This window comes from Gasterosteus aculeatus, chromosome 8, assembly GCF_964276395.1.
Source record: "Gasterosteus aculeatus chromosome 8, fGasAcu3.hap1.1, whole genome shotgun sequence".
Classification (NCBI taxonomy): domain Eukaryota; kingdom Metazoa; phylum Chordata; class Actinopteri; order Perciformes; family Gasterosteidae; genus Gasterosteus; species Gasterosteus aculeatus.
Window position 1 is genome coordinate 18934690 of NC_135695.1, and position 72089 is coordinate 19006778.

The window sequence follows — 72089 nt, forward strand, 5'->3', positions numbered from 1 at the left end:
TTTTGTTGTCCTCTAAGTCTTGGATCCTGGCGATAAGGATCTGATGTTCTTTGGGGATGGTATTCTTTTTTTCAGAATTGTTTTTTTTTCAGGGTAGATGGATGAGGTAGGATGGAGTGGGAGGTGAAGGAAGGTGTTCTTACAGGTGTCCAGTCTCAGGCACGTTGATGTTGACGTCCTGGATGGTCTGCTTTTTCTTCTCTCTCCTATTTCTTTATCTCCTTGTCCTGCATCTTATGCCTCATTTTGTCCATCTCCGTCTGCCGGTCTTTTTTTTTTTTTTTTTTTTAAGTACATGCAGATGTTTTCAAGGACTGTTTTGTTGTCCTCTAATTCTTGGATCCTGGTGATAAGGATCTGATGTTCTTTGGGGATGGTATCCTCCGTTTGTTGGATCTTAGCGATCAGGCACAACTCAGTGAAACCACTGCTTGTGATCATCTCGTGGTGGGTATCCTCTCGGCAGGTTGTAAAAAAAAAATGAAATGAAATGTGTGCAATATAAATTAACAGTACAGTTAATTAAAGCCGACCAATTAAAAAATAAAAAATAACAAAACAATATTTAAATAAATGTACATGAAATAAAAATAAGGCAGAAATGAGGTAAGGGAAATGTGCAAACCTGATTAGGTTGTAAAAAAAATAAGCAGCCAGAGAATCCCTCTGGGATCTTTTTTTTTTTTTTTTAGATCTTTCTTATTTAGATCTCTTTTTTTCAGATCTCTCTTCTTTTTTTTTTGGATCTTTTTTTAGTTTTTTTTTCGATTTTTTTTTTCAGGGTAGATGGATGAGATAGGATGGAGTTGGAGGTGAAGGAAGGTGTTCTTACAGGTGTCCAGTCTCAGGCACGTTGATGTTGACGTCCTGGATGGTCTGCTTTTTCTTCTCTCTCCTATTTCTTTATCTCCTTGTCCTGCATCTTATGCCTCATTTTGTCCATCTCCGTCTGCCGGTCTTTTTTTTTTTTTTTTTAAGTACATGCAGATGTTTTCAAGGACTGTTTTGTTGTCCTCTAATTCTTGGATCCTGGTGATAAGGATCTGATGTTCTTTGGGGATGGTATCCTCCGTTTGTTGGATCTTAGCGATCAGGCACAACTCATTGAAACCATTGCTTGTGACCATCTCGTGGTAGGTATCCTCTTAGTTTTTTTTAAAGCAGCCAGAGAATCCCCGTTTTTTTTTTTTTAAAGGGGGGGGATTTGCTCTTTTTTTTTATGTGGGAAAATGCCACCCCCCCCCCCCCCGCACCCGCTCCCGTCCCCCCGCATCCCCCGGCCCTCATAAAACTGATGGTGGCGGCGAAGGGAATGGGGGGGGGGGGGGGGGCTTTTTTTTTTTTTTTTAATGGGGGAAAAAGGTCCCCGCACCCCCTATATAACTTTTTGGCATTTGTGGACCAGCCTCCTCATTCAATGGGTATTTTCTATTCCCTGTGCTCCATCCAGTAAGTGTTCAGTACTTCAGTACTGTCCAGTCCATGAAGTTGGAAAAAAACACTTCCTAGAGCACAGGGAATGTTACTCACCAATGAATGAGGAGCCGGTCCATGCCATGGGGGGGGTATTTAGCGCTGTGATGGGAGCGGCGCCGCTGGCAGGGGTGAAGCGGGGGGGGGGGGCAATTTGCGGTTTTTATTTTTTTTAATGGGGGGGGGGCAATATGGTTCTTTTTTTATGGGGGAAAATGCCCCCCCCCCCCCCGCATCCCCACATCCCCGCACCCCCCCCCCGCCCTCCCCTCACCCCCCATATATCTTTTGGCCATTTGTGGACCAGACCCCTCATTCAATGGGTATTTTTTATTCCCTGTGCGTAAGTGTTCTTTTCCAACTTCATTGACTGGAAAGTAGCACAGCGGCTGAGGAATGAGGAATCTTTTACATCTCATCCATTTCTTTCTTTGGCGAAATGCAAGACCGCAAATGAAGATGAGGAGATTTCTGTATCTGCCCACATACCCTGAACCCGGTCATTTGGCCGATGTTCGGATAACCTCACACAGCCAGTTTGACAAATCAATAGTAGCAACTTGTGAAGGTAGTCCAACAGTTTCATTCGGTCGTCATTGGAAACTGGGTTCTCGGTTTAATTTCTCAAGTTATACATTATGCAAGGTAGACACACATGACCCCCTCTATACTTTGTATTAAAGGCATGGCTACTGGTAAAAATAGCATCTGTTAAATTATATTTATGATATTGTAATAAGATATTATGTCATATATTGAAATATGATGCTATATTTACGATATTAGTTCTATACTATGTTACATGGTATTAGAAATATGCAATACGATGCTATTTTATAATATTACTTCTACGATATTAAGTTAAATTATATCAGAAATATGGAATACGAGACTATTTCATTTTAGTTCTACAATATTAAGTTAAATTATATTAGAAATATGGAATACGATGCTATTTTATGATATTAGTTCTACGGTATTAAGTTAAATTATATTAGAAATATGGAATACGATGCTATTTTATGATATTAGTTCTACAGTATTAAGTTAAATTATATTAGAAATATGGAATACGAGGCTATTTTATTTTAGTTCTACGATATTAAGTTAAATTATATTATAAATAAGGAATACAATGCTATTTTATGATATTCGTTCTACGATATTATGTTCTAAGTAAGTATAAAGCCATGTCTCCTATATTGGTTCTATTATATTATGTCATATCAGTGTTTCCCCTATGTTCCCAACTATGGGGGGGCGGACGTACGGGAGGGGGGCGTGGGTGTTGGGGCACGCCGGGGGATACAATGGTAGGGAAAACACTGTATATGATATTATGTTATATAATATTATAAATACTAAGTATGATGCCATGTTTATATTTTACTCCTACATAATGCTATATGATATTAGTCTTATATTATCTTGTTATTATCTGTGATATTACAAATACGAAGTATGATAATATGTTGTATATATTGGCATGACATCACTGTAATATTGGCATGGCATCATTGAAACTATAGAGGGGGACATGTGTGTCTACCTTTCCTAATGCATAACTTGAAAAATCTAACCGAGATCCCAATTTCCAACGACGGACGAATGAAACTATCGGTCTACTGTCACAAGTTGTCACTGTTGATTCGTCAACCCAGCCGTGGTAGTTCATCCAAACACCGGCCAAATGACCAGGTTCAGGGATGTGCGCAGATACAGAAATCCCCTCATCTTCATCTGCAGCCTTGCATTAGCCAAAGAAGGAAATGGATGAGATGAAAAAGATTCCTCATTCCTCAGAGGCCCTGCCGTGCTACTGTCCAGTCCATGAAGTTGGAAAAAAACACTTCCTAGAGCACAGGGAATGTTACTCACCAATGAATGAGGAGCCGGTCCATGCCATGGGGGGGGTATTTAGCGCTGTGATGGGAGCGGCGCCGCTGGCAGGGGGGAAGCGGGGGGGGGGGCAATTTGCGGTTTTAATTTTTTTTAATGGGGGGGGGCAATATGGTTCTTTTTTTTTATGGGGGAAAATGCCCCCCCCCCCCCCGCATCCCCACATCCCCGCACCCCCCCCCCCATATATCTTTTGGCCATTTGTGGACCAGACCCCTCATTCAATGGGTATTTTTTATTCCCTGTGCGTAAGTGTTCTTTTCCAACTTCATTGACTGGAAAGTAGCACAGCGGCTGAGGAATGAGGAATCTTTTACATCTCATCCATTTCTTTCTTTGGCGAAATGCAAGACCGCAAATGAAGATGAGGAGATTTCTGTATCTGCCCACATACCCTGAACCCGGTCATTTGGCCGATGTTCGGATAACCTCACACAGCCAGTTTGACAAATCAATAGTAGCAACTTGTGAAGGTAGTCCAACAGTTTCATTCGGTCGTCATTGGAAACTGGGTTCTCGGTTTAATTTCTCAAGTTATACATTATGCAAGGTAGACACACATGACCCCCTCTATACTTTGTATTAAAGGCATGGCTACTGGTAAAAATAGCATCTGTTAAATTATATTTATGATATTGTAATAAGATATTATGTCATATATTGAAATATGATGCTATATTTACGATATTAGTTCTATACTATGTTACATGGTATTAGAAATATGCAATACGATGCTATTTTATAATATTACTTCTACGATATTAAGTTAAATTATATCAGAAATATGGAATACGAGACTATTTCATTTTAGTTCTACAATATTAAGTTAAATTATATTAGAAATATGGAATACGATGCTATTTTATGATATTAGTTCTACGGTATTAAGTTAAATTATATTAGAAATATGGAATACGATGCTATTTTATGATATTAGTTCTACGGTATTAAGTTAAATTATATTAGAAATATGGAATACGAGGCTATTTTATTTTAGTTCTACGATATTAAGTTAAATTATATTATGAATAAGGAATACAATGCTATTTTATGATATTCGTTCTACGATATTATGTTCTAAGTAAGTATAAAGCCATGTCTCCTATATTGGTTCTACTATATTATGTCATATCAGTGTTTCCCCTATGTTCCCAACTATGGGGGGGCGGACGTATGGGAGGGGGGCGTGGGTGTTGGGGCGCGCCGGGGGATACAATGGCAGGGAAAACACTGTATATGATATTATGTTATATAATATTATAAATACTAAGTATGATGCCATGTTTATATTTTACTCCTACATAATGCTATATGATATTAGTCCTATATTATCTTGTTATTATCTGTGATATTACAAATACGAAGTATGATAATATGTTGTATATATTGGCATGACATCACTGTAATATTGGCATGGCATCATTGAAACTATAGAGGGGGACATGTGTGTCTACCTTTCCTAATGCATAACTTGAAAAATCTAACCGAGATCCCAATTTCCAACGACGGACGAATGAAACTATCGGTCTACTGTCACAAGTTGTCACTGTTGATTCGTCAACCCAGCCGTGGTAGTTCATCCAAACACCGGCCAAATGACCAGGTTCAGGGATGTGCGCAGATACAGAAATCCCCTCATCTTCATCTGCAGCCTTGCATTAGCCAAAGAAGGAAATGGATGAGATGAAAAAGATTCCTCATTCCTCAGAGGCCCTGCCGTGCTACTGTCCAGTCCATGAAGTTGAAAAAAAACACTTCCTAGAGCACAGGGAATGTTACTCACCAATGAATGAGGAGCCGGTCCATGCCATGGGGGGTATTTAGCGCTGTGATGGGAGCGGCGCCGCTGGCAGGGGGGAAGCGGGGGGGGGGCAATTTGCGGTTTTAATTTTTTTTAATGGGGGGGGGCAATATGGTTCTTTTTTTTTATGGGGGAAAATGCCCCCCCCCCCCCGCATCCCCACATCCCCGCACCCCCCCCCCCCCCCCCATATATCTTTTGGCCATTTGTGGACCAGACCCCTCATTCAATGGGTATTTTTTATTCCCTGTGCGTAAGTGTTCTTTTCCAACTTCATTGACTGGAAAGTAGCACAGCGGCTGAGGAATGAGGAATCTTTTACATCTCATCCATTTCTTTCTTTGGCGAAATGCAAGACCGCAAATGAAGATGAGGAGATTTCTGTATCTGCCCACATACCCTGAACCCGGTCATTTGGCCGATGTTCGGATAACCTCACACAGCCAGTTTGACAAATCAATAGTAGCAACTTGTGAAGGTAGTCCAACAGTTTCATTCGGTCGTCATTGGAAACTGGGTTCTCGGTTTAATTTCTCCAAGTTATACATTATGCAAGGTAGACACACATGACCCCCTCTATACTTTGTATTAAAGGCATGGCTACTGGTAAAAATAGCATCTGTTAAATTATATTTATGATATTGTAATAAGATATTATGTCATATATTGAAATATGATGCTATATTTACGATATTAGTTCTATACTATGTTACATGGTATTAGAAATATGCAATACGATGCTATTTTATAATATTACTTCTACGATATTAAGTTAAATTATATCAGACATATGGAATACGAGACTATTTCATTTTAGTTCTACAATATTAAGTTAAATTATATTAGAAATATGGAATACGATGCTATTTTATGATATTAGTTCTACGGTATTAAGTTAATTTATATTAGAAATATGGAATACGAGGCTATTTTATTTTAGTTCTACGATATTAAGTTAAATTATATTATAAATAAGGAATACGATGCTATTTTATGATATTCGTTCTACGATATTATGTTCTAAGTAAGTATTAAGCCATGTCTCCTATATTGGTTCTACTATATTATGTCATATCAGTGTTTCCCCTATGTTCCCAACTATGGGGGGGCGGACGTACGGGAGGGGGGCGTGGGTGTTGGGGCGCGCCGGGGGATACAATGGTAGGGAAAACACTGTATATGATATTATGTTATATAATATTCTAAATACTAAGTATGATGCCATGTTTATATTTTACTCCTACATAATGCTATATGATATTAGTCCTATATTATCTTGTTATTATCTGTGATATTACAAATACGAAGTATGATAATATGTTGTATATATTGGCATGACATCACTGTAATATTGGCATGGCATCATTGAAACTATAGAGGGGGACATGTGTGTCTACCTTTCCTAATGCATAACTTGAAAAATCTAACCGAGATCCCAATTTCCAACGACGGACGAATGAAACTATCGGTCTACTGTCACAAGTTGTCACTGTTGATTCGTCAACCCAGCCGTGGTAGTTCATCCAAACACCGGCCAAATGACCAGGTTCAGGGATGTGCGCAGATACAGAAATCCCCTCATCTTCATCTGCAGCCTTGCATTAGCCAAAGAAGGAAATGGATGAGATGAAAAAGATTCCTCATTCCTCAGAGGCCCTGCCGTGCTACTGTCCAGTCCATGAAGTTGGAAAAAAACACTTCCTAGAGCACAGGGAATGTTACTCACCAATGAATGAGGAGCCGGTCCATGCCAAGGGGGGTATTTAGCGCTGTGATGGGAGCGGCGCCGCTGGCAGGGGGGAAGCGGGGGGGGGGGGGCAATTTGCGGTTTTAATTTTTTTTAATGGGGGGGGGCAATATGGTTCTTTTTTTTTATGGGGGAAAATGCCCCCCCCCCCCCCCCGCATCCCCACATCCCCGCACCCCCCCCCCCATATATCTTTTGGCCATTTGTGGACCAGACCCCTCATTCAATGGGTATTTTTTATTCCCTGTGCGTAAGTGTTCTTTTCCAACTTCATTGACTGGAAAGTAGCACAGCGGCTGAGGAATGAGGAATCTTTTACATCTCATCCATTTCTTTCTTTGGCGAAATGCAAGACCGCAAATGAAGATGAGGAGATTTCTGTATCTGCCCACATACCCTGAACCCGGTCATTTGGCCGATGTTCGGATAACCTCACACAGCCAGTTTGACAAATCAATAGTACCAACTTGTGAAGGTAGTCCAACAGTTTCATTCGGTCGTCATTGGAAACTGGGTTCTCGGTTTAATTTCTCAAGTTATACATTATGCAAGGTAGACACACATGACCCCCTCTATACTTTGTATTAAAGGCATGGCTACTGGTAAAAATAGCATCTGTTAAATTATATTTATGATATTATAATAAGATATTATGTCATATATTGAAATATGATGCTATATTTACGATATTAGTTCTATACTATGTTACATGGTATTAGAAATATGCAATACGATGCTATTTTATAATATTACTTCTACGATATTAAGTTAAATTATATCAGAAATATGGAATACGAGACTATTTCATTTTAGTTCTACAATATTAAGTTCAATTATATTAGAAATATGGAATACAATGCTATTTTATGATATTAGTTCTACGGTATTAAGTTAAATTATATTAGAAATATGGAATACGATGCTATTTTATGATATTAGTTCTACGGTATTAAGTTAAATTATATTAGAAATATGGAATACGAGGCTATTTTATTTTAGTTCTACGATATTAAGTTAAATTATATTATAAATAAGGAATACAATGCTATTTTATGATATTCGTTCTACGATATTATGTTCTAAGTAAGTATAAAGCCACGTCTCCTATATTGGTTCTACTATATTATGTCATATCAGTGTTTCCCCTATGTTCCCAACTATGGGGGGGCGGACGTACGGGAGGGGGGCGTGGGTGTTGGGGCGCGCCGGGGGATACAATGGCAGGGAAAACACTGTATATGATATTATGTTATATAATATTATAAATACTAAGTATGATGCCATGTTTATATTTTACTCCTACATAATGCTATATGATATTAGTCCTATATTATCTTGTTATTATCTGTGATATTACAAATACGAAGTATGATAATATGTTGTATATATTGGCATGACATCACTGTAATATTGGCATGGCATCATTGAAACTATAGAGCGGGACATGTGTGTCTACCTTTCCTAATGCATAACTTGAAAAATCTAACCGAGATCCCAATTTCCAACGACGGACGAATGAAACTATCGGTCTACTGTCACAAGTTGTCACTGTTGATTCGTCAACCCAGCCGTGGTAGTTCATCCAAACACCGGCCAAATGACCAGGTTCAGGGATGTGCGCAGATACAGAAATCCCCTCATCTTCATCTGCAGCCTTGCATTAGCCAAAGAAGGAAATGGATGAGATGAAAAAGATTCCTCATTCCTCAGAGGCCCTGCCGTGCTACTGTCCAGTCCATGAAGTTGGAAAAAAACACTTCCTAGAGCACAGGGAATGTTACTCACCAATGAATGAGGAGCCGGTCCATGCCATGGGGGGGGTATTTAGTGCTGTGATGGGAGCGGCGCTGCTGGCAAGGGGGAAGCAGGGGGGGGGGCAATTTGCGGTTTTTATTTTTTTTAATGGGGGGGGCAATATGGTTCTTTTTTTTTATGGGGGAAAATGCCCCCCCCCCCCCCCCCCGCATCCCCACATCCCTGCACCCCCCCCCCACCCCCCCCCTCCCCTCACCCCCCATATAACTTTTGGCCATTTGTGGACCAGACCCCTCATTCAATGGGTATTTTTTATTCCCTGTGCGTAAGTGTTCTTTTCCAACTTCATTGACTGGAAAGTAGCACAGCGGCTGAGGAATGAGGAATCTTTTACATCTCATCCATTTCTTTCTTTGGCGAAATGCAAGACCGCAAATGAAGATGAGGAGATTTCTGTATCTGCCCACATACCCTGAACCCGGTCATTTGGCCGATGTTCGGATAACCTCACACAGCCAGTTTGACAAATCAATAGTAGCAACTTGTGAAGGTAGTCCAACAGTTTCATTCGGTCGTCATTGGAAACTGGGTTCTCGGTTTAATTTCTCCAAGTTATACATTATGCAAGGTAGACACACATGACCCCCTCTATACTTTGTATTAAAGGCATGGCTACTGGTAAAAATAGCATCTGTTAAATTATATTTATGATATTGTAATAAGATATTATGTCATATATTGAAATATGATGCTATATTTACGATATTAGTTCTATACTATGTTACATGGTATTAGAAATATGCAATACGATGCTATTTTATAATATTACTTCTACGATATTAAGTTAAATTATATCAGACATATGGAATACGAGACTATTTCATTTTAGTTCTACAATATTAAGTTAAATTATATTAGAAATATGGAATACGATGCTATTTTATGATATTAGTTCTACGGTATTAAGTTAATTTATATTAGAAATATGGAATACGAGGCTATTTTATTTTAGTTCTACGATATTAAGTTAAATTATATTATAAATAAGGAATACGATGCTATTTTATGATATTCGTTCTACGATATTATGTTCTAAGTAAGTATTAAGCCATGTCTCCTATATTGGTTCTACTATATTATGTCATATCAGTGTTTCCCCTATGTTCCCAACTATGGGGGGGCGGACGTACGGGAGGGGGGCGTGGGTGTTGGGGCGCGCCGGGGGATACAATGGTAGGGAAAACACTGTATATGATATTATGTTATATAATATTCTAAATACTAAGTATGATGCCATGTTTATATTTTACTCCTACATAATGCTATATGATATTAGTCCTATATTATCTTGTTATTATCTGTGATATTACAAATACGAAGTATGATAATATGTTGTATATATTGGCATGACATCACTGTAATATTGGCATGGCATCATTGAAACTATAGAGCGGGACATGTGTGTCTACCTTTCCTAATGCATAACTTGAAAAATCTAACCGAGATCCCAATTTCCAACGACGGACGAATGAAACTATCGGTCTACTGTCACAAGTTGTCACTGTTGATTCGTCAACCCAGCCGTGGTAGTTCATCCAAACACCGGCCAAATGACCAGGTTCAGGGATGTGCGCAGATACAGAAATCCCCTCATCTTCATCTGCAGCCTTGCATTAGCCAAAGAAGGAAATGGATGAGATGAAAAAGATTCCTCATTCCTCAGAGGCCCTGCCGTGCTACTGTCCAGTCCATGAAGTTGGAAAAAAACACTTCCTAGAGCACAGGGAATGTTACTCACCAATGAATGAGGAGCCGGTCCATGCCATGGGGGGTATTTAGCGCTGTGATGGGAGCGGCGCCGCTGGCAGGGGGGAAGCGGGGGGGGGGCAATTTGCGGTTTTAATTTTTTTTAATGGGGGGGGGCAATATGGTTCTTTTTTTTTATGGGGGAAAATGCCCCCCCCCCCCCCCGCATCCCCACATCCCCGCACCCCCCCCCCCATATATCTTTTGGCCATTTGTGGACCAGACCCCTCATTCAATGGGTATTTTTTATTCCCTGTGCGTAAGTGTTCTTTTCCAACTTCATTGACTGGAAAGTAGCACAGCGGCTGAGGAATGAGGAATCTTTTACATCTCATCCATTTCTTTCTTTGGCGAAATGCAAGACCGCAAATGAAGATGAGGAGATTTCTGTATCTGCCCACATACCCTGAACCCGGTCATTTGGCCGATGTTCGGATAACCTCACACAGCCAGTTTGACAAATCAATAGTAGCAACTTGTGAAGGTAGTCCAACAGTTTCATTCGGTCGTCATTGGAAACTGGGTTCTCGGTTTAATTTCTCAAGTTATACATTATGCAAGGTAGACACACATGACCCCCTCTATACTTTGTATTAAAGGCATGGCTACTGGTAAAAATAGCATCTGTTAAATTATATTTATGATATTGTAATAAGATATTATGTCATATATTGAAATATGATGCTATATTTACGATATTAGTTCTATACTATGTTACATGGTATTAGAAATATGCAATACGATGCTATTTTATAATATTACTTCTACGATATTAAGTTAAATTATATCAGAAATATGGAATACGAGACTATTTCATTTTAGTTCTACAATATTAAGTTCAATTATATTAGAAATATGGAATACGATGCTATTTTATGATATTAGTTCTACGGTATTAAGTTAAATTATATTAGAAATATGGAATACGATGCTATTTTATGATATTAGTTCTACGGTATTAAGTTAAATTATATTAGAAATATGGAATACGAGGCTATTTTATTTTAGTTCTACGATATTAAGTTAAATTATATTATAAATAAGGAATACAATGCTATTTTATGATATTCGTTCTACGATATTATGTTCTAAGTAAGTATAAAGCCACGTCTCCTATATTGGTTCTACTATATTATGTCATATCAGTGTTTCCCCTATGTTCCCAACTATGGGGGGGCGGACGTACGGGAGGGGGGCGTGGGTGTTGGGGCGCGCCGGGGGATACAATGGTAGGGAAAACACTGTATATGATATTATGTTATATAATATTATAAATACTAAGTATGATGCCATGTTTATATTTTACTCCTACATAATGCTATATGATATTAGTCCTATATTATCTTGTTATTATCTGTGATATTACAAATACGAAGTATGATAATATGTTGTATATATTGGCATGACATCACTGTAATATTGGCATGGCATCATTGAAACTATAGAGCGGGACATGTGTGTCTACCTTTCCTAATGCATAACTTGAAAAATCTAACCGAGATCCCAATTTCCAACGACGGACGAATGAAACTATCGGTCTACTGTCACAAGTTGTCACTGTTGATTCGTCAACCCAGCCGTGGTAGTTCATCCAAACACCGGCCAAATGACCAGGTTCAGGGATGTGCGCAGATACAGAAATCCCCTCATCTTCATCTGCAGCCTTGCATTAGCCAAAGAAGGAAATGGATGAGATGAAAAAGATTCCTCATTCCTCAGAGGCCCTGCCGTGCTACTGTCCAGTCCATGAAGTTGGAAAAAAACACTTCCTAGAGCACAGGGAATGTTACTCACCAATGAATGAGGAGCCGGTCCATGCCATGGGGGGGGTATTTAGTGCTGTGATGGGAGCGGCGCCGCTGGCAAGGGGGAAGCAGGGGGGGGGGCAATTTGCGGTTTTTATTTTTTTTAATGGGGGGGGCAATATGGTTCTTTTTTTTTATGGGGGAAAATGCCCCCCCCCCCCCCGCATCCCCACATCCCTGCACCCCCCCCCACCCCCCCCTCCCCTCACCCCCCATATAACTTTTGGCCGTTTGTGGACCAGACCCCTCATTCAATGGGTATTTTTTATTCCCTGTGCGTAAGTGTTCTTTTCCAACTTCATTGACTGGAAAGTAGCACAGCGGCTGAGGAATGAGGAATCTTTTACATCTCATCCATTTCTTTCTTTGGCGAAATGCAAGACCGCAAATGAAGATGAGGAGATTTCTGTATCTGCCCACATACCCTGAACCCGGTCATTTGGCCGATGTTCGGATAACCTCACACAGCCAGTTTGACAAATCAATAGTAGCAACTTGTGAAGGTAGTCCAACAGTTTCATTTGGTCGTCATTGGAAACTGGGTTCTCGGTTTAATTTCTCCAAGTTATACATTATGCAAGGTAGACACACATGACCCCCTCTATACTTTGTATTAAAGGCATGGCTACTGGTAAAAATAGCATCTGTTAAATTATATTTATGATATTGTAATAAGATATTATGTCATATATTGAAATATGATGCTATATTTACGATATTAGTTCTATACTATGTGACATGGTATTAGAAATATGCAATACGATGCTATTTTATAATATTACTTCTACGATATTAAGTTAAATTATATCAGAAATATGGAATACGAGACTATTTCATTTTAGTTCTACAATATTAAGTTCAATTATATTAGAAATATGGAATACGATGCTATTTTATGATATTAGTTCTACGGTATTAAGTTAAATTATATTAGAAATATGGAATACGAGGCTATTTTATTTTAGTTCTACGATATTAAGTTAAATGATATTATAAATAAGGAATACAATGCTATTTTATGATATTCGTTCTACGATATTATGTTCTAAGTAAGTATAAAGCCATGTCTCCTATATTGGTTCTACTATATTATGTCATATCAGTGTTTCCCCTATGTTCCCAACTATGGGGGGGCGGACGTACGGGAGGGGGGCGTGGGTGTTGGGGCGCGCCGGGGGATACAATGGTAGGGAAAACACTGTATATGATATTATGTTATATAATATTATAAATACTAAGTATGATGCCATGTTTATATTTTACTCCTACATAATGCTATATGATATTAGTCCTATATTATCTTGTTATTATCTGTGATATTACAAATACGAAGTATGATAATATGTTGTATATATTGGCATGACATCACTGTAATATTGGCATGGCATCATTGAAACTATAGAGCGGGACATGTGTGTCTACCTTTCCTAATGCATAACTTGAAAAATCTAACCGAGATCCCAATTTCCAACGACGGACGAATGAAACTATCGGTCTACTGTCACAAGTTGTCACTGTTGATTCGTCAACCCAGCCGTGGTAGTTCATCCAAACACCGGCCAAATGACCAGGTTCAGGGATGTGCGCAGATACAGAAATCCCCTCATCTTCATCTGCAGCCTTGCATTAGCCAAAGAAGGAAATGGATGAGATGAAAAAGATTCCTCATTCCTCAGAGGCCCTGCCGTGCTACTGTCCAGTCCATGAAGTTGGAAAAAAACACTTCCTAGAGCACAGGGAGTGATACTCACCAATGAATGAGGAGCCGGTCCATGCCATGGGGGGTATTTAGCGCTGTGATAGGAGCGGCGCCGCTGGCCGGGGGGGGCGATATGCTTTTTTTTTTAATGGGGGAAAATGGACCCCCCAGTCCCACCCATTATATAGCCCCCCACATATTTAGCGCTGGTGGAAGGGGCAGGGCGGGGTATTTAGCTGTGATGGGGGCCGCGGCGGTGGGGGCGCAGGGGTTCTTGAGCGCTGTGAAGCGCGGGTGGAAGGGGAGCGGGGGGTAGATGGATGAGGTGGGACGGAGTGGGAGGTGAAGGAAGGTGTTCTTACTTGTGTCCTGTCTCAGGCACGTTGATGTTGACGTCCTGGATGGTCTCCCTTTATTTCTTTTCTCTCTCCTATTTCTTTGTCTCCTTGTCCTGCATCTTGCGCCTCATTTTGTCCATCTCCGTCTGCCGGTCTATTTTTTAAGTCGAGGCAGATGTTTTCAAGGACTGTTTTGTCGTCCTCTAATTCTTGGATCCTGGGATTAAGGATCTGATGTTCTTTGGGAATGGTATCCTCCGTTTGTTGGATCTTAGAGATCAGGCACAACTCAGTGCTAGTGACCATCCCGTGGTGGGTCTCCTCTTGGCTCTTTTTTAAAGCAGCCAGAGAATCCCTCTGGGTCTTCAGCAGTTTGTTTTCTGCTTCCAACTGCTGCCAGGTCTCTTTGTTGACCCTGAGTTCAGCACTTTTGACAGAAAGTTGTTTTGTGGTCTCGGTGAGCTTTAGAGATAAACCCTCGTTCTCCCTGATAGTCTCATCCAGAGCCTCTGTCTTGATCTTTAGCAGTTTGTGTTCTTCTACCAACTGGTGGTTGATGGCCTGCTCCTTGTGCAGCTCCTCTTGAAGAGAAATGTTGGTGGAGAGTAACCCTGTTACTTACTCCAAGGACTGTTGTTGGTAATACAGTTCCTTGAATGTCTTTTCCTCCAACTTCTGCTGCCAGGTCCCTTTGTTGACCGTGAGTTCAGCACTTTTGACGAAGAGTTGTTCGCCGTACTCAAAGAGCTTCAGAAACAAACTTTTCCCCGATAACCTCAGCCAGAGCCTCTGTCTTGCTCTTTAGCAGTTTGTGTTCTGCTTTCAACCGTTGGTTGTTGGCCTGCTGCTGGACCGTGGGTTCAGCATTTTTGACAACGAGTTGTTCGGTGGTCTCTGTGGAGCTTTAGAGACAAACCCTTGTTCTCCCTGATGAGGTCTGAAAACTTCTTTCTGTTCTTGTCTGCTCATAGGCAAGATCTTTGCCTTTTAACAGGTTGGTCAAACTGTACCTCCCAGTTTCAGTGTGAGCACTGAGTTCGCTCACCTTCCTTTTCAGGTAGTGCACTTCATCCCGGGCACGAGAAAGTGCCATGTTCACCTTGTATCCGTTGGGAGGAGTCCCGAGAAAAAGGGGAAAGGGGAAAAGGCTGGTGGGATGCCTGTAAATAGGCTGGAAGCCTTGAAAAAAGCTGTTTGTTTGTTTGCCGTTAACGACTCCATGTGGTCTTTGAAGAATGGTGATATATCCATCGAAAGGCTACTTAATTAAGTCTTGTTAAGGACAAACGTCGCTGATTAATTCTCTCACACAAAAATATGCAGTGCTCTGTCCTGTGTTCAGAATAGCAATGAACAGATGAATCTAATTCTTTCTGGAACTTGGCCTTGAAGATTCCATTCCATTTCATTCCATTCCGTTCCGTTCCATTCCATTCCATTCCATTCCGTTGTCATAGAGTGGAGAGTGTCATAGAGTGGACTCCAAGACAACGGAATAGAAAATACTATATATATATATATAGGTGTCAAAAGTATTCACATTTATTACTCAAGTAGAAGTACAGATACTAGGGTTTAAAAAGACTCCTGTAGAAGTTTAAGTACCAACTCAAGCTTTTTACTTAAGTAAAAGTATAAAAGTACTGGTTTCAAAACTGCTTAAAGTGTAAAAGTAAAAGTAATGTAAGAAATTCCAATAAGGACAAACTCTTAATGCGTAACCTCGCTCACACAACACGTCCGTTACAATGTGATCAGAAGGCGCCTGCCGATCACGTGACCTGCCGTTTGGACGGCGGAAACAACAACAACAACAAATGTATCTGACTTAAACAGATAAAACCACAACCACACGTTGTTTGCATTGATTAGGTAGACTGCAGTGTCTCCCCCAGGTTTACTACGTCATGGGGGGTCCTGACTTTCACGGGGTGGGGGGCGCACCGCTGTTTATAATGATGGGAAACACTGAACTGGCGGCGGTCGGTTATCAAAACATTGGCCAAATAACCAGTATGTTCAGGCTTCATGAGCAAATACAGAATCCCTTTGTGTTTAACGTTACATGGAATCTGCATGAGGAAGAGGAGGAGGAAGAGGAGGAGGGTCCGTGTCGCTAAATACCAACTTTCCAAAGACCACTTTTCCCACCCGGTGTCGCTCCGATCTGCCGGCGCATCGCGGAGAAAACCAATCGGGTGTCTGGCTGCTAAATGTTTATACTTCTCATCCAAACACAATCACATTCACTGTCCGCATAGCGCCGTTTATCTAGTTTTTTGTGTTTGTGTTTTTGAACTACGACAAGCCGGAAGTAACAAGGCTTTTTTTTTAAATGTAAGGAGTAGAAAGTACAGATATTTGCGTGAAAATGTAAGGAGTAGAAGTCAAAAGTCGTCTGAAAAATAAATACTAAGTATATAAGTATAGTGTGGTGGAAGATTTTGCACAGACAATCGTTAAGTGAGAAACAAAGGCTCTGAGTCAAGTATGTCTTTTCTCCGTTTATTTCCTTGCAAGGGAAAAAGGGTCACAACATTCCACTCTTTTGATTACATAATAATCACACACTATGCATCCATTTAGAATGCCTACTCTAAAAATTTACCATCTGATATCTACCACATCAAATATCACAAACATGAACATCTGGACATCGCTCACAAAACTTTGCCTGCCACAGAACAAAAACTCCCTAAAAAACCTTTTGTGAACCATGTTGCATCAATGATACTTAACATTCCCCCTTTTGACACATGGTCTAACCCATGAGTCAGTTTCGCATAGTGAGGGAAGAAATGTTTAGGTAAGCATGGATTACCATTCGGACCATACCAGATGCCGTCTATGAATTTGGAGCCTGAGGAGGACCAAAAACGTCTCTCATCTGAAGTAGAGAGGGACTGCACGGCTGCAAGAGAGGAGGGAAGAGAACACATGGCAGGAACCGGGCGTGATGGTTTGGGAAGAGGACGTCTAGCAGCCGCTTTTGCAGCTAAGTCTGCTCGCTCATTCCCCTTTGCGATGTCGCCTGTGCCGGATGTGTGCGCTGCACATTTGCAAACAGCAACAGCTGTGGGCAACAAAATGGCATCCAATAGTTCTGCTATCAGAGTGTGGTGTAACACTGGTTTGCCATCTGATTTGAGAAAATGTCTGTGTCTCCACAGCGCGCCGAAATCATGAACCACGCCAAAAGCGTATCTGGAATCAGTGTGAATGGTTGTCGTTTTATCCTTAGCTAGTTTACAAGCTTCTGTTAGCGCGATTAATTCTGCTGCTTGGGCTGAGAGGTGACATGGAAGAGGGCCGGAACACAGAACAGCTGAGTCTGAAACAACAGAGAAACCCACCAGATTAGAACCAGTCAGGGGATCCCGTGAAGCAGATCCGTCAACATACATTACCATGTCACTGTTGAGCAGAGGTGTGTCTGCGAGGTCTGGTCGAGGTGTGCACTGAGCTTCCAGCTCAGCCAAACAATTATGCTAGTAGTATATAGCCTCTACTTTTGCGCGTGCATGTGACCTTTGACCTCAGTCACATGCCAGAGGGCGTGCAAGAGGGAACTTTTGGGGGGTAGGAGGGGTGGGGGGGTGGGCATGTGACCGCCGCCATTTTGACCGGAAAAATGCGTCATTGAACTTTTGGGGGGTAGGAGGGGTGTGGGGTGGGCATGTGACCGCCGCCATTTTGAAGTCATGCCCCGGAAATGCGTCATTTTACGAATGGATACGTAAACCATTTTTGACGATGATGTGCTTGGTTTTGATTGGAAATTTGCCATATCAGTGGGGGTTTTATGCGATGGGCGTTAGTTTTGACCGGAAACACGGGACTGTAGGAGGGGTTTCATCATATATATAGATGTGTTATTCACCTCCACCACCAACGCACTCATTTTGGCCTCATCCGCTGTTGCTGCTGCTGTTGCTGCTGTTGCTGGTTCCGCTACTATTGCTGTGCACACGGATTCTTTGCAAAATGCAGGCTGCATATTGCATGGAGCAGGCCGCAGAGACTGACATAGGTATGTCTACAGAAAATAGCCCATGCTATACAGATGTAGATGCTTCCCAGAGCCGGAAAAAGCGTGAGGGATGTCTTTCTAGAGAGCCGGCTGTAGAGCTAGAGCTGGAGGGTGTTTATGGGTACGTGTATAATGTTAAATACTATGATGGCACGGTCACTATGATTTCTAGAATCAAGGCCCAAGACAAGTTAGGAGGGGGTGTTGGTGAAACAGTTGATGATGAGGCTGCTGTGGGGGGTCGACATGGGTGTATGTCTGTAAAAGATTGGCAGCAGTTTCGATCAATTGTCTGCATAGATCTTGAACAATCAGGTTTTCTAGAATCTCTATACTCTGTTCAGTGGTATAGTACAACAGGGCCTAAAATACACCATCTCATGGCAGATCGGTACAACAGACGCCCTGACGATTTCATTTTTTTAAACGTTTGTGAAGACAGAGAGTATGTGGTAGCTCAAAGAGGCCGCCGAGGATGGAGAGAGCATCCGTACCCTCTTACCATTGAAGAGTTTAATATATGGTTCCCCCTCGTGTTCTTTGTTCAGTGGTGTGACTGGCCCGCTCTGCAAAAAGTGTTTAGTCAGATTGACAAATCTATCCAGAGAGACAGCGTCAGTAAGGCTTACGGGGCTGTTAGAAAACGTCTTGTTTACGACAATACACCGAGCGGTGTGCAACCTGGTATATCTACTACCATGTGTAGACCGAAAATAATTCACCCCTCAATCATCTAAAAGAATGACAGGTGGGTTATGCTAATGTTGTGTGTATATATATATATATATATATATATATATATATATATATATATATATATATTTCTGTCACTGATGTTAATTCATGCAGAATCATAAAAAAAGAAAAACATTTTTTGTTTAGTCTCTGAAATCTCAGGGACCCAGGGGGGATGGACCCCGCCCACTTCTCCTTCACCTCCAGCTCTGATGGTTCACACCCCGCCTCAGACTCCGCCTCCCGGACCGACGGCCACACAAGAAAAAGAAGAAGAAAAGAAGCTCTGTGAACCTCACGAGGTGTTTAAGGATACTGCACGGTTCCTAGAATACCTTAGAATCGGGGTGCTACATCTGTTGAACAAGGTCTGGGTTAAATATAATATAGAGATCTGCTACGGCTGTCAAACAAATAATCCCAGTCAGAAAAACCATCCGTGTTTATATCCATGTGACTGGTTCTACGAACTACACTTTGATCCGCTGATGAAAAGGCTCTGGAATGACAACTTCATATCCGCCATCCTCCTGTTTATGGATATGAATGACCTTCAGGTCGATGCAGACCGCATCCAGGGGGGTGCGGAAGTACTTCTTGACGAGCTGAAATCTGGAGGCAATGCGGCTGAAAGTATCCAGAAAATGTATGATACACTGATCGGGGAAGATGAACTCAAAATGAACCAACTGAAAAAGCTTGGCAGGTTGTGGGGAGAAGTATCAAACCCGTATGAAGCATGGGAGGTACCCGATGATGATGATGATGATGATGATGATGATGATGATGATGCGACAGACATTGATGCGTAAAAACAATCTAACATGCTAAAAACAAAAACAAAATGAAATCGAAAATGAATGAAGTTCTTGAGTGTTTTTATAACTGAAAATGTATTTTTGCTTTTGCAGTGGGGCGAAATACTACTATACTATCAATCTGCTTGTCACATGTTGTACAAGAGAAATAAAATATGTTGTAACGAATGAACTGTCGGGCATTTATACTTTGGTATTATCATGGAAGGGACTCTACAGAAGATTTATCTAGACCCAGCCCATCCGGGAGGGTTAGGCAGTGTGTCTAAACTTCGCAATGCGGTTGGAGAATGTACCGGGGTGACGCCGTCACTATCTAGTGTTAACGAATACCTACTAGCGCAAGACGTGTACACATTACACGCCAAGGCAGCCGTACATTTCCCGAGGAATAGGGTTTTGGTCCGCGGCATTGACAAACAGTTTCAGGCTGATCTAGTTGATATGGGTGAATATGCTGAGGAAAATGATACTGTGCGGTATTTACTGACGTGTATCGATGTATTTTCCAAATATGCGTGGGTTAGATGTCTTTCTAACAAATCGGGCCTCACAGTCACAAAAGCCTTTAAAGACATTCTGAGTGACGGACGCATACCTGTGAAACTTCAAACAGATGAAGGTACAGAGTTTTATAACAAACACTTTCAGCGGTTAATGTCACAGTATAAAATTACGCATTTTTCAACATCGAACGAGACCAAGGCCAGCGTGGTGGAGCGCTTTAACAGGACTTTTAAAACCCGCATGTGGAGATATTTAACATCCGTTAATTCACGAAGATATGTGGATGTAGTACAGGAGCTTGTCGAGGCCTATAATAACTCACACCACAGGTCCATAAAGATGCAGCCATCAGCAGTCAATAAAGACAATGAGAAGACGGTCTTCATCCAACTGTACAAGTTGTACCCTCAGAAGCCAGTATGCTTTAAATTTAACAAGGGCGACACCGTGAGAATATCAAAACTCCGCGGGGGATTTAGGAAGGGTTATAAACAAACATTCACCGATGAGCATTTTACAATATCAAGGTGTATAGCCCGAGATCCTCCGGTTTATAAACTAACTGATTGTGCAGGGGAATTGTTGAAAGGTACGTTTTACGAACCGGAGTTACAAAAAGTAATTATAGGTAAAAACAAGATGTTTAAAATAGAAAAAATTATGGATAGAAAAATCTCCAGAGGCAAGAAGCAGGTCTTTGTGAAATGGTTGGGATGGCCCGAGAAGTTTAACTCCTGGGTCTCAGAAAAAGACATAACGGATGCTTGATAAAAGACACATGCATGCATCTTGAGAGTTCACTCTTAAACCGGCCACCATAGGACACGGCACGATGACCCAGAATGGTTTTTATGTTACACTACCTAGTAACGCGTCTGCTCAGGTTTATCCTAAAAATCAGATATGGAACTACAGGACAAAATTAGCCAAGGCCATTGTTCTGAGCGAACCACATGAGGTGGGGTTGGTAGAATTCCAGTATCCGAGAGTGTGGTACAGTTTTCCGAAAACAGATGCGGTTGTAAAAGTGTACAATGGTAAAAATAGGGTTAAATCGGCCTTTACTATGGACATTGGGGTTTATGAGTCTATACAGGCTATTGTTAAAGCGTTTAATGCTCGAATCAGCACTAACACGCAGCTGGAGGGGGTATCTATGCATTATAGTAGTGTTAAAAACCGCGTATACTTTCTGGGGTCAACAGAGGATTCAACTATAACCTTTGTAGGACGGCTCGCGACAATATTGGGGTTTAAAGATGGGGAGGCTTTTCCCCTACCGACTACTGACAGATCCCACATCACCCCCTATCCCGCCGATATACATGCAGGTTGTTACACATTTTACATATATAGCGATATTGTCGACTATCAATTAGTGGGGGACAGCCATGTACCTCTTCTAAGATGTATAAATGTGGCTGCCGAACAACGACGCATACCCACTCTGACTTACGACAGGCCGCAATACACATCTCTCTCCAAAAACGTTATTGATGATATTGAGATATCCATAAAAAACGATCAGAACGGATACATACCCTTTTTATACGGAAAGGTCATAGCGAAGCTACATTTCAGACCTATAAAACAGCGTTTCTGAAAAGAAGAAAACAAGTGGAAGATGAGGAATAGCCACTACACACACGACGACGGCCGATATATGGCATATTATATGAACCAAGCCGGCGGAGAACTACCGGGATTTATAGGATCTCAGACACAATATGGCAATGGTTTGGGGGGTATATTTCGGGGGCTGCTCAGGATGGCCCTTCCTCTTTTAAAACGGGGGTTCAGCCTGGCTAAACCACATTTGAAAACAGCCGCTACTAACATCATCGGAGACGTTGTATCAAATATAGCCAAAGGACCGTTCTCTGGGGCTCAACAACAACCAGAGCAGCAGCAGGGTCACGGCATGCTAATACACACCCGCAGGGCTTTGAAAAGACCCCCCACAGGCAGGGGCGGTGCGGGGCCAGGGACCAAAAAATGTAAAAGGGATGGTAGGAACAAGGCGGGAGTCAAAAAGAAATCTGGCACAGCCCGAAGAGGTTCTCAGATAAAACGCGCCCGGATTTTGGCTAAAGACATATTTTAGAGGTAGAAACTATGGCGCTCATCCATAATCAGTCGGCGGAGTGTGTAAAGTCTGAACTGGATCTCTTTACTGTTCCTTATACACAAACGTCCATAGAGAAATATTCCTTCATCGAGATCCCGCCAGTCTCATCCATTACAGACAGAGGCCCTTTGGAGTTTCATATTTCGGCCAGCGGTGAAGATTACCTGGATCTGAACGATACCTTTCTGTATATGCGTGTAAAGATAACTAATGCGGATGGGTCCAATTTAGCAGCCGATGCTGATGTCGGCTTCATAAATTACCCTGGATGTACCTTATTCTCCCAGGTTGATATCATGCTAGGGGACAGGCTCATTTCACAATCTTCAAACACCTACCCGTACCGAGGCATAATCGAATGTTTGCTTAATTACGGGAAAGACACCCTGGAGACGCAGTTTAGTACAGCTCTGTTTAGTAAAGACACCGCGCAGCATATGGACGAGACGTCTATTAAAGGGGACAACGAGGGGCTGGCCGCGCGAGGAGGACACACCGTTGAAAGCCGTATAGTGGAGTTAATTGTACCAATACATGCCGATTTGTTTTTTCAAGAGAAGCTGTTGCTTAACGGCGTTGATATTTCCTTGAAATTTATACGGTCAAAAGACGAATTCTCGCTGATGACGGCTGCAGCGGCTCAATACAAGGTCAAGATAGTCGCCGCTAGTGTATTTGTAAAAAAGGTCTCCGTAGCTCCGACGGTCCGACTGGCGCACAGCAGGGCTCTTCAACACACAAACGCCAAGTACGCCATCGACAGAGTAGCGCTGAAAACATTCTCCATTCCGGCGGGGACCCGAGTCTGCAACCAGGAGAATCTATTCATGGGCCAGATCCCTAAGTTTATTGTTTTAGGGTTTGTTGACAACGAAGGATACACGGGTAGTTATACACGGAATCCCTTTAATTTCCAACACTATGACACCGAGTTTTTAAGCATTTACGCTGATGGCCACGCATATCCAGCGAGACCGCTACAGCCACTCTTCCAGAGCGGCCAGTACGTGAGAGAATATTACCACCTGATTCAAACAACAGGTCGACATTTAAAAGACAGATCGCTGGCTGTAACACGGAGTGACTTTGGTCACGGTTACTCGCTGTTCTGTTTTAATCTGGAGCCTGACGACGGGCAGTCGGGGAACGTGTCACTAATCAAGACGGGGAATGTGCGCCTGGAGGTCCGCTTCAGAACGGCCCTTCCTCGTACCATAAATATCATATGTTATTCTGTTTTTGACTCCGTTATCGAGATATCAAACCAACGACAAGTCTTGGTGGATAACTTTTAAACACCATGAACACCATAGAGTTGACGAGTATTGTTCGAAAACGGGTTGTTAGGGGGGTCGATTTTATGGGCGTGTTAGCGTGTGACCAGCTGCCTATGAAGGCTTTGCGCAAGTATCCGGTGATGACTATTGTAAATACGCACCCGTCCAGCAGCCCCGGAGAGCATTGGTTGGCGATTTATATCACAAAATACAAGCATGGCTTTTTCTTTGACAGTTTTGGAAACCCTCCTGATTATGAACAGTTTCCAAAAGAAATAGTTAATTTTCTCAATTATAACTGTACGACTATGTCTTATTCTAGGAAACAGGTTCAAAATAATTTTACTACAACCTGTGGCCAACATTGTGTGTTTTTTCTATGTTATATACAAAAAGGCTGGTCTTATTCACGAGTTTTAACTTTGTACGGACCTAATCTAGTCAATAATGATGCGATGGTCTGTCGTTTTGTTAACAAAATCCAACCCTCAGGGTGTTGTGAGGATGCTTTTACGTGTGTACAATGTGTGATCTAATGATAAACTATCCTGTGACGTTTTATGAATAAAATATATAAAGACAACTTTCAGCAGTGAACACCAATTTTATTTTCCATCCACAAAGAACAGACTAACAGATAATACAAAAGCATTACAAACACTTGTGTAAAGTTAAAAACAAAATAATAATAATACAAAATAAAATAAAAATAATATGCATCCAGTACAAGCTTAAAAATAAAAAAGACATGTGTCACACAGTAATAGCCAAACAAATCTTAAAAATCTTCCCACGAATCATCACTCCTAAAAAATTTGGTCTTTAGGGATTTAGGTGTCTTAAAGGGGGTGCTGTCTATAGATCGGCTGGTCCTAGTTTTTGTTTTGAATGACCCCGAAACATTAAAACCCCCGTCATAAACTGCATCACCACCCTTATATTCAGCAATAGACCTCCGAACCTGTGTGTTGGGGATAGCGGATAGGGGGATATTTAAATCAGCTAGCGTTTTTAAAAATATCTTCCAACCGATAGGTCTAGATTCGTCTAAAACATTATACGAGGACGTGACACTTTTCACCAGATCATACAGATGGGTGCCTTTGATCGTTTGATTGTTGACAACGATCTCCCCTCGGTCTGTCCAGGATATGTCGTTTTTTGCGTGGTTCAAAGCATCCAAAATATATTCGGCATGTTTTTTACTTTTTTTAGGTATGTGCCTGATCACATTGCCTAAAATCACATCTTTTCCTGGTACGTCATCTGCTGAAACGACAGGATTTGAGCCCGAGTCACTTTCACCGGAGGGTTGTGGTAAAGGCAACGCCCCCTTCTCACGCTCTCCCTGTCTCACCACAGCCAAGTATCTTTGTAAAATAACGGAATATTTTTTGGCTTTTTCGTACATGTCTGTATCAGGTTGATTCAACACGTCAATCATAGCTCTATCAAGCTCATTTTGCACCGCCTGTCTTATAGACTCTCGTTGATCCTGCTGCTTATAATGAGGCTGCTGCTTTACCAGGCCAAGCTGATGCTGGGGGACCAGAAACATTTTTTGGGTGTGCTCCATTTTTAGCCCCTCCTATTGACAAGACTAATTATAAACGGAATAGCAGCCCCTAATAACGGTAATAAAAAGCCCCCCGACTGGTTGAGGGTCTTTTTCTTCTTGGTCCGTTTAACTTTTTTATCCGCCACCAGCCGGATAATCTTCTTCTTCTTCTTTAAGAGGGCGAATTGTTTGTCGGTCAAAGGAATGTTACCTCTCAATACATTGAGTGCGATCTCACACAGAGAGTCGATAAAATCCGTGCTGGCGTTATTAACAATGACACGTCGCACACGAGGCGTAGATTTATATATCAACTCCAACAATGACAAATTCCTCTGCATGCGTGATGACATTTTAGCGTTATTAACGCCTGTTTGTTTTTTTGGGGATATACACAACCTGTTGGTCCGATAGCAAAGCCGTTCTGAGTCTTAAATGTTCGGGGGTCAACGCTTTATAATCTATGAGAAGATAGCCATATGATTGTTGGGTCGCATCGTTAAAGGCCTCTAAAAAATATTTAGTATTACCCGGAAACATCTGTCTGGCCAGTAGTGTGATTTGATATTTATCCCTAGGGTTTTTAAACAGAATGAGATAGTTGGTGTTTAAACTAATAGTGCGACTAGATTTACCCTGAATAAATAAATTTTGTACTAAATATATACAGCTGAGATTTCTATGATGTACATATTTGGTAAAAACATTTTGAACTTCTATATTATTCCCGGCATCATTCATTAAATCGTCTATAATGAGTAGATTGTTTTTGGCAGGAGGTAGTAAAACATCATCGCACAGAGACTCTGGTAAGCCCTCTACAAAGTTAATGTCTCTGGTTTTAAGCAGTTGATCATATAAAGGCTGCCAGCATGAATAAATGTAGACGACATTGTCAATACGATGTGAAATAACCCTCTCAGCATTTGCAATAATATCCTTGACAAAAAAAGTCTTTCCACAGTTTGAAGGCCCACTCACTACCAAACTAAAGGGGTGTTGTAGTCGTGCATCAAATCCCTGATCGCTGTTAGTATCCATAAGGAAGGGTCGTATAGTCAGACAACACCCTCCGCTTATTGTACACCACTCTGACTTGCTTAAAAACTGTCTCGTTTTTAAGATGGAACTTCTTTTTATCACGCCTGATAGTTTCAGACACTGTGGTCAAAGTGTGTGTGTTGTGATTGGTTACATAAGCCTGTACGAGGCCAATCAGTGACTGGGGGGTGACGACGGAGGCGTTTCTAGCGTTTAATGTGACGCCTTTACATTTGACAGCTGTTTTACCCTGTACCGTGTTATAGGCATAGCATTTGGGTCCTCCTGATACAAACTCTGTGATGTAGTCTTCACTAGGCAGCCCGCATATGTCTCCGCTGTTTAACTCATCAGTCAGGTCACCAAGATATGCCCCCAGGGGCGGCACCCAGTCGCTCCCTCTCGATGTAAAGACAATGCTGTCTGTGTCACAGTACAAGACCCTCTCCTGCAGTTTGTCTAACAAGTCGTAGAGCATCAATCTGGCATGGGCAGTTGTCAGGGCTCCTATAAAGACGTTTACGTCTTTTATACGGGAACCGCGGGCGTCTGCATGTCGCCACTGTACCAAAGCCACGTCATCTGAGATAAAACAGAATTGTCGCACATCAAAGTGGTCACTAAACATCAATTGTGTGAACCGAGCCGGATCTGTGATCAGCTCGCATGCAGGCATATTATTGCGCATACTAAAACGGCCCCACAAAGAGTTTAGGAGGAGTTTGTTGCAGCTTCTCATGGCTTTGTTGACCCTGATTTTGTCAGGGTTTAATTGAATGCCTTCCTTTTCAAAATAGTCTTTGACATATTTCTCCTTGTCGTCGGGGGTTTTAACATGGCCAGGGTAGCCTGACGCTTCCTGTTTACACTTCATGAATGTCTTCACATACCCGCTGAACAATGTGTCTGTTTTGTTGGGGAAATGCCAAACTTCATCAATGGACACAAGCCTGTATCCCTTTTCCACAGCCTTCTGCAGTTCAATTGACACCCAGACCCCCTCCAGCAGTCTGTCTCTGTCTCCGTGAGTGCACTCGCCACTCTGATTCAAATCCTCAGCACATTTGCCACACAATGGGAACATGAGTTTGTCATGACATCTGTATGGTAGGACCGGGTGAAACAGCCCTCTGGGCGGTAGCACTGTGCACTTTATGAGTCCAAAATACTTGTCAATAGACTCAAAATCCTTCAGGATAACCTGAGGATGTCCAACTGGATACTGCTTTTTAGCCTGAACCGTCGGATAAAGACTGGTGAAGTCGTAGTACCTGATTTTTTCATCAGCACCGATCTTGTGGTACAGCTTCATAGCGTTTGTACGTCCCCCAAAGAGGGCCTTTCTAGGCTCTAGACGCTCACGCTTTTTGTAAGTAACCATAAAAGCCTGTACAGCCCCGCTCGTCCGTTTTAACGACGACCACTCACACTCCCACATCACTACAACTCGCAGCCCGTGTTGTTTTTGTAGAGAATATATTTTGTCCATGAACACCCTGTATTGTCTACCGTAGGTGATTTTTGTAACAGGGTTCATGTCGCTCTGGACGTGGCATTTGACACATCCGTGGAAAAAACATCCCGCAAATTCATAGCAAGTGTTTGTTACAGAGTTATAGCCATCCACATAGAACGGCTCAAAAAGCTGTTCACCGTGATTGAGAGCATGTTTAATCTCAATATTCTCTGTGAGGGCCACATATTCAAGCCATTGCATCGATACATCAGAATACGTCTTATTCTGAGCAGTGTATGCCCCCTCAAACGTCAGAGCAACTGTGTCCTTTGGGAGAAACAGGGTTTTGAACACCCCCATGCAGCTCGATGCTAGGGTGGTAAATGAGAAGGGGTCAAGTTCCGTGCACTCTATGAATGTCTCACGATAGATGCTGCAGGCTTTTCGCAACACTTCTACATCGTTAACACAGTAGCGTCCGATTTCTTTTTGGAAGTCAAATGTTCCTCCTGAAACGGTATTATACCATTCCATGAATCTCGCTTTATCGCTATCACTCATATCGTCAAAGCCGTAGTAGGACGGATCAGGATATTTACCGACATAATACTCATGCTCCCGGGTGTTGAACTTGTGGGGAAAATAGCCTTTCTCGACATCACTGAACCCTAGGGCAGCGGGGGTTTTTGACAATCGCATGGGAAGGAAACTGAATGAGTCAATCCATCTCTGCCGGTATGACCTGTCATACATCAGTATCACCCGACTCCCTCTCATGGTGACTTGCGGAGTGATCTTTTGTTTGACAAAATATTCCAACAGAATATAGTTGTCAAAGCCGGATGCGTTGTGGGCGATAAACGTGTAGCCTTTGTATCTAGGTCTTCTGTAATACTTCACAAAGGTGTCCACACAATTCAAAGTACTGAAACAAAACTTTTTTCCCTCTAAATCCATAGCACATACATAATTTGCCTCGTGTTTTCCGTTATGAAACCTTGTCTCAAAGTCAAATAATATGTAGGTTGTTTGCGGCTCTTTCTTTTCAAGAGGCTGAATAAAACACTCATGTTTATCATTGCTCTCCAACTGTTGCTCACCACAGTGGACGCAGACTTTTGGCGCGCATTTGTGCGCTTTTTGTCCTGCTTTGTATGTTTTTCCACATGCCTCACAGTATTTCATAGCATCACAGGGGATGAGGGCATGGACGCTTTCTGGCCGCTTGTGCTGATCAAAACAATATTTCGACTTACATATGCGTTTACAATCACCGCATTTCTGTGTTTTACCCAGCTGTGTACGACACTCTAATGTAAAACACACATTACACAGCTGTTCACAGCTGTGGTATAATCGATGTTCATAGGCTTGGTAGCAATACTGACATACTTGTTTTGCCCCAAAAAAGCCTTGCTGGTTTTCAATCAGGTGATAATGGTCATTGTGTAGATATAACCAGACTGTCCGGGGATGAGGCGCATCGTGGGTTTGGAAACACTGAAGTCGTTTACGACCTGCTGCTGCATGGTGGAAGATTATGATTTTCACACCCAGATGTCTTTCGAAAGCATCTACATCGGAGAATGAGACCTTGTGCATTGGTCCAAAACCCAACGATCTATGTAGTTGAGTTGCAAATCTCACTTTATCTTGCAGGGACATGTCTGGATGATTAAAATGTGCTAAACAGAGCGAAAAGCACAGGTTATTATCAGTATTGTCAGGGGTGTGCAGAAACCGACCCTTCTTTGATAATATCACATCATATGGGACATTTGCTAATTTTAGATAACCCCCACCGTTTCTGTTTTTAGCTACGGTGATCACTAATTCCAATTCATCATCCGTTATAGTCTCATCATTGCTCTGTATCACTTGTGCAATTTGCTCCATAAACAAGTCAGAGTTGTACGACTCGTTTACGCGTAGAACAGCTTGTATGTCACTAGCCAATGAAGGTCCCCGTAACAAAACGTTCAGCACACTACCAGCCGGAGAGGCCTCTACAGCTCTATCAATTACACCCGCCACTATTTCTCTGACCATGTAGGGGATTTGCTCGAGGTCAGTAAGATCCACGTTTCTGAAATCAACCCCTTGTCTAAGCTCAAATGCATTGAATGAAGGCATCTCTCTCATGGTGACTGTCCTTCCCTCTATGCCTGAGGAGGTCTCACCCCCCCTCATTATCTCCCCTCCTCCTGTTAGTGTATCATCATGCCCCCCTTCTGTTCGGGCCTGCTCCCATGACCCTCCCTCATGACCCTCAGCAGGCCCCCCAACACCCTGTTCATGCTCCACATCTCCATTTGCCCCCATCTGATTCAGCCGGTCGTCACATATTTCTGCCAACACACACCCCCCAGCCCCTGCATCATTGTCTGTGTACACAAGTGGGCCGTCTGCATGATCCAACACGTGGCTATTTGCGCCTGTGGTATTAAACCCTGGGTCTAGGACACTGACCAAGTCTGCATAGCCGCTATCTAGATACGATGAATGTTGTTCCGTATAATGAATTCTGTCAACATCATGAAAAGCTTCGGCAGGGTATGCAACAGCAGCAGCAGCAGCAGCAGCATCAACGCGCGATCTCTCCACCAGTGCACGTAGGCTTTTAAGCTGTTTCTCTGTATTCTGTAACAGGACCCTATACCCATCATCATTATTATTATGGTTATCCCCTGATCGATGTATATCACCCGTGCCCCTCTTCAAAACTTTTCTGGGGGGAGGCATACTACACGTCTGTATTGTTTATTTAGACACCACCCCTTATAGACACCATGCCTAGTAGATCACCTTGGATAAAATTTATTTGTAAGTAGAGCTATGATAGCTTCACTGGATGCATTCTGAGCTATCAGGTATTGTTTTATGGAACAGCCGTTGGCGTCCTGTGTTTGTCTAGCCTCCTCTTGTTTCTTACATAGATCGGTTACTATCTCTTTTAATGCGGTGTTGGAACGCCGCAGTTCACTGATTTCATTTATCAACTCTACATATAAGGGGTTAGCTGTGTCCCTCGGGTGCACAATCACCACCGTGGGTTCTGTGGGTATACCTGCTCTGTTTTGTTGAAATGGGGTTACACACTCTGCCGATGTTGCTCCTATTGTAGTACTCTCTTCTTCATAGTCACAGACCGCCTGCAGCATTTCCTCGTCAGTCAAACATTCTGGATAGTACCATGTGTCCTTTGTTGGTGTAGACCGGTCAATCTGCACCCTGCTATACAAGCATACATGGTCAAAACATGTTATAAAACAAATGTCTATATATATATATATATATATATATATATATATATATATATATATATATATATGGATGATGTCACATACCTTGTAGAAGGTCTCTCAGACTGGACACCCGTATGTACTTTTTTTTTTTTCACTGGGGGAGCATAGAATTATAAAATCATTTGAATGATTCGTCAAATAATAAATATATAGAAAGCTTATATCATACTGTCATTTTCCCTACCTGTGCCAGCTCCCTGGTTGGGGCACGTAGTCGTTGTTGGTAGACAACTGAGTGCAGCAATCTCCTTTTCCAGTTTTTCAAGACTCCCATGTATAGGATGCGCGCTGTCATCTATTTCTAAAAGGTATAAATACCTATTAAAAAAATATATATAAATATATAAAAACAAATATGAATCACTCGACATAGTACAATCTTTAAAGCTTTCTATTTTTAATTTTTTTAATTTATACCAATGTATGTGTGTGTGTGTGTGTGTGTGTGTGTGTGTATATATATATATATATATATATATATATATATATATATATATATTTGACAATGAAATAAGTACTTACCACATATCTGGTCCATTGCTCCCCCCTTGTAGTACATCTGGCTCTCACTGGAAATGTCTTAAATGTGAGGATGCACCAGTCTGCCAGGGTGTCAAGAAGGGAACCGTGGCTGGATCTATATAGGAGACCCATACCCCCCGAATGCAACATCATTACCAACTAAGGACCCTGTTTTTTCACACGCCAGGGTCTCAGTGGGGGTGAGGGTTCATATGTTGCTTAAAACTAAACAAACTGCTCACTGTTTACCACATAAGGACTCTGTTTTTCTCCATCCCTGTGGGGCTCTCAAGCTATTTAGGGTTTAGCACCGTTTGGGTGCTGCGTACATTATGCGACCCTAAGTCGACACGCTTGTTCCTCGTTAAAACTGTATGTTTTGCTGAGGGGTTTTTCCTCTGTTAGGTTACAATGTGTGTCCTGTTGGCTAAGAAGAAGATAGCCCCCTAGTTCATGCATTAAGCTGTTATTTTTGAATCTGAACAGAAGCACCAGTGTCTCACTGGTTTGTGGTGGGACCTCTCATACAATTGAAGAGAAGCAAAAGAAGACGTTTGGGGGTTGGCCCCCGGCTTGTGTACTGTGTCACATAATGCTACACTAAGTCTGCATATGTGCTCCTCGTTAAACCTTAAGATGTATGTTTTGCTGAGGGCTTTCCTCTGTTAGGTTACAAATTGTGTTCTATTGGCTAAGAAGATAGCCCCCTAGTTCATGCATTAAGCTGATATTGGTGAATCTGCACAGAAGAACCAATGTCTCACTGGTTTGTGGCGGGGCCTCTCATACCTTTGAATAGAAGAAGAAGAAGACGCCACTGGGACCACACTGGGATAGGCCTCTGCTGTTTCACTAAGAATCCTGGAGCGTGAACCATTCCAAAAGGAAAGTTCGATCGAGGCGCCAAATAACACATCTATATATATGATGAAACCCCTCCTACAGTCCCGTGTTTCCGGTCAAAACTAACGCCCATCGCATAAAACACCCACTGATATGGCAAATTTCCAATCAAAACCAAGCACATCATCGTCAAAAATGGTTTACGTATCCATTCGTAAAATGACGCATTTCCGGGGCATGACTTCAAAATGGCGGCGGTCACATGCCCACCCCACACCCCTCCTACCCCCCAAAAGTTCAATGACGCATTTTTTCCGGTCAAAATGGCGGCGGTCACATGCCCACCCCCCCACCCCTCCTACCCCCCAAAAGTTCCCTCTTGCACGCCCTCTGGCATGTGACTGAGGTCAAAGGTCACATGCACGCGCAAAAGTAGAGGCTATATACTACTTATGCTCCTCTCCATCCTCCGGAGTGGGGAGAAGAGATGCAGGATCGAGGACATTGCAGCGTTTTACTGTAACATTCGGCATGTCTAGGAGACATGTGCGATATCAAAGGTAACGCGCTGCAGATAAATGAGACGACTTCTGTTCGAGAAGAATCAGTGAAACCGAATGTGGAACCAATAATGTTAGCGTAGCATAGCCTACAATGTCACGAGAGGCTGTAAGAGCCTTTTCAGCAGCTGCCACAGCTCGAAGGCACTGTGGTAAGCCTGCTGCTACCGGATCGAGTTTTGCGGAGAAATAAGCTACTGGTCGTTGTTTATCGCCATGGGATTGTAGGAGCACTGATGTCATACATCCAGAACGTTCATCAACGGTTTGTGAGGATCAGGAAGACCCAAAGTCGGAGGAACTTGTAACGCGCATTTCATGTCCGTGAAAGCTTGAGAGGCTGCAGGGAGCCACTGAATTTTATCATGCGCGCTGAGATTTTTTCCATGTATCAATGCGGACAGAGGTTGCTTGAGTTGGGAGTAATTTGGAATAAATGACCTACAGTAGGAACACATGCCCAAAAATGACATCATCTGTTTCTTGGTTTGTGGTTTTGGAAGTGTTACAATTGAGGCAATGCGTTTTGGTGATAGTGTCTTCCCTTCACCGGAAATGTTATGGCCTAGGAAATGAACGTTTTTACCATTTTCTACCATTTTGTGCAACAAACTGTAGTTTGGATAGGCTGGCCTTGTGTCCTTCTGCTGCTAAGTGTTGAAGCAATTTGAGTGTGTCCTGTTCACACTGCTTTTGTGTTGGAGCTGCATTTAAACAGTCATCAAAATACTGCAAAAGAGCTGTTCCTGGAGACAAAGTGAGGCTCTCGTCTTTCCCTGAGTGCCTCGTTGTAGATCGTAGGTGATTCTGTGTAGCCCTGACACAAGCGTGTGCGCAGTGGGTATTGATGTTTGTGGGGACGGAAGTCTGATTGAGGAGTGATGACCACAGGTTGACATTTTTTGATGAGTCCCACATCATATTTATGCGCTGCCCACAAGGTGTCTGGAACAGAACTGAGGGCAGGAGAAATAGAGGAGACATTAGTCAAAAATGTATCAGTGTGTGTGTCCGAAAATATGTTATTTTCATCCATGACATAAACAGATCTGAGAGCAGGTGTGCAAAATGCAAATGGCTGTTTAAAGAAGCCTGTCGACGGAGAGCGCATCACAAGTGGATCTGGTGTAGCCTCCCAATCTGCCAATGCCTCGCACGCTGCGACAAAAGGTCCCAAATCTCTCCATTGGTCTGTTGCTGCTTTAGACAAGGAGATGTGTGGGAAAGAAGAGTCCACATTAAAGAGGTGCTGCTGAGAGGGGGTGAGAGAAACGGAAACAGCACATTTAAGCGTGGACCAAAACAATGTCATACATGCAATTTGATCATTCAGATCCTGTAGAAATAATGCATCATATTGCTTACCAAAAACGGTAAAAGTTTCCCTTGAATTTGCACCATAGTGGTGGGCAAATTTTCAAATGATTTTCCTGAAAACTTTGCATATGTGTGTTTAAGTGAAAGCTTTTGTTGTGTTCTCAATTGCTCTGTGATGTCCATGAGAGCTTGTTGTTGCTCTGGTGTGTGTATGTAAGTGTGAGTGTGCGTGCAGGGAGTTAGTGCAGAAAGCGTTTCTTCATTGCAGGCTGCGGTGTGTGTGTGTTTTACTTCCCTTATCCTGTGAGGCCTCAGCATGGTTGCCGTCTCCCCCTCCGCCTCACGTCAATCGGAATGTGCGTTGCCACCCCTTCCTCGTCCGGCCAGTCCACGCCCCCATCCTCTACGAGGTGCATTTTGTGGACATTCTCTGTGCCAATGTCCTTGTTCGCCACAGCGGAAACACGTATCATTGTCATTGGGTGGATACAGCTGTGATCCCTCCTGGTTCCAGGAGGAGCGTCCCCTCGTCATGCCCCGACCACGCCCCCTGAATCCGCCCCGTTGGTTGGGATCCCGTGGGCGGTCGTTTCTGGCAAGTTGAGTGACAGCTTGGAGCATTGTCAGTTGGGCGAGTTCAATCTGACGTGACCGCCCTTTCCCCTCGTGGTCAGTTCTCTCTATGTCCATGGATTGCGCATGCGCAGCATGTTTCTTTACATCCGCGAGTCGCGAGTCTTCCATTCCAGCAACAGAACGCTGCACATTCATTTTTATGTCGGGCAATAGTCCATTCATGAAAGCATTCTTCAGGTGTGATTCCCACGTCCCCAGAGCGTCTCCTAACGCGGCGGGTTGTGGAATGCCACTGTTAAGATTAAACACTGTGAGAAGTCTTTGGTAGTAATCATGGACGGACTCACCCGCTGCCTGCTTGGTATTGTTGATGGGAGTCATATCCACTTTGTCAGGGAACAATGTCTTTATGCCGTCGCTCAAAGCCGTGAGTGCGTCTCTGTACGGCTTATTTTGATTTGAACTCCATTCAACGTCGGCCGCACTGGTGTCTCCTGCAACCAGCTGGTTGAGCTTTTGGTAGTGAGTCGGACCCACGTGACTCATTAGAACACGTCGAATTTCAGCAAAGTTTGGCAGGAATTGCTTACAGAAGTCCATGAATGCTTCAGCAAACAGTCTTCCCGAGTGCTGTATCGGCGGGAGATGAGCCATTGCAGCTCTAATCTCCGTATCAGTCCAAGGCCGGAAAACAAGTATGGGACCTGAGTGTCCTGGGACTTGAATCATTGAGGTTTGGAGCACAGATTTTGCATCCGGGGGAACAACATCTGATGGTTGCTCTGTGATCAGTTTGTTGATGGCAGAAGTGTCCCCTCCGGTTGCTCCTGGAGAGCGAGATCGAGTGAGGAAAGCAGCCTGTCTCTTTTCCTCCTCTTCGCTGAGGAGTCGTTCCTGTGCTGCTTTCACTGCCGCTTCCTTTTCCTCCCTCTGCCGGGTGTAGTGAACTTTTGGAGCTTGTGACCATGCAGACGAAGGTTGCTGGTTCGCAGGTGAAGCAGGTGAAGCAGGGTACGGCGGTGGACATGTGTTGAGGAGAGGGCCCCCAGCCCCTGTGAGACTCGGATACAAGGGAGAAGAAGCACATCGGTCATTTATTTCAATTCTTTTGCGCATGTCAATTCTTTAGCCATTTGTTTCCTTTCTCTACATTCACATTCATCCTCCCACCATTTTAACCATTTACTTTGTTTCTCAATGCTATACATGTCTTTAGCTGTAAATACTAACAATATAGTATATGTTACACTATACCCTGTATATTTATTATGCTAATAATATATTGTATATTACATTATATTCTGTATACATATTATGTACGTACTGAGAGAATAGTAAACTATAAACGTTGTTAGCCATAAATACTGTACTTTAGTACAAGTGTCATGTCTACCCACAGGAAAGAACCTATATGTGGATATATGCACATATAGGAAACTTATATGCTGTATATATGTACATATATACTGCATATATGCGCATCTATGAAACCTATATGCAGTTTATATGCTGCATATATGCCGCATAAAGGCTAAATTGTGGTGCCTATATGTGCATATACAGACCATGTAGGTCTCCTGTATTGCTTATATTGTGTTTCATTGATAGACAGCTTCAGGTGAGGTTGTGCTCAATAAAATAGAACTTCCGGTATGTGAATATAATAATTAAAACAGCTACTGCTCCCATAACACTAATATATCTAAACACTAATATTTCTGAAATATATATATATAATGTTAAATGTATTTTCCAAACTAATATATATATAGATATTTAAATATATATACATGGATATTTAAATATATATATATATATTGATATTTGTTCAACATCCACTGTTTGTAAAATACATTTTTTTACTTTTCTGGATTGGAAAAAAATTGGATTCTTGTAACTGAGTATTTCAAAGTGCTGTAGCCTGTTTTTTTCACGTAGCATTTGTTCCATTATTGAATCTCAAAAGAAAAGTTACTGAGCACATATTAACAAACCGCAGATGAAATGACATGAAATCAGCTGTTAACACTCTGATGTGTAACCGTCATCCGTTTGTGTTGCAGCAGCATCTTAGACCTTCAACATTGATTATTTATGAACTATCAATACTTCAACAAACGGTCCATCTGTCCAATCTGCACAGCATCTGCCACCCGCAGCTTGGTCTCTTTTTTTTATGAATATCAACCCGACCACATTGTGCACTGCAGTGAAGGCAGCTCTGCAGGTTGTGTGTTTGTGGGGAGGGAGGGGGGCAGCTTGTGCGTGGTGGTGATGGTGATGATGATGATGATGATGATGCGTGTGACGCCACGAGCAGGAGCGCAGCAGCAGACAGGACCCGGGCTGAAGCAGCAGCAGCAGCAGCGCCGCCACAAAGGGAGCCCGGTGCCGCTCGGAGCTCCACTGACTCTCCGCTTCCTCCTCTCCCGGCTTCCAGATGCTGCGGCTCGGCGGCAGGATGTGCGCCTTCTCGGCCCTCGCCTCGGTGCTTCTCGCCGGACTCGCGGCGGCGTCTTCGGACCTGTTCGACAACCAACTGGGCGACATCAATTACTGCAAGAGGCAATGCCAGCTGAGCATCAAAAACAAGAGCCCCGCTAAAGTAAGTCGTCCCCCGTGTGTCGCACAGAGCGCACGCAGGCGGTGTCCGCAAAGAGAGAGAGAGAGAGAGCGCATTGTCAGCGACGGGCCGAAACCTCCCGCTGTCCGACATTTCTGCGCCTGCACCGCAAACGGACACAGCGTGTTTAGCATCGACAACAACAACACAACTATTCATACTGGATATATATGAAGGGAGAGCGTTTGTGTCCGTGCGTAATGACGTGCTCGCTCCGATTTTCCGCTGCACCCTCTCGGATGCTTCCGCGCACAATTAGGCCGAAAGATGGATGCAGCTAATTTTTGTTCTGCCCCTTCCAGACTCGTCCAAGAAGTGGACTGCATGCAGTCGGCCGCCTCTCGAGATGCTCTTGCATTAAATTGCGACAAACATTGATCGTTCCGCAATCCGCAATTCACAGAGGGCCACGCGGGGCTGTGGAGGCTCAGTGTGGACCATGAAACAATAGTCCTTTATCGACCAATTCCACCGCCTTTTTCCGCTTAGCCGACGCCGGACTGGATCCTCGCAGTGCGGGTTATGATAGTTTCGGTGATTTACAGCCTCATATTTCCAGGGTCGGATGTTTTTCCTCCACCCCCACCCCCCCGCCCCCGCCCTCCTCCTTTTCTTCTCTGCTGCCTCCAGGTGTGGTTCAAGCATCCTGCAGGGCAGCATGGAGCAGAGCTGCAGAGCGGTTCTCCGATTCAATACGAGCCACTCGAGCATGTATGTGTAGCAGTAAAACGGAATTGTGCAGTAACCACAGAAACGTGAAATAATCCGTCTTTCATGGTCCGAGATATACACCCTGTCGGATAATAAACAGGGACACGCAGTGGTGATGATATCAAGCTCAGGGCTGCAAAAGAAGGAAAAAAAGGTCCTCGGTTGGTCAATCTTATTTTTCCCAAAGAGGCCACCAGTGGGCGCTGTTTCACGGGGAAAATGCTGAGAACGAATGCATGATGACCAGGAGAAGTAGATCAACGTGCATCATCCGTTCTGACTTACCTTCATCAACTGCTGATCAACATCTGCGCCGGGTCATCTGGAGACGCCATAACCCGTCATCACATCATGTGACCTGAGTTTATCCAAGAGTACGTCAGAGAGAGAGCACGTCTCTGATTCTAATTTACATCCCCCTTCTCTTCCCTCCGTCTGGCTGGTAGGACTCCATAATGAACGCCTGTCACCGCGGCTGTCGCCTCTACTCCATCTGCCAGTTTGTCAATGGCAACGCCGGCTTCAATACCACCAGAGAGGAGTGCCAGGGAGGTGAGTCAGTCTGTTGGACTAAGCAGGCCGAAGGCTGGACTTCAAGCCGCGATCCTCATTTGTATATCTTGTGCCAGTGCCTCACGGAGTGGAAGTGACTGGAATCCGTCTTATTTCAGTCAATGCAGAGCCAACATTTGATATTATCGGTGTGTCCACACTACTTCTGCTTGAATTGAGTGTTACAAACCTTGGAGGAGTGAGTGCTTTCGGTGCCGACAGGTACATCTCCCTCGCATCTTTATCTTTCTTCCCACATGAACAGCCGGTACCTGTTTTTATTTCTTCTCATCTTCCACCCAGCCGACTGCAGTGCTCCCTGTGGCCACTCGCTTTTGTGCTTCTTTCTGTCTCTTTTTATTTTTTTTTGCGCTCTGGACCACCTCTTCATCTTTCTTTGCTTGCATGCTTCTCAACTCTCTCTCTCTCCCTCTCTCTGCAGCCTGCCAGGAGGCGTACATTAAGCTGCTGGAGCAGGAGGCCTGCTGCACCGGCTGTGCCAGCCAACCATCTGAACCTGAGCTCAAGAGGAGGAGGGTGAGAAACATGCGAATGCTGCTATAAGAGCCAAAGAGACTTAGGATGTCTGAATGTCGATATCAATACAAAGTGTGTGCACACACACACACACACACACACAAATACATCTCCTTGTGTTTAGAGTGTGTTGCTCTCTCCTCCGCAGCTCAGGGCCATGACTCTGCGCCCTAAGCCCCCCTCTGTGATGGAGGCTGTGTCCAGTTGGTGCAACGACATCGTCAGCTCCGCCCAGAGCTTCATCTCCTCCACCTGGACCTTCTACCTGCAGGCTGATGATGGCAAGGTGGTGGTTTTTCAGGTAAGACCCGGCCAGGTGTTTGTCCAGCACAGGCAGATCAAAGGCATTTATCTTAACCACGCCGAGTATATCGATAAATATGAGGTGTTTTTCTGCAAAATGGTGATAATGAGTGATGTCGACGCACATTTCTCTGCACTCTATTGACCTTTTTTTATAATGTGATGTGTGAGTTTTTATTCGAAACCCGGCACCTAAAAGCACATAATGCGGTTTTGTGTCTGGAAACTCCACTTTATTGACAATTATTGGAATACAAACCATGTTTTTGCAGTGAGCAGCAATGCTTCCTGTGGCTGAATTAAAAAAGCAACCCCCCCGCCCCACAAATCTAATCTTTTTTTGCAAAAAGAATTCAGAAAATAGGCTGACGTATGATATAAGTCCTGTTTTCTCATCAGCGTATGTGAACAAAGAGTAACACAATTCACCAGTTTACACTCTGAATATCTGGGTTTTATATAGTCTTTGGTTATGTTGCATGACTCAAAGATAAATTAAGAGCTGTCTAAAATATTTAACATTTCTTAACTGAAGCAAACTTTACCCTCGTCATTCTGAACATCTGCACCTTCAACAGAGTTGGATCTTTAAGTGCATCGCTGCAAAAGGCACAGACACATTTATTCTGAAATCCCCATAAATCAAGTATATGCTCACACACTTTGTTACGGCTCACTGAGTCACGATGATGACAAATGACAAGATTAACATCTACGAAGCTTTCTCACGTCGCCTGTTTTTAACTGGAGGTTAAAAGCGAGCCAGTAGACCTTTTAGAGATGATTAGTTAGAGCTTAACCCTGCTTCCTGTTAAGATGAGGAGATAGATCTTCTGAGCTTGGATCACTGCCAATACAAGAACAAGTCTCAGCCCCCTTTTGGAGTCAGCGCATCTTTGAAGGTTGAGTAAGCAAGGGCACGCAGCGGGGGGGGGGGGGGGTGCAAGGAGGCCGACTGCAGAGAGCCACAAACATTCTTCTCAGCGCTTTAATTGTTTATAAATGTCCTTTCGTATTATGTCACTTCGCCCCCCCCGCACCATGCATGTTTGATAACCGGCGGAGCTGTGTGTGAGCTCGCCTCAGGACGGAACCCCCCCCCCCCTCCCCTCCCTCCTGATTTAGAAGAGAGCGGACCGCTAAAAAGTTCTGCTTGTGGCAGATAAATATTCCAGGGTTGTTTCTGGAATTTCGAAGGAGATAAAGTGAACGGGGGCCGACAGGAGAACCCACGCAGACCCGCAGGGAGAACATGCAGGCTCCCCGCGGAGGGGCCGCTGGGGGGGTTTCCAACCCAGGACGTTCCTGCAGTGAGGCGACAGCGCTAAACACCACACCATCCAAGCTGTAATAAAAGTCAGTCCGTCCAACCAGCAGAATATCCAACCATGTCCTCAAAAAACTGGTCAGAAACCTGCACGCCCTGTCGGGGGGGGTTTTAGTCATATAGTTAAAGGGCTCAATGGGAAATGACAGCATTTGTGGACTGTAACCAACTCGGATGAGCTACTGTATAAAAGTCCTTTGTAGGAACAACGGACACGTTGTTCGGAAGATGGATGTTGGCTCTCTGTGGAAGTGACGGACAGGCCGGGGCGGCGAGGGGAAGCCCGCCTCCACTGGGGGTTATGTGAAGAATACCAGGCCGGCGTTTAGTGGGCAGCTGACAGACCGCCGGCGAGATGACAGATCGACTTTCCGAGGGATGAAACAACAGAAAAGGTCCAGTTAAATTGAGTGACAGCAGGGAGGGAGGGGGGGGGGGGGGGGAGCTGACTCTCTTCATTCATCCAACTGTGTGCTCGTTTGTGTGACCTCAGGTTTGGAGAATAACTGGTCGCACGCATCATAGACAAACATTAGCGGCAGGCGTTGGTTCAGATTGCATGGAGGGGTGGGGGGGGGGGGGGGGGGGGGGGTCACTTTTAGGGCATCCCTATGGGAGGCAAAGGAATACAGAAACAGCCCTTTTTACCTCTTGTTATTTCAACAAATCGGCCCATCATCCCGGGGTTGACAGATTGTTCGGGACAAAAGACAGTCGCCTAAAGACTTCCTCCTACTGTGAGCGAGCCGAGCACAAAGAGAGGAGTCCCCATTGCTTCTTGGAAATGTCATTAGTCATCCTGCACAAATGAATGACATTTTTTTTTAAAAGCACGAACAGAAGGGAGCGATCCAGTGAAATAACTGTGTTTGAAGGAGGAGCGGCTTTGAGTTATGGCGCTGCATTAAAAAAGGAAGTCAGTGTTCTTTTAAATCATTCAGACACAGGAGACTTAGAAACAGTATGAGAATCATTCCCATGATTTATGGTATCATGCTCTTATTTATTATTATGTTTTATCTAGCGTGTCTATTGCTCTCAGCACAAATGAGTTTCTACTGAAAAGAACTTTTCCAATCGTGTCAGTCATTTTCTTCCCCTCGTTTTTACACAAATGCTCATTTTCTTATACAGCTTGGCATTGTAGTTTGTAGCGTCAATCAAACAGGAGAAAACAGAGGTTTTGGGGGGAATACTGTCTGAAGTGGATAAATACACATTTGTTACGTGTGTGTCTTTGTGAAGGAAGGAGTCTTGTGGTTTGGACAACAATGGAGGAAGAAGCTCAATCAGGGGTTGATACTTATTAGTGGGATTGATATATTGTGGGCTTTGGTATTTTCATGAGATGTTTGGACAAAAAGATAAAGTATGCCCCGACTTGTCTTCTAATCTTAAGTAAGTACTCGTGCTGAGGGACTTAACTCACCCACTAAAATGAAAAACAATGGTCTTAATAAGTACAAGGGGTGCTTTAATACAGTTTAGATCTAAAGCCTCTAAATTAAGGGGGACGTATCATGATAAACACACCTTTTTTTTAGTGCTTGTGCACATTTTATTATCTTTAGTGCCTCCAAACCCATAAACTGTGAATCAAGACCACCGAGTCATTTTTTTGTAATAAAAGTTGGTCCGAATATCCAACCATGTCCTCAAAAAACTGGTCAGAAACCTGCACGGTAGGGGGAGTTGTTTTTTTGTGGGCTGCAGCTCGGAAAATATTTGATTTAACATTCTAATGGTGTTTGCCCCCCCCCCTCCCCATCCCTCTCACATGCAGGGTCATTAAAATACACCGGCACCCATCTGAGTATCTCCACCCACGGTTTGTGGTTTTCAGGGATTTCAGAGACAGACGCGTGTTTCACGTTGGGTGAGAAAATGAATGTGCTTTTTAGACCATTAAAGCATTTAATAATGTTCTAGCAGACCACCAAACATGAAAATGTTTAAAGGCTATAATTTTGAAAAATAGACCAATTTGAAGTTGAATTTCCCTCCAAATATTTCCCCGAGCTGTCAGATGAGTAATGTACTGACTCGATGAACAGCCGGACGGACCTCAGATACCTTTGGTAAGCGTTTCCCCAGTGAGTCTTTGTGGATGCACAAAGGGAGCCGTGTTGCTCATTGTGAACGAGACTCAAAAGTTCTTTCACATTATACGTGTCAATTCATTGGTGGGAGCTTCAAAAAACCGATTGCGTCCTCTCCCAAATTCAGCGAGGAAGTTGAGATTCAGTCTAATTGTATCCATCACGTCTCTGAACTCTCAAACCCCTTTATTCCAGAGCACCTTTATGCCCCCCCCCCCGTCCCCCTCTCCTAATGCGTGACAGATGCAGATCAGGCTGCGCTCATTCTGATGTTTAAAGTTCTTCAGTCTGCGGCCAATGAGATCGGCCCCCTCAAGTCTCCCCGAAACCCTCACGCTGCCGCTGCATCTGGTTTCAATACGTCCTTTTCAGAAAACGGCGCTCGCTGTGGGTAATAAACCCACTTGTGAAATACCTTTTACACCAGAAGAGGTTTGAAGTGTCGTTTAGGCGTTTTGGGAGGCAAACTGACCAGCCGAGCCTCCACGGGCCGACTGCAGGTCGTAAAGTTGTTCAATGGAAAGAAGATCATCTGTGAAGTGAAGTAATGAGAATGAAAGAAACTGAGTTGCTGGTTTCGCCTCGTACTGTTACAACACAGCAGGAGGTTTCAGAATCGATAAACACAGGGAGGTCGGGCACTAACGCAGTGCATTGCTGCTTTAAATGCCAGTTTTGTGTGCTGTTCCAAGCGCAGTGAGGGTCAACAGAAGGGAATCCAAAAATCCTCTGTTAATGAGTTCTGAGTCCAGAAACGCTGGCAGCAAAACGAAAACCGAAGCGGCGCTAAAACCGACACCGTCGCTGTTCAAAAGCTGTCCCAGCTCGGGGGAGGGGGGACTAAACTGGTTTGGGTGGGTGAGAAAGATGCTGCGAGAGACCCTCAAACAAATAGAAAGCATGCAAACACATGGAATGCTCATAATCTTGCTTGGATTGATTTGGGAGACATTTCTTTTCTCTTCACAGTAAATTCAGATGGTGAAAAGCTTTTTTTTTAAACAAAGGTTTAATATTGATCTTCTTGTAACGTAAGAAGATTAACTAGGTGTTAGATGTAATCGATCACATAAATTACAATTTTATATTAATCATAATTTCAAGCTCGGCCCTTTTGGGGTTTCACCCCATTTGTAGCTGAAGGCTACATTTTAGCCTAGCTTAGCATAAGTGCCAAAAACAAGGAGAAACCGCTGGATCCAAAAAGGGGCCCATGATGTCGCTCCGTTCCCCCTCAGAGCCAACCAGAGATGGAGTACTCCCTGCCCGAGCTGCAGGCTCCTCGATCCAACGTGGCGGACAAACCCTGGCCTCAGGTCCACTCCCACACCCAGAGACCCCACGGTGAGAACACGTGCACGACGCCCTCGCGCGCCGCCCGACGTGGCAGCGCATTGCTGCAGTAGTCACTGCGATCCCTTTTTCATCGTGAACCGCTCGGCAGGTGTGAGGGGACACGGCGAGAGGGGAGCCTCCAAAGCGGGGGCCAAAGAGAGGCGGCCCGTCCAGCACCCCGACGACCCCACGGCCGAGCACGACTTCCTCGGCTGCATGTCGAGGTGACGAATCAATGACTCGTGTTTGTGTCTGTGAGAGACTTGTACTACATAGCTGATCTATCACACACATCTGGTTGAATATTCTCTCCCCTGTAACTGACACCTGTGTGTGTGTGTGTGTGTGTGCACGGAGAAAAGATTTTGAGGAGGTTTCTCAGTGTTTCTGCAGCTTCATCCCGTAACTTTCGCTCTGCAGACGCTCGGGACTCCCGCGGTGGATTTTAGCGGCGTGTCTCTTCCTGTCCATCATGGTCATGTTGTGGCTCAGCTGTGCCAGCCTCGTCACCGCACCCGAGCAGCACGTCAAGACGCAGGTACGCACATGCACCCCCCACCCCCACCAACGCATAAACATGCACAGGTGAAAGGAAGCGAAACCCTCCTCAGTTCTTAGAGGTTTTCCCAAACCCTCAAACTGGGAATGAAAAAAACTCAGTCAGTTTTTTGGGATTGACAAGCTGCTCAGCTGCGGCTCCCCAATCCGGTTCCCCTGCAGCCTCATTGAGAACGGCCTCTCTAACGGTGCACCAAGGTATAAGTGTGGAATAGACATAGTGCGACAGCATCCTGTCGTTGGACGTTAAGTACCCACTTGAAAAGGAGCACACGGCCTCTTTAAGTTCACCTCGACGTGGTTGGTGAAGCGTCGCGGGGGAACCACGGTTGTCTCTTTGTCTCTCTGCAGCTGAGCATCAACGGGGACAAAGAGTTCCTGGATAACGTCCACAAGGTGAACCCGTACCCCCTGAGCCCCGCGATCGCCGTGTCCATCAAGCAACCGGAAGAGAGCGAGGAGGCGGGGCCTCTGCCGGTGAAAGTTGACCTCAACAAGACCTGCGTTTAGAAGGGGGACACTTCCAGAGCTGCTGTCTTCTCCTCCCCCCTTCCCTCCCCACCCCTCCCCCCAGGATGACCCCCGTCTGAAATCCGCTGCCCGTCGGTGCAAAGGTGTAAAAACAAACGCAGGACTCAAAACCAGTCACCAGAATTTTTTTTAAACCCATTTCTAAGAGCACGGTGCCGTCATGTCTCAAACATCTCGTCTTGTTCCTCTGATTGCGTTTAATTTCCTTGTACAGCCCAGATTTCTTCAGGCCCGTCCAACCCGTGTCCCTCACGATCAGCCCGTCCACTGATAGATCAGTGCTCTTGTCTCACGCCGGACGGAGAGGACGGATTACAGCTGAGAGCTTTCCGATCATTTTACCTGTCTAGCGTGGCCCAAAGAAGACAGACGCTACGGGGGGGGGGGGGGGGGGGGGGGGGGGGCATTCTAGATTTAATTTTGCTTCGTTCTCACGGAGAGTTCGGAATAATTGGTGGGTTGTCGAAAATGTCAAACAGAGAGAGTAAAGGAAGGTGGGCTCGGTACTTTGACAGCTCCGAGAGACAGAAAGAGAGAGCTGTAGGGAATTAGTAAGAATTGAAAACTATGTTTTCTCCTTTTCACGTCGTAAAATAAGATCTCAGGTGAGCGGATTGAAAACTGGACGCTGAGAAACGGCAAAATAAACAACTAACTTATTTTCTGCTCTATTTATTCAAAGTCATCGACGTGGGTTATCGTTAAATACTGTTATTGAAATGCCATGTGCGGTTCATTCAAACAAATGGAATCGATCTGTATGTTAAATACGTTGCAACACAGATTCGAAAGAGACGCATCAAGATTGCACCCGTCGCTGTATTATTATTGTTATTATTATTATTATTATCGCTCTTATATCACCTTGAGAGTTCTTAGCTGTTATGTGTGCTTTCTAATAGCTGCCTATTTTGTATGTTTTCCTAGGAGCGCACACGCACACACACACACACACACACACTGAAGGATAAGCTCTATAACAATGCGTAATGCAAAGCTTTCAACACAGACTGCTGTTTTTGAACAGAGTTGCGTTCTTAGAGAAGATTTTTTTGTTTTTCCTCTCAGTGCTTTTGATGTCCTGTAACGCTCTCTTATCATCCAGGCAATAAATGTAGACAATAAACCGTGCATGCAAGTGACGCTTCGATAGTTTAGCTTAACCGCCAAGCCAGTATGGCAGGCTTCTACTGTAGACTTGTGTGATTTTTATTGTGTTACTATTTACTGTACACACTGAATAGAAAGCGTAATAGCGGTCGCTGATTACCTCGTGATTTACGGGAAGGACTCTTGGTTAAAAAGCCATTCAATAGAATGAAGAATCTGCGCAGGTTAAAACCAAAGGTGTCACAAGGGGTATGATATGAATTTCAAACTGTATTGTTTCCTTTTTACTGGTCTGCTCATTTTCAATCAAATGATACTTACAACACGATGACAATAAAGTGTTTTCATTGTAAATAACTCAGTGGTACGTGTTTCTTTTTCTTCTACATTAAAAACAAAGAATAATCCCAAATAGATGGTCAACATTACGCACTCTAGCCAGATTGTATTTAAGTGAAACTTTTCCGTGCTAAGAAATAAAACTGGCTCTCGCCACAAGTTATCTTGTGTTGATAAAAAGGTGCGGTTGTGATCAGGCTTTATTGCAGGCCAGTCTCGTCCTTACACACCACAACATGTGGATACCCAAAACCATCTCTTTTTTAAAGATCCCACTCTTCTTTTTAGCTATTATGATTTTTTTAAATGTTTTTTTAATTGGCTCACAAACAAAATGTTTCTCCAGCACTATAACAATTAAATCCGGGACGTGTAATACATATTGATGACCACGTGGTGGCAGCATAGCTTCAGTCTTTCTCAAAAATACCTTGTTTTGGGTTCACCTGAACTAAGATGATACATTTAATAATTGCACATCAGACAATTATTATTACATAAATAACATTAACACAAAAAGTCCTTTGTTTGCTGTTCATGTTGTTTCATTTATCATCTTCTCGATCCAGAACTATTTACACAAAAGGCTGAGTGATATTTATTCCACAAAATGCATTACACGTATGTGTGAATCGATGAAAAATGGTCGTAAAAACATGAGAGATGAGAGTCTCCGCTGCTGCAGCTTCGGTTTAAATCAATCTGTGCAGCCGGGACGTCTGCTGGAACGAACCAAGCACCCTCTACCTGCAGGAGGCAATAAACACCCGGTGACGCTTTTACATTTAAAGCATTCGCAGAGTTGGCGCTTGTGTCCAATTAGCATCCCATGACACACTGAAGGGAACGTCACAAGACGCCTCCTCGTTGTTAGCTGTGACGTCATCATCAAAAGAAAAGACGCTTCTGTGCGAGCGGGTGTGACGTTCCAGCGCCATCTGACGCGTCTGCTAGCAGGTGAGACGCGGTGAGTCCACAGGTGAGGACGATCAGAGGACTTGTGATCTCTGGACCATCAGGTTTTGAGGAAGGACATTGACACTGATCACCCTGAGACGTTTTAATACGCTCATTCAGCTCAATGACCCGCCGTTTGGATGCGGAGGGCGCGTGGTTTGTGTTTTTGACCTCCTCATCGACGTGCACGCGCCGGATCGCAGCTCAGGTTTTGTGCGTTCAGACACTTTAGGTAAAGAGAGAAAAATGGAGCGCTGTAGTGCCACTTCAGCAACTTGACCGCGCCCTTCGCTGTGTGGATGAGTTTGGCAGCAGCAGGGCTCCCATTGATGATCCATTGTGTGTGTGTGTGTGTGTGTGTGTGTGTGTGTGTGTGTGTGTGTGTGTGTGTGTGTGTGTGTGTGTGTGTGTGTGTGTGTGTGTGTGTTCTCTAACCGATCTGGCTAAACATAGATCCATTAACAGTGTGTGGACGCGGCGGAGGAGGAAAACAAAGGGAACGGATTGTACTTTTCACACCGACATGTTGACTCATTAAATGCAAATAGGACCCTGTTGTCTCGCTTTCTCTGTCACTGTTTTCTGACAAAGGGAAAGATAAATAAAAATCTCAGCACATCACTTTAATCACAGTTTGTGGACCAGCATCAAGTGACACCAATGGACCCAGTGGACCTCCACTTGCCGGAAGGATTCCTTACCCCTCATTTAAGCCATCAATACTGAGGTCATGAGTTCACGTCCTCTCTACAACACCCCCCCCCCCCCCTCCCCTCTTACTCTTTCAACAATTTCAGTAATACAATTTTTTTTTTCCGGAGGACATTTCCAAAGCAGAAGCTCTCAGTTATTCCGTGACGTGACAACAATGCTGGTATTGTTCAGGAATCAGGAATTCAGGTATTGTTGTGACCTTGTGGCCTCACCTGCTCCTGGAAACAACCACAGCAGCAGCCGCCACCAAGGACCTTTCCAGGAGTTTATACTGTGCAAGATGCAGTCAGGAAACTTTCCAGGTGTTTAGTTGTGATCGAAATGAAGGCCGGGTGGGGTCAGAGCAAAGGGCGTCAGACGTAGGGGGGGGGGGTCTTTTTCCTCTTTCTATCTCCTTAAAATCCATCCTTTCCCTCACTCCTCTTCATCTGCAGAAGCAAAATAGATGTTGCATCTCAACCAAGTACAGGAACCCAGCGAGAGGACCCCCCCCCCCAAGACCCTCCTACCATTTGAAGTGTTTCTCCACCAATCACCCACAGGGGGCGCTATGGATCCAGGTTTGAGCACTGGTGGCCCTATTATTACAATTTAATGGTTTATGTGAGTGAAGAGGCAATGTTCTCTCTCTCTCTCTCTCCGGGCTGCTCTTATCTGGTCAGACCTGCTGCAGGAGCCAACCTGCAGTGCATTAAACAAGCCGCCACCGCTGACGCACACACATACATATATTTACATATATATATTTATAAAAGGAGGCAAACGCACACAGAAGCCCGTGCGTGCGTAATGCACGGGGGTAATGAGAGAGAAGGAGAGTTCCTCCGTGGGATTGATTGGGCAGCCGATCGTAGTGTGTATTTGTGAATAATTCATCTGAGCGAGTACACACTCACAACAACACGAACGTGTAACGTTGGACTGTAGGTCCACGTGCAGGAAAGTGACCCGCAGACGAGAATTGTAAAACTGTTTGTATTAAAACATGGGTCGAGGGTTAGATCCCCTAATTAGACAGATCTGCCTAATTAAATCTGGGATGCACGCGTGTTTCTTTGTGAGCAGTGAACAAATAACGGTGGTGGCTGTGCACGAAACCTGTCAACATCTGAGTCATTGTGTGTGTGTGTCAAAATATATGGGCTTCTGTATCAGATCTGCTTTGCACGGTGAAAAGTTTGGTGAGTTGTTTTTTATTGGGGGGGTTGGGGGGCTTTTTGTGCTTCACACAGGCTCAGAGAGAGAAAGCGATGGGGAGGGACACATCCACCATAGCGGATTTGGATGGAGCACTTATAACTTTTCACCACATCTGCCACAAACCTGCGCTGCGCCTAAAACAATCTTATCGAATCTTAAAAAAACAAAAACAACTCGTCAAATCAAAATTCCGAGCTCACTTTTTATTTTTTCTCCTCTCCGTCCTCCTTGTTTCTGTCTCCAGCCGCGCACGTACACACGGGGAGACAGACATGTACATACAGCGCGGATGCTATCCGGACTATTAAACTCCAAGCCGCCCGACACGCCACTCTCTCCAAACTAGGCGCGCGGGCACGAGCGGCCGGTTTCAAGCTGCCCTCTCCGTGAATTGATTCTACTATGGGCCCACACGAAGGCGCGCTCTCACGAGGCGGGGGCGGGCGAGGCCAAGCGGCGCGTCCGGCGCGGCTCCAAACCTCACCGAATGTCACGCGAGTGGAATTAGGTAGCCAGAAACAACATCCGCCAGCGTGTTTATTTCGCCGCGGGTGAAAAACGGCTCGCTTTGAGGCTGCTCCGTGGTACCTCCCGGGCCCCGTCACCCCCGCGCCGCCAAATGGAACATTCCACAATTTATTCCAGGGAAAGACTGACAGTTTTTTGGGTCATGAAGCAGCTGTTCGAGTCAGCGGCCTGTCCCCCCTCCGCTGGAATAAGAAATTAGTCCATTTTAAAGTAAATAACTAAAGCCTCTGGCCGATAAGAAGGAATTATAGAATAGTGTGCAGGCTCATTTTGACAGGGAGAGAAACCCCAAAACAGTTAAAGACACTAAATATGATCCCTCCACCACCGCCACCTCTTCCTCCATCAAATTATTTAACACATTGGAGTTAGGCCTAGTTGTTACCAACACAACAGAATATTGGAGGCGGTATACCATTTCTATATATATATTTATATATATGCATTTATATATATATTGTAATTACACCCATTGTACAAAAATTACATTTGCAAGACTCCGATGTGGTGCCAGACAGCCTGCCAATACACACATAATAACGCGGAATACATTTTGGTGCTTGAGGGACATTTCAAGCCTCTTGAAGGTCACGCAGAACATCATCTGTGTGAGGTTTGATTTCTAATAGTTTAAATTGATTGCTGGTGTTCCTGCTGCTGTTGAACATATTCCAGATTTTAACGGGCGACGCTAGTTAAGTAGGCTGTTAGTTAAGTAACAATCAGGTATTGTGCCAACATATAATTAGGTTTCAGGAAGCATAATGCTGTAGTAGATAAACAAATTGTCCTGAGCGGGTTATTTTCATTTCCTGTCTGTACACAGTAAAATCGCCAGTGTTAATACAACACTTAAAGAGTCAATTTTAACACTACCTCAGTGAACATATGGTCCCTATCTACAGAGTGTTAAATGTACACTGAACACAGAGTTACATTTCCAGAGTCAATTTTACTCTGGTAAGAGTTAACATTTTACACTAGGTGCAGTGTAGTGTAATAATATTAACTCTAAGAAGTGTCAATCAAGTTTTACACTATGTAAGAAGTAACACCCATAGTGTTATTCACATGTAACACTAAAGAGTTATAAAAGAAATAACCTTTCCAGTGTTAAACCTACTTTACACTATGTTGATTATGAAATCACTCCAAAGAGTGTTGATTTTTAACCAACTCCTACCAGTGTTGCATATCTATGCAGGGGGAAAAACACACAGACAATTGTATCCATACTGTAATACATATTTATTCCAAGTAAACATGAAATATTGGCATCAAAAGTAAACCTAAAACATGTAAAGCTCACATCTTATCACAGTGGCAAAGATCTTGGTTGGTGCTGGATGACAGGAATGTTTTGATCAACATGATGGTATCTGCAAAGACAGCAAACTGAAATCAACATTATGATCTACAACACCATACAAGCTGACAACCTGAAAATACCCTATTTCAGCTTTAAAAATCACAAACACAACTACATTTTCGGTCAAGTACATCAACTTATTACTTACCACCAGAGCACCACAGTACATTAAAGAACAATCTGAAAGAAAAAAGGAAAATATACATATTAAGTAACTACGTAACTACGTAGACCCCTCCGCCGTAGCCTGACGTGCACCTCCGAAAAAATCTAACTGCGAGTCGAGTTGACGTGGACCGCAAGTGCTGTGATTGGTCCGCTCAGAACGTAATTTGCGGCAGTTGCTTTGAAAGTATCGAAAGTGCACTTGCTCCTCCAGGTCCCTCAGTGGGTGAACCAGTGTTGTAAATTCACGTCTTCTACGTAGCCTGCGCTTCAATATGAGCTTCGGCTCACCAAGGATTCGGCACCCGCAGAAACACACAGCCACACCCGCCGCCGCCGTAACGTGGAAGCATAAATTAAGCTTACAGCAGCTACAGCCATAGACATAAAGAATAGACATCGACCGCTGCTGCCTAGTGGTGCTGACGAGCCGCGGGGCCGCCAGCTTGGACCGGTCACCCGCTCCACTCAGTGCCAGCTGGCGCAACGAAGTGTCAGCGCGTCACTCGCTGAATACAAAAGCGGATGTTCACGGGATTTTGTAGGCATGACACCGAAAACATGATTCGGCGTATTTTAATATTCATAGTAGGCGTAACAGTAATATTATTCTGGTATATAATATAATAAAAACTATTTGTTTGCGCCTCAGCAGCCAATGCAGCGTCTACTCTTTATATATCTATGGCTACAGCAGCAGCTAACGGGAACCGAGCCTCTCGGAGCCGCGGCTCCGTTCACGTTAACTGGGTCGACTCGGTGCATTCCGCCGTCTGCCGGTGAACTAGCGGGTCCTATGAGCCCGTCCGCATGTCCGCGACATGTCCCGCTATGCTCGACCAAATTGTGACGTGACGCTAAAGCGATTTGCTCCGGCTCAAATAGAAATAATAAATATGACTGCTTCAACGAATTTTTGTCGTCATTTTACTGAAATAAATGTGCAAGCATGACACATAACACACCACGACAGCTCGTCCTCGCTGACATTAACGTTACCTCGTGTCGTTTTTGTTCAGTTTGGTGTTGCGTGGTCAGACATGTGGCTGCTACATTTAAGCTAACCGCCGACCCGATATCACGTTAGCCATTTGAAATTCGGTATTTGAAGACACGTACCCAACATTGACTAGTGTGGTGAATGAATATGTCCCTTTATTCTTATACAGATTCTACTCGAATGAAGAAAAACAACGGGAATAGTTTATAGTAGAAAGACTTACCACAGTATTTCGATGCGAGGAAGATGGCGATGCCAGAATCCACATTCTCAGTTTGACCGGGAAAGTTGGTGGGCGGGGCTCTCCAGAGTATTTTTTGTGATACTCTGGAAGGTATCTTGCTCTAATCAGTGTTGAATCAGGGCCTGAGAGAGTCAATAACACTGACAGAGTAAAACCTCTGTTAACTCCCATTATTTTCACCAACACTGGAAGTTTTCTGGTTCAATTTTACTCTGTCCATTGTTGGAAGAACTCCGGAAGAATTAAAATAGTTTGACACTGCCTTTTTGACACTGGCAAATTTACTGTGGTATGTAATATTGTGTAATACATCCTCCTTACCTTCAGTGCAGTGGAACTAATGCTGAAAGTGGTTCATAAAGTTGCCTGAGACATGTGATATCATTAAGTATAACTTAATCTATGACATACACCAGATAAAATTGATAGAATTATAAAATGTGAAGTCTGTATACAGACTTACTGTGTGCTTCTTAAGGAACTGTGTGGCGGGATATTGATAATGAAAAGATGGCTTATTCTTAATCTCTTGACTGAAAACACAAATTTATTCTCATTAAGCTAAAATGCAATAAACGCTATGCTTACATCTTAACATTCACGGGCTGAATTACTTTGACAAATAGGGAACAAATGAAATAAGTTGAAGTAGAGTGATACTGTATATGCCTAAACTCTATAAAGACACACCGAGGCAATTAATAGAGATGAAATGTGAGAGATGAACAGGAATAAAGTGTTCAAGTGGGAAAACTTGTAATCTGAATATTGAAAGCAAAATAAATGTTTCTTTTGTATGATGTCAAAGCAAACCATGTGTCTGCGATGAGAGACAAACTGTTTGACTTGCGCCTACAATTTAAAAAGTTTATTCTGTAAGTCGAGAAAGCCGCGTTTTGACGGAAATCTGCTGAGAAAAACGTGTTACAATCGTCACTAATGCAACTTAAATGCCACGCAACAACGCTGACGCAAACACCGGTCTCCCGATTGAAAGTCCCCTCCCATCGCATGTGAGCGCTCTCTCAGCCTTAATAGACAGCACATGTACTGAGTGGAGCATATTCACACGTGTGTGTTTCCACCGCACTCAATACAGACTACATGGTGTAAACTGATGTGCGAAAAAGCAAGATTGTCGTTGTTACGAAACGCTAAATCACTTACAACCGGGCAACGGAGAACATGTCAGATAAGGTCACGTTTGTGAGTTGAACAAAGTTAGCTGGCGAGTCTTGATGATGACGCCCTAAATGTTGGTCATATTATTTCCAAGATCTGATCCCATTAAGGACTCCGTAAGCGGGGGGACGCCTCTCTACGTGGCAAAGTGATAAGGATTTGACCCCCTATAGGCTAGGATAACCCTAACCCTAACCCCTATAGGCAAGGATAAACTTAACCCTAACCCCTATAGGCTAGGATAAACTTAACCATAACCCCTAGAGGATAGGATAAACTTAACCCTAACCCCTATAGGCTGGGATAACCCTAACCCCTATAGGTTAGGATAACCCTAACCCCTATAGGTTAAGATAAACTTAACCCGAACCCCTATAGGCTAGGATAACCCCAACCCCTATAGGCTAGGATAACCCTAACCCCTTTAGGCTAGGATAACCCTAACCCCTATAGGCTAGGATAAACTTAACCCCTATAGGCTAGGATAAACTTAACCATAACCCCTAGAGGATAGGATAAACTTAACCCTAACCCCTATAGGCTAGGATAACCCTAACCCCTATAGGTTAGGATAACCCTAACCCTAACCCCTATAGGTTAAGATAAACTTAACCCAAACCCCTATAGGCTAGGATAACCCCAACCCCTATAGGCTAGGATAACCCTAACCCCTTTAGGCTAGGATAACCCTAACCCCTATAGGCTAGGATAAACTTAACCCCTATAGGCTAGGATAACCCTAAACCCCTATAGGTTAGGATAAACTTAACCCCTATAGGCTAGGATAAACCTAACCCCTATAGGTTAGGATAAACTTAACCCCTATAGGCTAGGATAACCCTAACCCCTATAGGTTAGGATAAACTTAACCCCTATAGGCTAGGATAACCCTAACCCTTGAATTCATTCCCGCGTTTACCACAAAACCTAATCCAGCTGGATTGAATTTACACCAAACCCCATTCAGCTTTCTCACTTATTCCCTCACATCCGTCTGGTTTTAATTCAATAAGTTTCTTCTCGTCAACCTGATCCATTTGTCTCTCACGTATTTCTCCCTCCCTCTACGCCACTTTCCATCTGTTGGCCACACCTTCCGTCTCCTCCTCCTCCTCCTCCTCCCCCTCCCCTGCCCAGAGTTACCAGTCATCTGCCAGCATGCGTTCCTCCTCTGGTCTTAATGGAGATCATATGTTGAAGCCAGCTCTGAAACCCGACCCGGGACGTCCACATCAAATAAAACCTGCTGTCAGCAGCGGGGCCCTGGCTCTGCCAAGGGGAGTGAAACCGTATCCGAGTCGGCCCCACCAACACGAATAGAAGCCCAAAAAGACCAACAGACAAACGGACGGACAGACCACACCTCTCTGGGAGACATTCCATTATCCTTTTTTGCAAAACTACAGTTTTTGTTTGGTGGAGGTTTGCTGAAACCTCCCGAGGGTGAAATCTCCAGCCCTTTTCCTGCAAAGACTTGCAGCTGCCAATCATTCAGAAAAAGAATGTCTGACTGACAAGCAATTTGCGGAACGGCATGAAGATTCAGCCGCGGGTCGTCTGGTAAAATCTCAACACTGTCCCTCGCAGCTCATCACAGTGGCACGCTCACGACGTCATCGGATATCCTGGTTCATGCCCTCGCCTCGCCTTAACCTACAGATGATCGGTTGCCTGCACGGAGGTGATCTCCAGTTTGGTGCCAAACGTGGATGCGGCAAACTCAAAGCTAAAACTGCCTCGCATCGTGTAAAGAACGTGAATGCAGAGGCTGATTTATACCTTTTGATTTGCCCATCTTGTTACGTTTTCAACATACCTACGGCGACCGAGTGCTTCGCCTCCCGACCGAGCCTCAGGCCTGTCGGAATGCTTTACAAAAGATTTTTAATGTGATACCTGGAAAAACGAACACTTAAAACCCGGTAACAAGCAGCAGCTCAAATACAGGCCAGGTGCAGCCCGTTGCCATATTTGGGACGGCTCCGACAAAAAATACATTGTTTGGGAACAGGCAGCCTGTTGAAATAACTACATGAATACCTTTCAGATGAGACCAGAGTCCAAAGGGTTCAACAACAGAGACCGTCTGTTTGCTGCTTGTTCCCCAAAAAGGGGGCGCTTTTGTTGCACCGGTGAACGTCGGATCCCCCCCGTGAATCTAAACCAGTGTACATTTATGTGATTGTTATCTGCGCCGGTGGCTTCCTGTGTGGCGTTGCACGCGTGCAGCCCCCGTGGGCAGCATCGCCATTTTTCAGCAGATACGACTGAGATTGAATTGCCCTTCCAGTCCCCACGTCCGAGCGGTGAAGATAGAGATCCAGAGTAGGAGCTGGAAGATGGATGGGGCATCGGCGGTGATGGTACTGCTGCCGGGGTCGGGGGGTGGGGGAGCAGTGGGCGGGGGGGGGGGGTGTCCTGTTGTTCGTCAAGTAGCTGAGAGATCAGATGCTATCGGGCCGGAGGTGTCTGCTCGGCTCGGCTCCGCAGCGCACAGCAGTTAGTTTACGTAAAGGATAAACAGTGACCCGCGGGTCGTAATCCACTGGCGGACGGAGCAGGAGCTGTGTGGATTAGCGGGGGCTAACTGTAGCTTCTCCACTTGTTTAACACCTCAAGAGGATCCTAATTGAGCTAAATCTCATTATTTATGGCTGGCCATGGAGACGGTAATCAGAGTGGTCGGTGTGTCTTTAAACAGATCAGTCAGGAGCTGGGCCTGCTAATGTGCGCACACACACACACACACACACACACACACACAGGTTCAGTTTCCAGGTTTCTCTCATGAGAAGACTTAGAGGAGGGAGGGGAAATATTCTGTGGTCATTAGAGGCTCCAGCACACTCATCATCGCTGTGCTGCACATGTGAGACTCTGTGTTTGTGTAGAATTTAGATGAAGGCTTTGTTTTTGTCGCTGCTGTAGACAAAACATACCAGGAGAAATGAACTCAGCTGTCACGTGCAAATGGCTAATTTAATATTTCCATGAAACAATAGTTAACGAGATATTTCCCCCCTTCTTTTTATTTCTCCAGATTTAATGAATTCAGCTAATGTAGATCCAGAATCTTTGTCGCAAGCAGCTACGTAGACCAGCAATTTCCCGCGTTATTAAAAGGCGGCCGATCGTCGATGGGAAGATAGGAAGTTTCATTGCCGGCTTATTTGAGAAGTCTGAATGGCAACAGGGGGGCAAGAGCGCTGACCCTGTGTGGAGCCACGGCGCTGCCGGGGTCTGCAGCCTCACTGAGGCAACGGGGAAGAGCAACTCCAAGAGCGGTTCACATAAATGTCACGCTTTCTAGACCGCTAATAAAGAAAAGAGAGGACAAGGCTTACAATGAAAGCTGCGACGGTGGAGGAAAAGAAAGAGAAATTAAGAGAGGGCGAAAGCTGAGGAGGAGCGTGTTAATATGATTCAGACAAAAGGAGAGAAAATGATATCAGACAAAATGGCGGAGGAGAGATTTTGCAAAGATTTTGAGAGGGTTGGGATGAGGTGTTGTGGAGCCGAGTGAGCGAGAGAGAGAGAGGAAAGAAAAGGGGAGACGAGAGATCGTGGTTTGGGAGTTTAGAAACCTCTCAACCATATGCGTTTCTATGTCTGCAATATACATGCAAATAGCTGCATGCATGAGCGATGGGCGAAGCGAGGAGCAGAGAACTTTCTTTTTTTCCTGCTTTTCTTCACAGCCACATTACTCCACCTCCCCACCCATCAACACAAAACACACAGAGCCGCAGACGACACCGGACATTTAACTCTTTATTTTAGCATTTCAACCCCACGTTGTAGGCGAAGTCTTATCTCGTGTTCAAAGAGTCATACTCAAAAGTCGGTTAGAAATACGTGAACAGGGTGAGAACATCGAAATAAAAGATGATTTAGAGGCAGAGAGTAAAACACTGAGACAAAAAGACATATCAATAGTGTCTGCAGGAAGGGGGACCTGGCTTTGATTTTGGTAAACGGCTCTGACGCAGACGTGCAGAACCTGGGGAGACGTTAAGCTGCAAAAGAAGGAGCTCTGTTTCCAGGAGAGGATCGCTGGATGAAGGGCGACCCTGTCTGGAGCAGATGTTTTACTGCGGACACACGAATGCCCGAGACGACGTTTTAATGTCCTTTTTAGATCAAAGAAGCTGGCGGGCAACAAGACAAAATAAAATGTGCATATGTGTGTGTGTAATCTTGTATTTAAATCTCTATGGGGACCGATTTGAATTTCAGACTGTTGCGAGTGAGGACATGTTTGTGAAGAGAAGCATTTTGGCCGCTCTACACTTTTTTAAACGGCTTTTTGCAGGTTGAGGCCTTGTTTTAGGATGAAGACGTTACGGTTGGTGTTAGGGTTGTGGCTAGTGTGTGTGTATGTGTGTGTGTGTGTGTTTCTGTGTTCTTGAGCACCTGTTGTTTTGTCAGTGCAGTGGACAGAAACCATTCGGTGCTCACTGAGCCAACGTTTTGATGCAACTTGATATGAAAAGCATCAATCTTCACACATGTGGGTCTAAAGTACCCGTGATGTTTAGCTACAGTTAGCGGCATGTCTCCGCTACGGCAACGTCACATCACATCGGAAATACTCAAACAACTATTGAATGGACAGCCATTACATTTTGAATTCTTCATTTTCTCTACACAGCAGGTTGGTATTTCTTTGTCGGACTTATATAATATATCCTCACCGTTTGTCATATATTTTGCCACACTGTCCTCGAAGCTTTCGTCCATCGTTAATGAAAAATGGTTTTATTCTCATTATATTTGTTTAACTACTCAAAGCCACCATGAACGTCATCGTCCAAAATGAATCTAATTAACAAATTCACTGATCAGTGGAATCCCAGTACAAAGCATTTTTACAGAGATTTAGAGATGGGTTTTGGTGGCTGATGACACAGCAGCTTTTTTATTTGGATACATATTAGACAAAAATGATAGCTTCATTCTAATGTGATTCATTTTTCCTGTTTGTGCGGAACGATTTTTATCGGCTGACTTACAAAATCTGGATTTGATGTTTAAAGGCTTGTTACTCTGCATCTGCAGAGTTTGAAAGACAATCAGAGAATTTGAACGTTCCAAAACAATCGAAATGTACATTGTGACTGAGTTGCTTTAGGTGAGATGTGATCGGATGTCCTTCACTATCTCAGTTTGTTACATATGTTATTAGTCCGTTCCATTTAGAAACATGAGAGTACTGAACGTGAACAGATTTTTGTTGCCCCCGTTAGAAAAATATCTCAAACACAACACGATAACCTTTTGTTATGTCCATTTTACGTCTCACACAGACACACACACACACACGCGCGCAAAGAAATGTAGATTGTGGAAAAGCAGCATTTGTTGGCATGGCAACATGTGAGGGTGCACACTGTGGCGTGTGCGACAGAGCTCGTACAGCATGTGGAAGGTCCGTGTGTCGCACACAGGCGCGTGTCAGTGCGGCTCCATGAACACGGCGCCGTCAGATCGGGAGCTTCAGAGGGGGGAGAGGTGTCGATGAACGGGACCCACTGTACACTGTACACTGTCCGAGAGTGGGGGCTGTAAAAGGGTAACTGTTTCTCGCACTGTGGGTTTTAATGCCGAAACATGCACATACGTGTGTGTGTGTGTGTGTGAGATCATGAAAGAGTGTTCTACTGATTGTATACCTGATTTCTGTATGTGTGGTAATGGGCACATACTGTTGTCTGCACACAGTACTGCTGCAGCCAGCAGAGAGATGCATTGTTTCTCTTTGTGTTTCTCTTTGTGTCTGTACGTGTGTGTGTGTGTGTGTGTGTGTGTGTGTGTGTGTGTGTGTGTGTGTGTGTGTGTGCGTGCAGGACATTGTGAGAGAAGCGGCAGCCTTCTCTCTCCACTTCTTTCCTGCAGTAATCAGTAAGAGTGGAGGCCTGGCCTTCTCTACCTCTCCCCGCCTGTGGTTTGTTCACATACCGTCCTAGCCGAGCGGGTAGGAATGTGTGTGTGTGTGCGTGTGTGTGAGTGTGTGTGAGTGTGCGTGTATGCGTGTGCACGAGCAGTTCTATGTGTTCTCATGTGTCATAACGATTGTGTGCACAGCAATGCGTGCATCTTTGTGTGCGAGCACATCCGTCTGTGTGTGTGTGTGTGTGTGTGTGTGTGTGTGTGTGTGTGTGTGTGAGGGTGGGGGTTGAAGAGGCCCTGCGAGGGAGCAGACAGAAAACCTGAAGGTAGTTAGTGTTCCTTTTCCCTGCAGGAAACGGCACACGAGACACGTGAATTCCAACCAGCCTGTTGTGAAGTGGACGCACGTCACATGAAAATGATGAAGGCTTCATCAAACTGGACCGACCGGTGGAACGTTAATGTCATAATTAAGGACATGAAAAATGAAATGAAAATAATCACAGATCATAATTTCACATCGGCGGGGGCGGGCTTCCCGTGGAAGTGTGTGCTGGTCTGTCGCGTTCGAATAAATAATGCTGGAGTCGTGTGGTCCATTTTGTCTTTGTCCAGTCGACCCAGAGGCCCGCGAGCAGAGACGCTCTGCAGTCCGACGCGGGCAGATGGGGACAGAGGAACGCATTGAAACACGGCTGTTTATGCCCCCCCCCCCTCCCAGACCGCCTGCGAGCTTTGTAAACCTTTCCGCTGGTTCCCAGAAACACGCAAACATGAAACTCTCTTTCTGTCACACACACACACACACACACACACACACACACACACACAGACACACGCTCTCCCTCTATCGAGTTCATTAATGAATTAAAGCGGCTCCTGAAACAAGGCACAGCGCGGGGCTCGTGTTCCGCTGGCTTGGCGTGATCTCCCCCCCCCAGCTGATATAATCACGATGTGATGAGAGGTTGTGATGACATATGGAACAGGGAACATTTGGTGCCGCTCCAAAATATGTCACTGTTACAATAACCCACTTAGCACGATGTTTTTATGACTTTGCGTGTTTGAGCCTTTGTGTTATTTTATGCAGATGAATCACGCCGGGGAGACCTAACGATTTGTATTTTCTTCTTTCTGATCATTGATTGAAGTGTTTGCTCCTTGTTTTGCTGGCACACCTGCGACCGCCGATCCCATCTGGCAAATTCATGACCTTGAAATCTCTTTCACATTCCTCTCAAACAATGTGTGTTTTAGCTTTTGTTTTGCCATTTTAAATAGTAGTCTTTCCTGTGATTTCTGCAATTTTTCTTCCCTTTCCCTCCCAGACTCAGAAACCCTTAATACGGTGACTTCCTGGAAGTTTACTGCTTGTGGATAGATTTGTTTCCAAGAAGGAGTTCTCTGGGTTTCGCTTCTCTCTTCATCCGTTTGTGGATCCCTCAGGAGCCCGTTCGTCATTCATACATAACAAGCACACGCAATCAACATGCCTTATTAGTGTACCCTATAATTACCAACAAATCTGCATGCCGTCTGTAATGGGATAAATTCACAGTAGGTTTCGCAGGCTGTTATTAAATTGTCAGCGGACAGACTCCTGAGATCTGGATAACATCGCAGATTTGCACGTTTTTTCCGTCACATTCCAGAAGCTCTGGGAGGGAGTTGTTCATCGTCACTGGTGTCTGGGTTGGATTCAGAGATTAGCATATTGAACGAGCATTAGTGTCACATTGTCTGTGGTTTAGTTCGGATGAGAAGAGGATCACTGACTCTCTTGAACAATCCATGTGCAACGACGATGCGGCAGAAAAGCAGCACTTCCCACTGCCCGGGGTGGAGAGGGGGGGGGGGGGGGGGCACGAGGTCAACAGGAATCCATATCAGTGTGAAGCACGGCCGCAGCGTTAGACGAGGGCAAACAAAGGAAAGACAAAGACACGGAAAGAATGCGAGTGCAATGACAGGAGAGTGAAGTCATTACAGTGATTCAGAGTGGAAACTCATGTTTGGGTCCCATGTCAGAGTCCTTATTAGTAAAGTAGTCTTTTGCTCTTAACTTAACAGAGCAGTTTTGCAGCGCCGCCTTAATGTTTGAATCTTGTATGGCGGCAACTCTGGAGAGTGCGTTTTATTCTATTTAAACAGAGATGGCAGTGCTGTTTAAAAGGTATATGTACACTCACCTTTGACGAGCTGAGAGCGACGTCATGCTTGTTTTTTTAACAAGGATTTAAGTGTCAAATTCCGCTTTTTGGCCGTGGCCATTTTAAATAAACTCAAACTTGACAACACTGTTGCAGCGACCTTTTTTAATTACAAGGTGACCACTCCCTGAAGCACACGCCACTTATCATTTTACTCCATATGGGACCATAATTTACAAAACGGACATATAATTAACCAACTCAGAGTAGTGGATTTTGGTTTTAACTTACTAAAAATAAAGCATCTCCTCCACAGCTGGTCCTATGTGATGGAAACTTACCCGACACCTTTCCCTTGTTTGTACTGCGTCCACAGGTTAATCATTACATGACTTTAGGGGCTGCAGGGTGCATCTTAATGAAGCCGTTGACCCCCCCCCTACCTCACAGCATGGAGGTGTAAAGGGACAGCGTGACGCGCCCCCCACGTCTCTGCGTCTCTTCCGTCTTTGAGCTCATCCTAAGCCCAGCGCCCAGTCTAATTCCAGCCTGCATCTCAGTACGGAGTCGTAAACACACCAGATTAGGTCAGAGTTGGTTTCATAACCACTCCATGACCTCTTTACCCCCCTCGTTTTCATTCTCTTTCCTCTCCTTTCTCTCTCATTCTTTTCTTCTCGCCACTTTCCTTCATTCTGCGTCTCATCCCTCCACTTTCTGCAGACCAAGCTGTCCTCTATTTGGCCTCAGTCTCTTTTCCAATCTTCCCAATCCTGCGCTCCCTTTTCATGTGCTCTATCTTCACACTCCTTCGCCCACTTTGTAAAGGTCCCGCTGTACCTCTAAACTTCACAAGTCCCGTGCTCCTTGTATTTCCCTTTTTACTTTTCTGTCTTTCTCCTTTTTTCTTCTCCACGCTCGCCCAGAATTCTTTTTCCATTTTCTATGCTACGGGCGTCTTAGTCACCAGCTCTCGGCAGCAGCTCTCAGCGGCCCGGCAGGAGGATCTTTCACGACCACATCTTTAGTCAAGTCAATACCTAGATGGTTTCCAGTCAACATACGAGAAAAACAGAGATGGGTGTAAATTGCGTTGAAGTGCGTTGTGGGAAAAAACATCGAACCGCTTTCATTTCCCCAATCCTATACTCCATATAGTTTCCCAGTTCTTTTGCTCTTTGTAAGTTCATCTTTGTTGTTTTGTTCTTCGGTTTTCACAATGTAGCTTTAGGGATTGCAACTTCTTGACAGGCCTTCATTTTAAACTGTGGTCCTGTATTTTTACGAGGAAGTCTAACGAGTCCAACATAAAGAAACGGCTGAGTTGCGTTGTAGGAAATGCAAGCTTTTAGAGCGCGACTCGTTTTAGGAACTGGATGTGCGGCGATGTTAGTGTTGGCTTATGCTGGCAAAAAGTGTGAGGTTTTGTCTGAAAATATCGTAAATCGAAGGCGATGTTTCGGAGGATGGGTATCCAAAGCTGTTTGACCATCCGACCAGCAGGTCGCGTCACCCTCACCCTCCCAAGGTCCCCCAACATTAATGTCAACACAATACTGAATGGAACACAGGAGCCTCCATTCATTCCTCCCACATCCCTTATGGAAAAACCCAGTTGTAAAATTGATTTCTTATCATGCATTTCTTTACATACTTAGACCCATTTGAAGTTGTGAACATCTGGATCCAATCTATGATGAGGAAATCTCACCAGTCCATCACAGCAATCTAACATTTATCAACGAATCTCGCCAACATAACATTAATACTCCAAACTAATACCAAAGACTGTTCAGAATACATGTGTAATTCTAGGCTCACATGTGGTTTAGAAAGAACCAGACCGACTCTTTATCCCGCTGTGATTGACTGTGAGGGAATGAGAGATGAAACCACAGGAATAAAACCATACAGTGCAGCCTAAGCTCGGATAAGACAGGTCAGCTTATCTCGATCTGGGCCAAAGGACAACACTCTGAAAAGAGAATTTTTGATGCCTTTATGTGATCGGAAAATCTGAACTTTGTATCTCTTCGGCACTCTGTTCCAGATGAGAAGAAGAATTATTTAGTGTATTTGTTATGTGAGATTAGGAGCATATGTGGAGTATCCTAATCAAAACCATCTGCACAGAAACACGTTGCATTATGCATATTGACTAGCTGACTCCGCTGCCATGTAGTTTATAATGAAACAAATAGATGCATTGGGAAAATGTGTATTTTTTTTGTAGGGCAAACTATGCTTTAGGAATGGATCTCGAATGATTTATTGGCCATAAAAGTCATTGATCAGAGCGTTTCAGAAACACGTAATGTAACAGAGTGTTGAACACTGAAAGCACGGCTGCCGGGCTCGTTTGTGGCCAAATATTCTGTAATCTGTTGTGGTAATTTAATTAGTCAAGAAAGAATGTGATTAATCAAATCAATTAGATTGCACTATGAAACATAAATCATGTTTCCCCAGTCTCATTATCAACCTCGGGTGAATGTGTGAAAGCCACTGTGTGTGTGTGTGTGTGTGTGTGTGTGTGTGCGTTTCCATGCAAACATGTGTGCATGTCTCATTCCGTCAGTGTGTCCAAATGTGGCAACAACAAAATGTGGGTCCGTCCTTTAGCAGCAACCATTTTATCCACAGAGGGTATCCATCTGTGTGCGTGTATCTGTGTGCAGGCGTGCGTGTGTGTGTGTGTGTGTGTGTGTGTTGACTTGTGCAGCCAGCGTACACTGGAGAGTAGCTTGAGAGGAAAAAGAGAGGGATAAGCATTTGCAGGCTGCAATTATGGGTAATTTTCCAACAGCAGCTAAATTAAAGCCCCCCAAAACAAAACAAAGAGGGCAAATTTACTCCCTGGACGAGTCTGTCACTGATACACTCAACAGAGACAGACAGACAGACAGACAGACAGACAGACAGACAGACAGAGAGGGAAGTGACTGTCCTCCTTCAGCATCTAAATAAAAAGAGCGTAACACAGGACCTTCACCCAGGAGACTGGTAATGTCTCATATGATACCAAGAGTACAAATGAAAACATACTCCTCTTACATCTCAACATTTTCATACAAAAGTAGACACTTAAGTCTGCATAGTTGTAGAGTTGTTAATCAAACTATTAAGCTTGTTTAAGGCAACAAAACAACTTGGTTTAGTTTTCGAAAAGATTGTGAGATACTTGGGTAGGTTGAAGCAAAAAAAGACTTTTTTTTTTGTTTAAGGAAAAGATCTTTGTTTGGGTGGAAATAATTATTGAAATGCTTTTACCAAAGACTGTCAATTGTTTGACAAATAAATCGGCGTTGAATTGAGCATTCAGCAGCGTCATAGGTTTCACTTTTCATGATCCACTGCTCGTCCTTGCTGCCCTTTTGTGGACGTTTGCAGTCACTTTTCACAAACTGAAGGATGACATGCGAACTATTTCTTGGGATATCCACGAATCTCACCACACACTTATTTGGATACAGCTACAATCGCTGGAAGAGATGTATCATCTCTTCAAGTAGTTTTAATAGCCAAAACATCCCATTCCCGGGCTGTGCAATTGTTTTTTTCACCCTTTATTGAATAGAACAGACATTAATGGTTCTGAAGCAGATTTGACGTGGTGGCAGGTAGCATCGGGTTTCCACTGCTCCCTTGCGGAGGCTGGAAATTAAGTTAAGTTGCTTAAGTCGAAGCAGAATGTAAAACTGGTTAAAAATCAAACTGCAGAGTCTGGGGTTGATTTTCTGTGGGTTTGACACCTGCAGCTCTTAAAAGAATTTCACCCACTTTTAATATGGATGTTATTGATCATTGGAGCCTTGTTTGTAGTTGATGATGTTTTCATCCATGCAAGTATTTGACTTTGAAGACAACGAAACACGGTCAAATCTGATTTAGCGGTGCAAATAATACGTAAGTAAAGCAAGTAAATATTTTGTCTTTGAAACGTAGAGGAATTCACTCTCATGTTCTCAAAAATCCCGCCCTGAGAATGAAGAGTACCGGAGAGGGAAGTTGGGTGCGGCTCATCTTGTTCTGAGAACCACCAGAGCTGAAATTATAAACTAGTCTGCATATCAATGAGAACTGAACGAGCTCCCAAATGATCTGAATGTTTCTTTGAGGAGAATTTTACACAAGATCTCAACACGCAGCAGTTTGAAAATGTTATTATTTTTCCTGCTGTATTTCCCGTGAAACATCCCTTTAATGCACTCTGCATCTCCCATAGCGGAGAGCAGCCACGGTGCAGAGTAAGGGTTAATTAACTAAACCTCACAGTGTCGCTGCTCTCCTCTCCTCTCCTCTCCTGCCCGCGGGCCCTTTTATAGTTGATGTTGTTTCCAATGACACCAGAACGACCATCATTAAAAGCCAACCAGCACATAGCCCATAGCGCCGTAATCCCATCAAAAGGAAACAGGGTAACAACCTCTGTCTAATCCCTCATTAGCCTAGCTCCTCCCCTCACATCCCAACCAGACCCCGCCCCTCCCCCCTCCACCAAACACCAGTAATTAGCTTAGCGCTAACGAGTCGCCGGAGGTAGCAGTAGTTCATCTCAGCTGCTATAACTCATGTTAATGTTCAAAAGTGCTGCTGGAACAAGCATCTCTATCTTCTACTCAGTAACACGATGACAACTGTCACAGACGACCAGTCACACTTTTATTATCTGAGCCTCTCTGGCTGTAAGGGCTGCATTGCTCTAACATTTGGGATGGACATTCATGGTGCCCAGAGGATGAATCCTGAAGATTTTGGTGATCGCCCGACTTTCCTTCTCTTGCCATCCAGTACTTCCAGTGCTAAACCTCGACGCGTTGCTGACGTTGAGCTTGAAGAACCAGGCGATAACCTCCAGTTCTGAAAGGTTAAGGCAACGTGTTCGCCTTAAACTTGCATTCTTTATAAAAGCCAGCAGGGGACAAACTTGACATACGACCTATTCTAACCAGAACCAATCGATCCATTGGTCAATGCCTAAACCTGAACCGTATTGTGAAGGATTTGCAACTTGTGGTTTACCTTCTGGACACTGACCATGTCCACTTATGTACGGCCTCTGCTTCAGGCTCACACAGCTGAGAGCGACTGAAGCGCTGGAGTCTCGTTTGAATAGAAAGCCCCATATTGATATCTGGGTACAGAGTGTATCCTCAGTAAAGATCAGTCACCTGTTGCATCTCGGCTGTCTAGCAGGCGAGAATAAATAACTGACGCGACAGCAAAACACAGAAAGTCACACACACATAGATTTGATCTTTTTTAGATTCATTTTTGGTCCTTTTAACATTTTAGAAGAATGTACGAAAGCTATGAAATACTGAACTTTAGCTGTACAATCACATGAAAGCATGACTCCGTTTGTGGGTGGAAATGGTCCCGCAGCTGGAATTAGTCTATGACGTAGTATCTTTTTATTATGGATATCAAGGTGCTTTTCTAAGGAACGCTAAGGTGAGTTTTCTCAAATTCACAAAGGAGGGTTCAGGTTTCTTTTTAATTTCCAGAATTTTGAAGTTTTTCTTTCTTGCGCTCCGATCACGAATGAACCACTGACGGCTTTAACTGTCCACTTGACTGTGTGGATAAACCCTGCCTCCTTTTACCCTGCAGGTGTTCACACTATGATTTACCACTTTGGGAACATACGGTATGAGGATCACATCGCTATATACTGACAAATCTTTCTCCTCCTGCCTCCATCTCTCTTTCCCTCCGTCAGGCTGAACCCGGCTGATCCGCTCAATCACCCGGGAGCGTGGGTCCCCGTAAGAGGTGATTCACGCCATTTAAGGCCTCCACGCGCCATTTCTCGTGCACCGCTCATCTCGGCTTCTCTCTGTTCAGCCGTTGTTGACCCCTCGCTGCCACATCACATTAATAGAGAAACTGTAATGCATGAATAGTGTAGTTCATACTCTTTATTTTCCTGTAACTAGCTTGAACTAGTTCATTCCAGTTCGGTTTGTGAAAGGCTTCCCTGCAACTTTTGTGACATTTTACATTTTTTGACAGTTTGAGAAGCTGTCAATTGCAAAACAGGCAAACTGTGTCTGCTGCCAGCGTCTTGTTTGCGACCGATGACTGACGTGGCGCTGCGGAGGCAGACTCAGATCCCCGCGGTTTCCAGGCTTTTGTAGATGTCATTATAACCTACCAACAGCTTGACAGCCGCATGTGTAAAGTGGCCGATAGGTGAGCCGGGATTCGCTGGCAGAGAAGACGAGCCCAACGTTTTCCCCGACTCTAGATTTGGACAACAAGAAATTGAAAAACACCGCCTTTGTCCCCCCAAAAAACATAGTAAACAATTACCCTATGTTCCCCATTGTTTCAGCCACTGACCCGTGAAGGCTGAGAAGTGACTGATGTCGGATTGCATTGTGTTGTTGCCCCTCATCTCCATTTGGTGTGGCCAGTAAATGTAGGGGAACTGGGCAATTATTTCTGATTTATCTACTTGGACAAATCCCGGCATATAATTGAGCAGGGCTCCGGAGTCTAGTTGAGGTTTGCGTCCTCATTATCGATACTCTCCATACTGTTGGACTACTTGGAGCTGCAGACAGACAGACAGTTTGTTCTTGGGGTCCGTGGAGCATGACTGATTTAAAGAAGCATGCTTTTCAGTCATGTAAATGACTTCATGGCTGAGTAAGTCATTAAAGGAAGAACGCTGGCCTGATTTAGTCTCAGAATTTAACACGGTGTTCCATTGTAGATATCAGATATGATGATGGAATCAACGCTTGTATTTGTTGGATTACAGGATAATGGAGGGAGGGTTAAAGCCTCTGTTTCGTCCGAATTTATGCAAGAAATGATATACGGCTTGGTTGCTATCCTCCATGTTTTGGACGGTCGGAAGACCGCTCAACGGCACCTTTTTATTAACTTTGCCATTACACTGGTGAGGGAGATGCAGCATATTAACATAAACAAGCTCTATCACTTTATTCTAATGCTCTGTATTATTATGAAGTGTTAAATCCTTAAACATCTAAACTCATCAAAACTGGTTAGTGATTTGTCAAAAGGAAATCCATGACCAATTATTTTTATTATTATTATTTTGCATAAAAGGTAGATTTGGGAGTCTAAGTGCTAAACTTTTTAGCTGGCTGCTAATGTTTAAACTAACTTTAGAAACACACATAAAAACATTAACTTATCACTGTTGTAAGTGCACAGTTTTGGCAGTCCAGGTACATGAAATGATTTGCATCAATCAAACACTTTGCAAGCCTAACAAGAGCAAACAAACTGCTCTTTCACGAGCTTGTATTATTATTTTTGAGCTGCTGCCAGAGCCGGGGCACCTCTGCACACAGTCGGGTTATTTAATGACTTGTGTAGATCCTTAGTAACTGTTGTGTACACAGCAGGAGCTTGCAACCATCATTTTTCATGTAAGCATCCTGTCAATATCACGAAGAGCTTATTAAAACTTCTCTGGTCGCAGAAAAGACGATTGGACAGAAGGGAAAGTGTCCTTACTCCTCACTTGATTTATTACCTAAACATTGTAAACATGAGTTTATGGCCTCAATTGCTGGTTTCAGCATAATGTTCATACAGTAAATCATGGCCATTTTAACACTTTTTGAGTGTGTTTTCAGTGCATAAAAGTTAATATAAACATTTTGGCCATCATTATTCGGTTATGCTTGACTCCGCCTCTTGTGTTGCTCCTGGTTGCCAAGTAACCAGTAAGATTGGGACGTGCAAATACTAAACGTCCCAGTGGTTGTGCTCACCTCTCATATACAGTGGTTTCATGGTTAGAACTACTATTAGAAATGGTAAATATCATAGTGTGAGGTCAAATTTAAGCTTTTAAGTTATCACGTGCAGAAATCTGAATTAATGCACCGGTTACCATTCTTTAAAAAAAGAACCATGACATTGTGCGTGTAGGACAACAAACCTCAAAAACAACATTGATTCACGATGAACAATTCCCCGGTGCTTCACTGGGCTTTGTGCTATTATACACCATCATCTTCCTCTTTCTCTACATCTTTTTACTCCCCCCCCCCCCCCCTCCTCCCTTCCTCCCAACCCCCACCGGCCGACACGTAGAGCATGTGTCATATTCTTGCACACAGAGAGGCCCCTTCAATTAATTCCCAGGCGGAGGCGGCTAGTCATCCAGCCAGCCGGCTGTGGCAGGCAGCCAGCGAGGAGGCATTCTCCAGGAGTGGGCCACGTCCGCTCGACCAATCGCCGGCGCGCGTCCACCTTGCGGGCCGCGTCCGCCCCTCCCTCGCGGCCCGGCGCCGTGGCTCGGATACGCCTCTTTGTTCCAGCTAGATCCTCGTTTGCCGTGCCAAAGTGACGCACACAAACACCGATCCAAGCCCCTCCGCCGTCCGTCCCTCTCGCCAGAAAGAAATGTCGACGCCGTTAGGCTCGTGCTTACGGTTGAATATTCACCCTCATAACGCCCGTTTAAATCTTTTTAAACCACTCACGGCACTTTTGCTAATTACATTTAGATTCAGGCAACTGAAGCACCGGGTCAACAAACCCGTCTGGTCAGGTTTGGGAACAGGCCTTGGTGGCATAATGAGCCATCTTTATGTGACAAGTCTATAAAAACAGGTTTTAAGAGGTGATTTAAAATGTGTGCGAGTGTTTGTTGTGGTTCTGGCAGGTCACACCAAAGTGCAGGGACACTCGAACTTCCTGTGGTACCTGATGCTCTGACGTCATTAGACACAACCCACTCTAATGCATCTATTCAATAAACTAAAGAATGTCTGCTTGAGAAAGACATAAGAACTGCACTGATAGATCCTCGTTTCTGGTGTTTCGCATCCTATTTGGGTGTCTGGCGAATGTCTGATGAAACCAAAAAATGAGCCCATTTGCATGATGCTTCCGACAGTGAATGATTCACGTCGATAGGAGCACTATTTATAAACCGGCGGTTACAGTCCTCTGACTCACAAGTGCGTCTAGTTAAAGTCTTTTTAAGAGCTCCTACGCCGACGATGACCACGGCGTCCATTGTGCTGCTTAATCATCGGTGCGCCGGAGGAGCCACGAGACGCCGTGACACGCGGTAATATCGCCCGAACACAGACAGCGGCGAATACAAACAAAAACACATACTGAATCTGTTGTATTTAAGTCTGGGTTCTGCGTCCCGGTGGCGGTGGCTGTTTACAGAGGATGTGTTTGTGCGTGCATGCGTGCATTTGTAAAGCTGCAAATGTGTGTTCTTTTGAGCCACTGAAATAAATATGCACAGCGCATCCGCTGTTTGTACTTAGGCAAAATGGATGGCGTTGCTGGTGAGCAAAACATCTATCATTTTGCCTCTGATTAATAGTTGTCCCCGGGATGGCTGTGCTGCAGAGAGGGAGGGAGGGAGGGAGAGAGGGAGAGAGAGAGAGAGAGAGAGAGAGAGAGGCAGCAAACAGCAGAGGAGATGGAATGAGAGAAGAGGGGGAAACAGAGACCCTTCCTGCTCGGGGGTCTGAAACAGTTGAACGGAAAATTGAGCTCAGAGATTTCTGAATGTCTCCTGTTGTGTTGTTAAAAAAGGGCTCATGAACAGAGCCTGTCAGGAGGACGCCGTCATTATTGGTGGAACGCAAACCGCAGTGAATAATGTTGTTTGGAGGTTTCCAATTCCCCTTAATTTAGCCTTAAATTAAAC

General features: G+C 44.0%; 1 protein-coding gene and 4 long non-coding RNA genes across 6 annotated transcripts; 2 read left to right on the plus strand and 3 right to left on the minus strand.

The window, feature by feature from the left end:
• Positions 1–16817: 16817 nt before the first annotated feature.
• Positions 16818–17813, minus strand: LOC144411474 (uncharacterized). Its single transcript, XR_013468654.1, has 2 exons — positions 17731–17813; positions 16818–17654 (listed from the first exon to the last, which is right to left on the minus strand). It is a non-coding gene; the product is annotated as an uncharacterized LOC144411474 (long non-coding RNA).
• A 2-nt stretch (positions 17814–17815) lies between these two features.
• On the plus strand, positions 17816–20074 carry LOC144411476 (uncharacterized). The gene is made up of 2 exons (XR_013468657.1): positions 17816–18353; positions 19236–20074. It is a non-coding gene; the product is annotated as an uncharacterized LOC144411476 (long non-coding RNA).
• Positions 20075–24402: 4328 nt separating this feature from the next.
• On the minus strand, positions 24403–31809 carry LOC144411475 (uncharacterized). Of its 2 annotated transcripts, none has more exons than XR_013468655.1 (4): positions 31701–31809; positions 31363–31479; positions 31221–31272; positions 24403–31107 (listed from the first exon to the last, which is right to left on the minus strand). It is a non-coding gene; the product is annotated as an uncharacterized LOC144411475 (long non-coding RNA). The 2 variants fall into 2 exon arrangements; XR_013468656.1 differs by having other exon boundaries at positions 31363–31496.
• Positions 31810–37272: 5463 nt separating this feature from the next.
• Positions 37273–47039, plus strand: tmem59l (transmembrane protein 59-like). The gene is made up of 8 exons (XM_040184370.2): positions 37273–37601; positions 38777–38882; positions 39325–39419; positions 39568–39720; positions 44387–44492; positions 44593–44707; positions 44904–45021; positions 45393–47039. The coding sequence occupies exons 1-8, from the start codon at positions 37437–37439 to the stop codon at positions 45549–45551; spliced, it is 1017 nt and encodes a 338-aa protein (XP_040040304.2). The 5' UTR covers positions 37273–37436; the 3' UTR covers positions 45552–47039.
• Positions 47040–51649: 4610 nt separating this feature from the next.
• On the minus strand, positions 51650–52075 carry LOC144411477 (uncharacterized). The gene is made up of 2 exons (XR_013468658.1): positions 51938–52075; positions 51650–51799 (listed from the first exon to the last, which is right to left on the minus strand). It is a non-coding gene; the product is annotated as an uncharacterized LOC144411477 (long non-coding RNA).
• Between the last annotated feature and the right edge of the window lie 20014 nt (positions 52076–72089).

Excerpts from the sequence above, each read along its gene's own strand:
- tmem59l (XM_040184370.2), top strand. The coding sequence starts at position 37,437 with ATGCTGCGGCTCGGCGGCAGGATGTGCGCCTTCTCGGCCCTCGCCTCG. Across the intron at positions 38,883-39,324 it reads CAGAGAGGAGTGCCAGGGAG|CCTGCCAGGAGGCGTACATT; the intron begins GTGAGTCAGTCT and ends CTCTCTCTGCAG. Across the intron at positions 44,493-44,592 it reads CCACACCCAGAGACCCCACG|GTGTGAGGGGACACGGCGAG; the intron begins GTGAGAACACGT and ends ACCGCTCGGCAG.